The sequence below is a fragment of the Oncorhynchus mykiss genome, chromosome 2 (genome assembly GCF_013265735.2).
Source record: "Oncorhynchus mykiss isolate Arlee chromosome 2, USDA_OmykA_1.1, whole genome shotgun sequence".
Taxonomy (NCBI): domain Eukaryota; kingdom Metazoa; phylum Chordata; class Actinopteri; order Salmoniformes; family Salmonidae; genus Oncorhynchus; species Oncorhynchus mykiss.
The window spans coordinates 38206944-38279032 of NC_048566.1; positions in this window are offsets into that span (position 1 = coordinate 38206944).

Genomic DNA, 72089 nt, shown 5'->3' on the forward strand with positions numbered 1-72089 from the left:
CATTAGCAAAACCCCTCGGAGGGACCTAAAATCAGCAATATGGCTTTTACAGACTTGATAAAGGTAAATAAACGCTATGACAGTGATATTGCAATTATAAAAAAATGCATTGCTACAACTCTTATGTATCGCTTTGTTTCTCACAACAGATTGGGTCTTTCAATGGCTATAAATGAAACTGTATAAATTAAAACTTTCCTCATACATTATATATTGTGTCGTGGAAATGTCATTTTCCCAATATTTTCTTTGGCGAGCAGGAGAACAATAACATGCCACGCTACAAATACACAGCAAAGGCACAAATACTTTGCTTTCTTTATGTGAAGAAGTACAAGGGAAACAAGCATTCACCTATCAACCACTTCACTAGATACTTAACAGCGTTCTGGAGGACTTGGCTTGGCGTGAAGTATTGCATTTGACAGGAAAATAAAGCCATTGTCATTGCCCTTGTCATTTTTTTGTGTGTGTGACAGCCAAGCATTTTTAGTCTTCACCCTCATCACCCCTCATTGTCCATCTTCTAGCCGTCTGGCAGCGGCCACTGACGCTACAGTACAGTAGCTGTTAACTGCTTGGAGTAGCAGTTTAAGTGGAGTGTCAGAGCCCAATGGTATCCATTCTTGAAGCGGAGGAAAGCACACCACATGACATCATTAAGTGGATGAGACCCTCAAGGTGATGTAGGCAGTCTTGGTGAAACTCCTCTCGACAATCAATCCTGCTTATGGCACCACTTACCTCCCAATGGCCCCCTAATCTATTTTTAATATTTGACAGATAAGTGCACTCACAATGTCTTTAAAGCAGGGCCATTTTCTTCAAGTTGTTTGCCCAAAATATAGCCCAAGGGTACTGAAACATCTCACTTTTTTATTTGTTTTCCCCCAAGACTAGAAAACAACATCAGTTTGGGTTTGAATTTATTTGTATTTTTACAGGGACAGCACACATTGATCAACATTTTAGTAAAAGTGCCAGTATTAGCCAGCCGGCTAATTTTCAACCACAGTCCCTGGGTTGTGTGGATAGTCTGAAGTACAATATTGACAAGAAGTCAATGACAAAAAGATGACATTTCAATGTCACCACAGCAAAGTCAGGATGGAAGTCAAGCTTTTAATAGCTTAATGAGGTTAGCTACCAGTGAAATAATCTAATATGAGAGGTTTTTTAAATGCATTACCTTGAAGCTAGCTTTCAAATGAATGAATTGGAGGGACTGTAGAACTCATCTTTGTATGAGCATGTGCACTCTAGTCTACTGTTTCTCAATAGACCCAGAAGCAAAATGGGAATGTCTTCTCACTGAAACGTCATTACAGATCAGTTAAACTGAAAAGCAGAGAGTGGGTCTTGATATTACCCCAGTGAAGCTATACTTTCTTTGTTTTAAGTTGCAAATAAATGGGGGAACAAAAGATACCACATTGAGGAAAGAGTTCAAGTCAAAATAAATGTTCTCAAAGTCCCAAATACCTGTGCCGGCGTAAACCACATTAATAGTGATAGTCCTGTTCTACACGGCAATACATTCCCATCTCACTGCTCTCTACAATCAAGTCTGCCCATGTTTTTACCTTTCTCCCTTTAATTAGTGCCTCCCGACTGAGTGCAGGTGGCACCATTATTAGCAAACTCAAACGACCCCCTAATGATTGATGAGAGGCACGTCCCAATCAATGTGGGCTGCATGATGTGTTTACCGTGCAGATTATGGCATCACTTCCTCTCACCGAGTGGCTCCCCCTCTAGTTTTGAAACAATCGGCACCTTGCTGCAAAGCCAGTTGTCTTGGTATGACTCTTGGTACTGACCGTCATCTGCTAACTCATACATTTCTTTAAGAAATTCATCTGTCATACTAACAAATTCCAAAATGTAAAAGGGTAAACATTTTAGTTACTAAAGTTACTACAAATACTAAGGATGTGAAATGTTACACTGTTATCTGGAACACTTATCAGGGGTATACAGTGGGGCAAAAAAGTATTTTGCCAGCCACCAATTGTGCAAGTTCTCCCACTTAAAAAGATGAGAGAGGCCTGTAATTTTCATCATAGGTACACTTCAACAAAGACAGACAAAATGAGAAAAAAAATACAGAAAATCACATTGTAGGATTTTTAATGAATTTATTTGCAAATTATGGTGGAAAATAAGTATATATTAAATAAGACTTTAAGTGGGAGAACTTGCACAATTGGTGGCTGACTAAATACTTTTTTGCCCCACTGTATTACCTGACTAGGTGTCACGACTTCCACCAAAGTTGTTTCCTCTCCTTGTTTGGGCGGTGTTCAGTGGTCGACGTCACCGACCTTCTAGCTATCGCTGATCCATTTTTAATTTTCCATTGGTTTTGTCTTGTCTTCCATCACACCTGGTTCCAATCCCATCAATTACATGTTGTGTATTTAATCCTCTGTTTCCCCTCATGTCCTTGTCGGTGATTGTTTATTGTAAGTGTATGTGTACGTCTGTACTGGAGTGTGTCGGGTTATGTTACCCATTGATTTTTATTATTATGTTTTCTGGTGGGTTTTTTGTAAATTAACTGCGCCGTTGGAAACACAGTTATTTCTCTCCTGCGTCTGACTTCTCTGCCGCCAGTTGAACACCCTTACAGAATCACCAAACCGAACTATGGAGTCAGCAGGAAACGGTACCACGGCCATAGGAGTATAGGAGCGCGTCCAGGAGCATGAAGCAATACTACACCATCTTGGCACAAGCAAGGACCACGCTGTCCAGACAATGGACTGCTGGGAGAGACAGGGAGTTCTTCCAGCGCCTCCAACAGCACAACCAGTGTCTCCCCTAAGCGCCCCTTTCCCGCCTGAACCCAGTGGGATTTGTCTCTCCTTGCCCCAGGAGTACGTGCCAGGCGTTCCTGTTACAATTAAACCTCTACCTGGCCATCGTTCACCCGGCTCCATCGGGTCGTGAGAGGTTGTCCGCCCTCGTCTTGTGCCTCACCGGGAAAACCCTAGAGTGGGCCAACGCCGTGTGGAGAGAGGAAGATGTGGCGTTGGACCAGTTCGAGCAGTTCACCCGCCGTTTCCGGACAGTCTTCGACCGCCCGTCCGAGGGTAGAGCAAGGGGTGAACGCCTTTACCATCTGAGGCAGGAGACGAGGAGCGTCCAGGAGTTCGCCCTGGAGTTTAGGGCCCTGGCTGCCTGCGCGGGATGGAAAAACAGGGCCCTGACCGACCATTACCGCTGCATTCTGCGCGAGAACGTCTGTCGGGAGCTGGCCTGCAGAGACACCACCCTCACGTTCAAACAGATGGTGGACCTGTCCATCCGGCTGGACAACCTGCTGGCTACTCGTGGACGTCCAGAACAAAGTTTGTTACAGGTTACAGTTTCCCCCGGTTACCGCATTAACCCCTCATTCCATGTGTCTCTCCTCAGGCCGGTGGTGGCTGGCTCGCTCCATGAATCCAAGGTGCGGTAAGTTCCTCTGCCCCCTCTGGACATCGAGGGGGCCCTGGCGTACTTCGTTCGTTACATACTAGATTCAAGACGTCGGGCTTCAGTACCTCGTGGACTGGGAGGGGTATGGTCCGGAGGAGAGATACTGGGTTCCGGTGGAGGACATGTTGGACCCTTCAATACTGCGAGAGTTCCACCGTCTCCATCTGAATTGTCCTGCTCCTCTCCCTCCGGGTCGTCCCTGTCACCACTTCCGCCAAAGTTGTTCCCTCTCCTTGTTCGGGCGGTGTTCGGCGGTTGACGTCACCAACCTAGCCATCGTTGATCCATTTTTCATTTTCCATTGGTTTTGTCTTGTCTTCCATCACACCTGGTTCAAATCCCATCAACTACCTGTTGTGTATTTAATTCTTAGGGATCAAATCCCATAAACAGGATCGGTTTCACAACATCTGGTGAAATGGCAGAGCGCCAAATTCAAATTTGGTGATTAGAAATATTTAACTTTCATACAATCACAAGTACAATACATCAGATTAAAGCTTAACTTCTTGTTAATCCAGCCACCATGTCAGATTTCAATAAGGCTTTACGGCGAAAGCAAACCATGCTATTATCTGAGGACAGCACCCCATCAAACAAACACAATCATATTTCATCCCTCCAGGCGCGACACAAAACTCAGAAATAACTAAATAATTCATGCCTTACCTTTGAAGAGCTTCTTCTGTTGGCACTCCAATATGTCCCATAAACATCACAAATGGTCCTTTTGTTCGATTAATTCCGTTGTTATATCTCCAAAATGTCCATTGTTTCGGCGCGTTTGATCCAGAAAAACACAGGCAACATGACTACAAATGATCTAATAAGTTACCTGCAATCTTTGTCCAAACATTTCAAACAACTTTCCTAATACAATTTAGGTATTTTTTTATGTAAATAATCAATTAAAATTAAGACGGGATAAACTGCGTTCAATAGCGGATAAAAACAATGTGGATCAAGCTTTCAGGTTGCGCTCCCCTAACAAACAGTACACTTGACTCATTCTGAACAGCCCTACTTCTTCAATACAAGGAAAAACATCAACCAATTTATAAAGACTGTTGACATCTAGTGGAAGCAATAGGAACTGCAAGCAAGTGCCTTAGAAATATAGATCCACATAGATAACCCATTGAAAAGAGTGACCTCAAAAAAAAAAACGTTCCTGGACGGTTTATCCTCGGGGTTTCGCCTGCCAAATAAGTTCTGTTATACTCACATACATTTTTCAAACAGTTCTAGAAACTAGAACTGAGAGTGTTTTCTATCCAAATCTACTAATAATATGCATATCTTAGCTTCTGAGCCTGAGTAGCAGGCAGCTTACTTTGGGCACGCTTTTCATCCGGACGTGAAAATACCGCCCCCTAGCCTAGAGAGGTTAACCCTCTGTTTCACCTCATGTCCTTGTCGGTGATTGTTTATTGTAAGTGTATGTGTACGTCTGTACTGGAGTGCGTCAGGTTATGTTACCCATTGATTTTTATTATTATGTTTTCCGGTGGGTTTTTTGTAAATTAACTCCGCCGTTGGAAACACAGTTATTTCTCTCCTGCGTCTGACTTCTCTGCCGCCAGTTAAACACCCTTACACTAGGTAATGCTGTCATGTGTTTGGGATTTAGTTTAGGTATTTCCCGAATAGTTCACGTTGCAGTTACTACCATTTCAATACCAATGTTTTAGATTTTGTTCATGTTTGTCCTGGATGAATGTCTTGTTGGAAAGGGTTTCTGTCTGTCTGGTGGATGCCCAAACCATGTCCAAATGTTGCAGTAATTTTAAACCCATCCAAATATCTGCAGCAACTAACAAATCTCCAAAAAGTAAAAAATCACAGGCACGTTTGCTGCCACGTATCGCTAAAGGCATCTGCATAGTAGGTTCGGTTTGCTCCTAGCAGAACTCGGCTAGGACACGTGAACGTCTGTGCCTTGCACACTCCCTTAAAATACCTTTACTGAAAAACAAGAAAAAATAGGCAATAGTACTGTTTGTCCATTTTAAGACGCCATAGACAGTGTAAACTTCCTCAAAATAGTCTGAATTAATCTAAGATAATTTAAGAAATCTGTCAATTAATTTTGATGTTTTTGGCAAAGAGATCTTACTTGCGTAAGTTTACTTCTGTATTTGTCAAGTGAAAAAATGTGCATGAAAACGAGTCGTCTCTCATTGAATAACAACAAACATTTCATTGAAGAATCCCTACTGTTGACGAAGGGGCGTAGACTTCCCACCCGAAACACAAACTTAAGTAGTTTTCAAAGTCAGGATTGCCCAGCTAAAGCTTTGGTGCAGACACATCCAAAGCATGAATGAATGCTGGCCCAGAATGCAAATGCCCTTGGTATCCCAATTGGAAACACTCAGAATCTTGGAAGCTGAGAGGAAGAGCTGGAGAGTCTCTGAGTAAAGCCCTGTCAATCGCTCCCAAGGGAGGCGTGTTGGACACAGTCGGCATGGCACCGTTTTTCTCAGGACAACCTGGCATTGAGGTTTCTTTTGTTTTAGAAATAATTTTTTATTTATTTATTTTATTTGACCTTTATTTAACCAGGTAGGCAAGTTGAGAACAAGTTCTCATTTACAATTGCGACCTGGCCAAGATAAAGCAAAGCAGTTCGACAGATACAACGACACAGAGTTACACATGGAGTAAAACAAACATACAGTCAATAATACAGTATAAACAAGTCTATATACAATGTGAGCAAATGAGGTGAGAAGGGAGGTAAAGGCAAAAAAGGCCATGGTGGCAAGGTAAATACAATATAGCAAGTAAAACACTGGAATGCTAGTTTTGCAATGGAAGAATGTGCAAAGTAGAAATAAAAATAATGGGGTGCAAAGGAGCAAAATAAATAAATTAATTAAATACAGTTGGGAAAGAGGTAGTTGTTTGGGCTAAATTATAGGTGGGCTATGTACAGGTGCAGTAATCTGTGAGCTGCTCTGACAGTTGGTGCTTAAAGCTAGTGAGGGAGATAAGTGTTTCCAGTTTCAGAGATGTTGTAGTTCGTTCCAGTCATTGGCAGCAGAGAACTGGAAAGAGAGGCGGCCAAAGAAAGAATTGGTTTTGGGGGTGACTAGAGAGATATACCTGCTGGAGCGTGTGCTACAGGTGGGAGATGCTATGGTGACCAGCGAGCTGAGATAAGGGGGGACTTTACCTAGCAGGGTCTTGTAGATGACATGGAGCCAGTGGGTTTGGCGACGAGTATGAAGCGAGGGCCAGCCAACGAGAGCGTACAGGTCGCAATGGTGGGTAGTATATGGGGCTTTGGTGACAAAACGGATTGCACTGTGATAGACTGCATCCAATTTGTTGAGTAGGGTATTGGAGGCTATTTTGTAAATGACATCGCCAAAGTCGAGGATTGGTAGGATGGTCAGTTTTACAAGGGTATGTTTGGCAGCATGAGTGAAGGATGCTTTGTTGCGAAATAGGAAGCCAATTCTAGATTTAACTTTGGATTGGAGATGTTTGATATGAGTCTGGAAGGAGAGTTTACAGTCTAACCAGACACCTAAGTATTTGTAGTTGTCCACGTATTCTAAGTCAGAGCCGTCCAGAGTAGTGATGTTGGACAGGCGGGTAGGTGCAGGTAGCGATCGGTTGAAGAGCATGCATTTAGTTTTACTTGTATTTAAGAGCAATTGGAGGCCACGGAAGGAGAGTTGTATGGCATTGAAGCTTGCCTGGAGGGTTGTTAACACAGTGTCCAAAGAAGGGCCGGAAGTATACAGAATGGTGTCGTCTGCGTAGAGGTGGATCAGAGACTCACCAGCAGCAAGAGCGACCTCATTGATGTATACAGAGAAGAGAGTCGGTCCAATAATTGAACCCTGTGGCACCCCCATAGAGACTGCCAGAGGTCCGGACAACAGACCCTCCGATTTGACACACTGAACTCTATCAGAGAAGTAGTTGGTGAACCAGGCGAGGCAATCATTTGAGAAACCAAGGCTGTTGAGTCTGCCGATGAGGATGTGGTGATTAACAGAGTCGAAAGCCTTGGCCAGATCAATGAATACGGCTGCACAGTAATGTTTCATTATCGATGGCGGTTAAGATATCGTTTAGGACCTTGAGCGTGGCTGAGGTGCACCCATGACCAGCTCTGAAACCAGATTGCATAGCAGAGAAGGTATGGTGAGATTCGAAATGGTCGGTAATCTGTTTGTTGACTTGGCTTTCGAAGACCTTAGAAAGGCATGGTAGGATAGATATAGGTCTGTAGCAGTTTGGGTCAAGAGTGTCCCCCCCTTTGAAGAGGGGGATGACCGCAGCTGCTTTCCAATCTTTGGGACTCTCAGACGACACGAAAGAGAGGTTGAACAGGCTAGTAATAGGGGTGGCAACAATTTCGGCAGATCATTTTAGAAAGAAAGGGTCCAGATTGTCTAGCCCGGCTGATTTGTAGGGGTCCAGATTTTGCAGCTCTTTCAGAACATCAGCTGAATGGATTTGGGAGAAGGAGAAATGGGGAAGGCTTGGGCGAGTTGCTGTTGTGGGTGCAGTGCTGTTGACAGGGGTAGGAGTTGCCAGGTGGAAAGCATGGCCAGCAGTAGAAAAATGCTTATTGAAATGTTCAATTATGGTGGATTTATCAGTGGTGACAGTGTTTCCTATTTTCAGTGCAGTGGGCAGCATGGAGGAGGTGCTCTTATTCTCCATAGACTTTACAGTGTCCCAGAACTTTTTTGAGTTAGTGTTGCAAGAAGCAAATTTCTGCTTGAAAAAGCTAGCCTTGGCTTTTCTAACTGCCTGTGTATAATGGTTTCTAGCTTCCCTGAACAGCTGCATATCATGGGGGCTGTTCGATGCTAATGCAGAACGCCATAGGATGTTTTTGTGTTGTCAGGTCTGGGGAGAACCAAGGGCTATATCTGTTCCTGGTTCTAAATTTCTTGATTGGGGCATGTTTATTTAAGATGGTTAGGAAGGCATTTAAAAAAAATATCCAGGCATCCTCTACTGACGGGATGAGGTCAATATCCTTCCAGGATACCCCGGCCAGGTCGATTAGAAAGGCCTGCTCGCTGAAGTGTTTCAGGGAGCGTTTTACAGTGATGAGAGGAGGTCGTTTGACCGCTGACCCATTATGGATGCAGGCAATGAGGCAGTGATCGCTGAGATCTTGGTTGAAGACAGCAGAGGTGTATTTAGAGGGGAAGTTGGTTAGGATGATATCTATGAGGGTGCCCGTGTTTAAGGCTTTGGGGAGGTACCTGGTAGGTTCATTGATAATTTGTGTGAGATTGAGGGCATCAAGTTTAGATTGTAGGATGGCTGGGGTGTTAAGCATGTTCCAGTTTAGGTCGCCTAGCAGCACGAGCTCTGAAGATAGATGGGGGGCAATCAGTTCACATATGGTGTCCAGAGCACAGCTGGGGGTCTATAGCAGGCGGCAACGGTGAGAGACTTGTTTTTAGAGAGGTGGATTTTTAAAAGTAGAAGTTAAAATTGTTTGGGTACAGACCTGGAAAGTAGGACAGAATTCTGCAGGCTATCTTTGCAGTAGATTGCAACACCGCCCCCTTTGGCAGTTCTATCTTGTCTGAAAATGTTGTAGTTTGGAATTAAAATGTCTGAATTTTTGGTGGTCTTCCTAAGCCAGGATTCAGACACAGCTAGAACATCCGGGTTGGCAGAGTGTGCTAAAGCAGTGAATAGAACAAACTTAGGGAGGAGGCTTCTAATGTTAACATGCATGAAACCAAGGCTATTACGGTTACAGAAGTCGTCAAAAGAGAGCGCCTGGGGAATAGGAGTGGAGCTAGGCACTGCAGGGCCTGGATTTACCTCTACATCGCCAGAGGAACATAGGAGGAGTAGAATAAGGGTGCGGCTAAAAGCAATAAGAATTGGTCGTCTAGAACGTCTGGAACAGAGTAAAAGGAGGTTTCTGGGGGCGATAAAATAGCATCAAGGTATAATGTACAGACAAAGGTAAGGTAGGATGTGAATACAGTGGAGGTAAACCTAGGTATTGAGTGATGAAGAGAGAGATATTGTCTCTAGAAACATAATTGAAACCAGGAGATGTCATTGCATGTGTGGGTGGTGGAACTAATAGGTTGGATAAGGTATAGTGAACAGGACTAGAGGCTCTACAGTGAAATAAGCCAATAAACACTAACCAGAACAGCAATGGACAAGACATATTGACATTAAGGAGAGGCATGCTTAGTCGAGTGATCAAAAGGGTCCAGTGAGTGGAGAGGTTGGTTGAGGGTCACGGCGATTTAGACAGCTAGCCAGGCCATCGGTAGCAAGCTAGCATAGGATGGAGGTATGTTGTTAGCCACCTCTTGCATTCGGTCAGTAGATTAGTGGGGTTCCGTGTGGTAGAGGGGATTAATCCAAATCACACAACAACAACAACAATAAGAACAATAGATATAGTTATAGAGGCCCGAGAAGAAAACATAATAATAATAAAAATAAATAAATTGTCCGATTGTCTATTCAGATAGCAGCCGGTAAGACAGCTAACGGTTAGCGGGCCGCAGATGGGCGTTCAGGTAACGTCGCGACGGAGGAGCCAGCCGGATCTCCTTCAGGTAGATAACGTCGGCAGTCCAGTTGTGAAGGCCCGGTGGGGCTCCGCGTAGGCAGTAAAACGGGTCCGGATAGGTGACTGCAGCCCAAGAGTGAATGATGGAACTCAGGAGTGATTGACGGAGCTGGCTAGCACCGGAATAATTGATGTTTGCTCCGGAATCGACGAAAGCCGATTGTCACACGGATAGCAGCTAGCTAGCTGTGAGATCCGGGTATGAATGTCCAGAGAGCAGTTGAAATCCAGGGACATGGAGAGAAAAATTGGTCCGGTATGTTCCGTTCCGAGCCGCGCTGCGCCGTACAAAACTGGCGATAGATTTTCGATAGATTTTCGAGCTAAAGGATAGCTGATGACCACAAACCGTGGTTAGCTGAATACTAACGATTTGCCAGTAAAGAAGCTAACTAGCTTCTGATTAGCTTCTGGATTAGCTTCTGGGCTAGCTCCTGGCTAGCTTCTGGCTAGTTTCTGGCTAGCTTCTTGGAGTTTCTGGCTAGCTTCTTGGAGGATTACAGATCTGAGGTAAATAATACTTTTTTATAAATATAAATTGGTGAGGCGGGTTGCAGGAGAGTGTTTTGAAGATGAGTTGATGGAAAATAAAAATAAAATGTATGTGAAAAAAGTTGTAAATATATATATATACAGGACACGACAAGACGAGGACAAAAGACGTCTGAACTGCTATGCGATCTTGGAGTTCAATGCTACTGATGCTGCTGATGCCAATGGGACAAAGTAACCTTGCATCACCCAAGCCAACAGTCATAACTCAGTCGTTTCCCCGCACAGTTGCAAACAGCAAGATCAACTTGGTCAGCTGGTGTGTGTATGTTACACTGCGAGGGATTCCTTGAGTTGTTTTGCTATTCCTGGTGTACAATGGTGTAAATTAGGACCTACAGCATGTATTACAAGGTAAACAGGTTAAGTAAAGCTGAATCATTAGAACAACAAGAGTATGCATGCAAATGTTTACATAACCAAGAAATTGGCTAAGATAGAAATGATTCATTAATTAAATGTGTTATACAATGTTTTGTGTTTAGGCCCTGCAGTGTTCTTAGGAACAACCTCTATCCTAACTGCCTTGCAAATGTGAAGAAGCTATAGTATTAAGCTCACTCAAAAGGTAAAATCAAAAGCATTTCCAAAACACACAAACACACAAAAGAAACACACGCTAATGTAAATATGAATGGAACAATACAGAAAGCTGCTCTATGCAGAAATGGCTCCACCATTTCCTAGTTGCAACATTTCTAATAGTTCTCCTTTTTTCAGTTTATTTGACAAAACATGCAAGTATAGTGTAGAGACTCATTGTACCACCTAAAAATCTGTGAATTATCTTTTCAATAGCCAAAAATATAGCATTTTCAGCTGTTTGAAGCTGGTGTGCAAAAATAAGTAAAAGTAAGTAAGTAAAATATCAAAAACCAAACTTAAGAATGATAAGCATAGAAATAGAGCACATAGAACAGATCTACCACTTCGTAGGTTTGCTTTCAATGAGAATGACTGATCTATAACTCACATTTCTATGTTAATTTGGTTGGGTCGCCCAAAAGGTTACACATTGCAGCTTAATGTAAATGTCCATGAGGATAGAATTAAAGTGTGAATATTTACAAAAGCTGTGGACAAAAGCACACACAGCTAAAGGATGAATGGGGGATGCTCTCACAGCGTCTTTCCCAACAATAGCTCATCCTAATTATTAAACATTGAAGCACTGTTTATTTATTATTGCATATCCAATTGTGGTGTGTGAGGTATGCATTGTTAATACTGTAGCATTGCTGAAAAAATAAAGAATGATATGTGGGTTTTTTCACTTGGTACTGTACATTATGCACACCAATTCTAAGTGCCTAGACAACACAGGATAACGCTTACCTCTAGACTGGGTAGTGAAAGAAAACATTTTAAACCCTCTATCACATATGTTGAAACCCTCCATTCCCTATGTAGGAATCCCCATAACTCAGTTAATACTGTATGTACTGTAAGCAGGGGCACAACTTTCGTTTTAGAAGTGGGGGAAAGCATAGAAGTGGGGGAAAACATATTATATATTTTTTTATATATATATATATTTTTTATATATACATGTATTTTTTTATCCAGTTGGATAAACACTCCAAACAGCCTACCCAAACGCTCGGTGGCATCCACATGGTCCTAAAGCACACCGTTGCCTTGTTTTATATCACATTCCAATGATAAAACAGGGGTCGACAAAAATGCAATTTCAGAATGTGGTGTGTGTGGGGGGGTAGGGGGGTGGACATGTCCCCATCCCCAGTGAAAGTTGCTTAAGTCTTATACTAGAAACAATCCAATCTATTCTGCGCCTCTTACTAATGTGAGGTAAGGTAGGTTGAATTCCGTGGCCCAATGACTTGAGATGAAATTGTCTTCCCTTTTTTTAATGCTTTCCCTGAGTAGAGGTACCGGCACTGGCGTGTGTCCCATCAGATGCCTGCTGGAGAAAGCCACTCACCTTTGCTCTGTCCGTGACTCCATCCCGTCAAGGGCTCCAACCCACGAAGTGAGGACCCTGATTTCAACCCACCCTCCCCATGTTAACTTTCTTGGGTGAGAGGATTCTCACCAGGAGCCTTGCTCACATCAGAAGCAACTGTCCAGTGTCCAACCCCTTATCTAAGCAGATGATGAAGTATATGGACCACAGCACAAATGCAGCACATTATTGCTGTTCTAGTGGACAGAAAATGACCTAGAACGAAAAAAAAAAATGGGTCGTCTGCTACAGCATTTAACTACACACTTTTGTCAGAGTTGGCCAGCTCAATGTCATCCAGCTCTGTAATAGGCATCCCAAATGTATTACAATAAGGGTAAATGGTAAATATACACAATAGTGCTCAACATTTAAAGCTAATATCCAATTGAGCTGACATCTGCAGCATGTAACGTGAATGTGGTTACCTTCGTTGCCTTTAAATGGTCCCTTGCCAAAAGCGGCGATCGGATTGAATCCCGGCCTGAATTCGGGTGAGATCGCCTTGACACTTTCTATCACTATTATCAATGTCAGACCGATGATTTAAGTCCTAATGTAAGTCCTACCTGGGCCTACATTGTTTGGCAACTGTCACAGCAGTGTGTCAGAGTGTTAAGCAGTGAGTTCCTCGTGTTTATGTTATTCTTCACCATTACACCATCCTGCTAACTATGTATGATCTAAAGTGGCTCAATTCAACGCAAACACAGATGGACATCCATTCCATCTCAATAATATGACGATATGGCCCACTCTCCCCAGGGTTAACACTTACATGTATGTTCCTATGCAGCGGTGGGAATAGAGGCATGTAATGTGTCGCCCTGTTGATGTCTCCATCTAAATGAAGGTGTCTAATAAATCACTCTCGGCTTGCTCCGGTCCCTCTATAACGGGGGCTTCTCTCTTGGAGGCCAATTAAAACAATCCACACAGCACAGATTGGGCAGTTTGATACGTGAATTATTGAACAAGGTTAATAAATATATATCACTGTTATTTAAAAAGGTGTAGAAACATGAATTATGGTTATAATCTTTTTTATTCTCCCTGCGGGTTGGTGGGATGGGCTCAGAAGTGCTCTGTTAAAAAGGAAATATAGATGCTTTAAGATTCTTCTTGGGTTGCTTGGCTACTGTATCTAGGCTACTGTTGTATGAGATGTGGGCACAAAAGTGAACCCAGCAATGACATTTGCACTTAGCTGCATAATTCATAAAAAGGTATTGTTAAATTGCCACTCACAGGCCTTTATTGGGAATTATTTCAAATCTACTCACTCCACTATAGCTGCAAGTCATCTTCACCAGAATGTTTATACATTTGTTATTTTACCAGGTAAGTTGACTGAGAACACATTCTCAGTTACAGCAACAACCTGGGGAATACAGTGATGGTTTGAGGGCCAGATTGGGAATTTTGGCCAGGACACCAGGGTTAACATCCCCACTCTTAAAATAAGTGCCATGGGATCTTTAATGACCTCAGATGGTCAGGACACATGTTTAACATCCCGTCCGAAAGACAGCACCCTACACAATCACTGCCCTGGGGTATTGGGATATTTTCTTAGACCAGAGGAGAGAGTGCCTCCTACTGGCCCTCCAACACCACTTCCAGCAGCATCTGGTCTCCCATCCTGTGACTGACCAGGACCAACCCTGTTTAGCTTCAGAAGCAAGCCAGCAGTGGTATGCAGGGTGGTATGCTGCTGGCAAATAGAATGTATGGCATGGTAGGTAGGACACTAAATGCGGTTAAATTATCATTAATTTCTTTTCAATAATATTTAGCAATGTTATTAAAGATTTTTTATTTTTATTTATTTAACTAGGCAAGTCAGTTAAGAACAAATTCTTAATTACAACAACAGCCTAGGAACAGTGCCTTGTTCAGGGGCAGAACAACAGATTTTTACCTTGGGTAAAAAACACTCTAACCACTAGGCTAACTGCTGCCCCAAAATGTAACATGCATTGGATAGTCGACAATCTTACAAACAAGGTAGTTGTAGCCTCAATTCAAATTATGCATTGATGTCAATGGGACTTTTGACCTAACATTTGATTGTCAAAAATTATGATTATGACCTTAGAGATAAATGACAAGATCGATTGAGGGAAACATAAGCAACACTAATGCTATCCGTAAACCTTACTTTACAAAAGAGCCTTGTTACTTCAAATGGGAACAGGCAGGAGTGACAAAGGCTCCCACTTCCAAATGTTTATTATAAACAAGTATTGAAAACATTTGCTCCATTTTATCCCCCACCCCCCATGGACTTGTCTACAGTAATCATGTTTTCCGTCAACTCATTCACAGATCATAAAGTTCTATTATGAGCGGCACCATTTTGCTTGTTAAATGTCAAGGGATAAGACTTTCATTATTCAAAGCACATATTTAATTAACTTAAAGAAAATAAATGGGCCCTGTACAATGTAATTAAGCCTCTTCTGACACATCCATTTCAATCGGTGTCCTTGTCACAGTGAGTAATACAGCAGCAGTCTGAACTCTGGGCTCGGGTGGGATGGAATGACTTACTAAGCTTACACCTCAGACTGACTAAAACAAGCTTTGTCATAAAAATTCACTCCAATACTACAAAATAGCTAATGCAAAGTGTTAGGATACCGTCAGAGTGTGAATTAGGGGGAGGGGGGGGGGGGGTCTCAGACCTCCTGAATGAGACATGAGTCCCCCTAAAAACTTTGGTTGTGCATCAGCAGTTGTTTTGTTGTTATGTCAGTCACTGACAGTCAATCTATTATCCCATGTCAGCTAACATCTTTTAGATTTGTCATTTAGTCTAGCCACCTCTCTAAACTTGAGGTAATCATGATCAAATTACCAACATGAGAGCCCCCATTAATTTTGTTTGTCACTCTCACTCAGATATTGTCACGTCTACTCCCGCTCACCCTCTCCGGCGCTGGACGTTGCCGGTTTACTAACCACAGGTCCTGGCAACCCATCTTTACCCACACCTGCGTCTCGTCATCAATCACACCTGGACTTCATTACTCCATAATTACTTACCCTTTATGTAGCACTCTTTTGTTATCAGTTATCAGGCAGTATTGGTTATGTTTCCTTGTCAGACGTTTCTCTTGTTTTGTATCGTTCTATGTATGTTAATATTAAACTCACTAACTGCACCTGCTTCCTGACTCCCTGCGTTGACGTTACAGATATCATATTCATAACTGCACTTTTTTCACTCGCCCCATGGCAAAATGAGTATAATTAAATTACATTTGAAAATCTTCTCTCCGCCACATGGCAAAATGTGTGGAATTGCAGCGAACTTGCTTTAAAACTGAAACATTTTCTCTACGCCACATGGCAAATTGTGTAGAATTGCATGAAATTAACTAAAAGAGGGGCCGCTAAAATGTTTTGATGCAAGATGAGTACCAACAAAATTTCACTTAGGGTCCCCAAAAGGCTAGGTCCGGCTTTGACTGCATGTGTGGGTATGGATGTAGGTACGCAGACCAGCGAGCAACTGCAGCCCCTCATGATGAGTTCTGTTTTTTTTGTGGCCCCCACCCCCACCAAAGTTGCAGCCACATAAAACAAATGTTTTATGTGGCTGTACTCATCATCCCAATTTATCAAATTTATCAGCAATGTCACAAAGTGCTTGACAGAAACCCAGCCTAAAACCCCAAACAGCAAACAATGCACATCTAGAAGGGTTCCTGAGTGCTGCAGTGGTCTAAGGCACTGCATCTCAGTGCTAAAGGTATCAATACAGACACTTGCTCTATTCCAGCCTGTATCACAACGGGTTGTGATTGGGAGTCCCGTAGGGTGGCGTACAATTGGCCCAGTGTTGTCCGGGTTTGGTCGTGGTGGGCCATCATTGTATACAATAATTTGTTCTTAACTGACTTGCCTAGTTAAATAATGGTTCAATTTTTTTAAAGAAGTACAGGGCTAGGAAAAACTCCCTAGGAAGAAACTTAGAGAGGAACCAGGCTCTGAGGGGTGGCCAGTCCTCTTCTGGCTGAGCTGGGTGAAGATTATAAGAGTCCATGGACATTTAAGGACAAATTGCTCTTCAAGATGTTCAAATGTTCATAGATGACCAGCAGGGTCAAATAATTTTCTCAGTGTAGAGGGTGCAACAGGTCAGTACCTCAGGAGTAGATGTCTGTTGGCTTTTCATAACTGAGCATTCAGAGGTTGAGACAGCTGGTGCGGTAGAGAGAGAGTCAAAAACAGCATGTCCGGGACAAGGTAGCACGTCCGGTGAACAGGTCAGGGTTCCCTAGCCGCAGGCAGAACAGTTGAAACTGGAGCAGCAGCACAATTAGGTGGACTGGGGACAGCCAGGAGTCATCAGGCCAGGAGTCATTCCTGAGGCATGACTCAGGTCCTACAGGATGGGAGAGAGAGAATTAGAGGGAGAAACTTAAATTCACACAGGACACCAGATATGACAGGAGAATTACACCAGATATTACAGAATGACCCTAGCCCCCTCACCTGGCATAGACTGTTGCAGCATAGATACTGGAGACTGGAGATTGAGACAGGGGTGGGTCGGGGGACACTGTGGCCCGGTCCGACGATACCTCTGGACAGGGCCAACCAGGCAGGATATAACCCCACCCACTTTGCCAAAGCACTATAGGGATATCAACAGACCACCAACTTACTACCCTGAGACAAGCCTGAGTATACCTTACGAATACCTCTTCTGGCGCACGAGGTGGCGTAAAACCGAACAGGAAGATCACCTCTGTGACTCAACCAGGTAACATTTAGCCAGGGTAGATATGAGTGGCCGACACCACTGTTTGGAGGCTGGAATGTGTTGCTAGTGGATGAACGTGTGCAGGTAGCCGAGTAAAGGAGCCTTTTGAAGGGATTGTTTTTACAATCAGATTAAAACATCAAGACCGGCTATGTTTATGCTACAATAAAAAGGTGATACATTTTAAAAGTTAAATGAGAAATCTTAACGACTAAGCCCACAGAGATCCCATTGAATTAATAGGGAATTTATAAGTAATTCTAGGACTAGGCCCATACTTTTTTGGGGTGCCAAATATGAGGTCCTGTACCTGGAAGAAAAATCTACTTTCACCCCTGGTCACAAGGAGTTGGTGTCAATGGCACTGAAGCTGTCCCAATATGGACACTGTATACCTGACACATAAGCCTCAAAACATTACTGAACTGACTTTTGATAACAGATGATGAGAGTACAGTTTATGTGATAGAATGACTTCTGTACTGTAAATAATTCTTAACGTTATCTACGTGGACACCGGTGCTGAGCGTGGCAAGGTCGCCAGGGTGCCGGAATAAGGTATTCAGCATCATGCCAGCCTGCCTGCTGCTCCTCAAGGCTGACCTTGTCAAAGTCATGTGCTGAGCTGAGCAGCTAACGCCTGCACCCCTGAATAAGAGTTCCAAGAGGAGCTCAGATCACTGTTGGCATAAGGCAGAGTCTAGCCATTAACGCTACTGATGAGGCCAATGCTCATAATTGCCACTGCGTGACTCCGCAGGTACGACTAGAATTTGGCTGTCGCTCTGTCTCTCTCTTCTTTTTTCATGTGGAGGGACCCCCCACCCAGTGGAACAGCTGGCTTGGATCCAGGCACATCAATATATTGTCAGGAACACTCTGTGTCCCCCATAGTCTCCCTTCTCAAAATTAACCTTTAAATCAAAGATAGGGCCCTCTTTCTCCCCTTGCTGTCTCTTCCTCATCTTGTCCTTTGGGTGAATTAATTAAATCTTAATTTCCTCATTAGCCCCGTCAATTGGAGCAAGGACTAATAGGCTACTCTGGTGCATTGGGGGGGGGGGGGGGGGGGGGGGGAGATTTTCCCATTCAAAATGTTCCCACTCAACAATTAACTTCCTTTTGAGCCTTTGGGGGGGCTGGGATCTGGTTGCAAATGTGCTATTGTATCCAATCCACTATTCACCTCCACTACAGGAGGAGTGTACTAAGGCCTTGGAGACCATAGTCAGTGAGTGACACAGACACAGACATACAGTGAGGTCTTTCAAAACATTAACCCATCCTTTTATGTCCCGACAGGACCACCATACAAAGGGTCAGCGTGAACCCTGAACTCAGAAGGGTATGAGAGGAAAAGGTGTTAGTGATCCTAATCAAGTCTATACTAACCTTAGGTCCTCACTGGCAACCTCTAGAGTTTTTTGATAGGCTGTCTGACCACCTGACCACTCCATTTATTTTGCCCAGCGTGTGGTGTAGTCTGTGCCCTCGGAACGCCCCTGGACTGTAACCCTCTCGATTCTGTCATTAGTGTCTGAAATGTGGTGAAACACACCCATGTGGTGCAGGCTCAACCTCCTCAGCCAATTTGATGCACAGTGGCTATCCAGGTGGCTGCTGGGAGGTGAAACAATTCATTACCTAGCCTTGAAAGCAGTGCCAAGGAAAACACTTGTCTGTGATTGCATGTTTCACGTCACGCTGAGTGTAGAGGTAGGTTGGACAGAAGAATCCAAACACAATGTTTTCCAGTCTAGCACATTTTATTTGAACATATCTCCCTCTTTAATTCTCTCAGATCCATCCACACCTTTCTAGGTCTGTCTTTTCTAATCAGTGATACCTTTTTTAACCCCCCCCCCCCCCACTACATGTACAGTACAGCCCATGTCACTATCATGCCTGTGATGTTTGATATGGTCAGGCAGGTAAGTGTGACGAGAGACTCATCTTTGAACCCACTGGATCCACAATCCACTGGTTTCATCCTGCATTTCATGCTTTTCCTGTTATTCTGGTATTGTTTTTTATTTTATTTGAATGGTGTCATTGGAGTCAAAACAACAACAAAAATATCCATGAATGGCACATGCAACAAACTGGAAATGGTCTGACAATCCTCTAAAATCCCAACCAACACCTTTTCCATGTTGAAAGCAATTGTCTGAAGCAGCTGCCGAGCTTTGCGCCATGCCATGTGTGCTGCTTGTTCACAAGGGTGCATGTGAGTGCGTGCACCCATATATGTGCACCGACAACAACCTTCCCCATGGTGTCCACCAGCAGTACACCCTGTCACGCACTCTCCCGCAACCCCACCAACCTCCCTTACCCCCTGCGGAAAACGTGGCTGACAGTGCCATGCTCATATACCCCTCTAATCCCTCCTGACAGGGCACATTGTGACTCACGCGGGAGAAAATCTAACATGGGAGGAAAAAGAAAACCGACTTCAGCAGAGGTCCTTTAGTCACTGCTGGTGAAAGTGCAAACAATGTTGTTTTTTAAAGAACCAATGGAGAACATGGACGGAACGTTACAGTAACGTTCCGTGTTTGCTGGGTTCACACATAGGCAGGAGGATGACAGTTTTTTCAATGGTGAGAACCTCTTTGGTAGTTGAAGACATAATTCATTTTAAATATCCTCAGTTAATAATGTCCTGTGCGGTCAGAGACAGTCATTGTCCAGAGAATCTGAGACAGACAGAGGTTGTTTTTGGGTCCGCATAACTGGGGGACTTGGTTGTACCAGGGAAACCGCCGGAGCTGCTGATGTTCAAAGCTGGTGTAGAGTAAGGAGGTGGAGGAGGGTGTTACAAAAACCATGGGGTTATTTGTTGGGGGGAGGGATGGGGGTGTAAAGGGAGGATGGGAACCTTTGTAAGAGAGCATTCTCTCCATTTCAGCTCAGCAGTACTTCAACTGTCTTCCGATGTGAACAGCCAGCCTTCAGTTGAACGTTTTTTTTTTCACAAGAAACATCAAAAGCCCTTTCTACATACTGTCAGATTAATTTATTCTTATTTTCTCTTTATGAATTAATTTGCCTCTGAATTCACCAGCCCCCCTTTTTGGTTAACATGTTTTTCCGTTCAAAGCCAACTTAAGAGAAAGACTAACTGAATCTCTTAATTGAAATATAATTGTATTGTAAAACAAAACAAAGAAAATAATGTCTGCAACATTTTTAAACTGATGAAGAAGTTGACTTTGTAAAAAAAAAATACAAATACAAATAAAGAATAGAAAAAAAGTGGTAAATATGCACCCATTCTGACCTAGCTCTACACCGCGGATTCAAATGATCAACTCATCACTAAGCGTTCGTTATTTGAAAAACCAAAACGTGCACCCCTTGTGGTACCCAGGACTGAGTTTGGGAAACACTGCATTAAACCATATTAACCTCCAGTTAATTTGAATATGCCAGCTTCTGTCAACAAAGAGAGGGTAATGCATTTAGGCACAGCTATTGTCTGGGGCTGTCCATGGACCTGATCTGTCTGAGGCCTCTGGTGGTGTTACATAGACAGTGTCTGGCTTGAAGCTGAGGGTGTCCTAAAATGTACACTGTACACTGTACACTGTTTTCTTCCAGCACAAATACTGAAAGTGGAGAAAGTGAAAGCAGAACAATTTAAGTTCAAGTTAAGTTAATTATATCAAAAGCAGACCAAAGAGATCTTCTACATTTAATAGTATGCTGTTGTTTGGTGTGTAGTCACAGAATCTTTCCTACAATCATGCATTAATCTACACCTATGACAACCTAGACAATTGAAAATTGTATTGGGCTTTGTATAATGTTTAGCACCGGGACACCTATGAGGAACTGCAACCGAGTGCCTATTTCCCCCAGTTTTTCTCTCTTGCTCTCTGTGTTTCAAAGCTGCAGTACAGTATGATGTGACAGTCTATCAAACCTCACAGAGGGTTTTATGCCATCCACGGCAGCTCAGTTATCTTGGCGGCATTGCGGTGGCGATAAAACAGAGAATCAATTATGAGTACTCAGATACGTACAAGGTTTAGTCAGTAAAAGAGGCTTCTCGACAGCTGTGATGATGTGATGGCAGTAAATATTTTGCCTTTGCTTAACTAGGCAAACAAATTCTTATTTACAAAGATGGTCTTGAAACAGTGGGTTAACTGCCTTGTTCAGGAGGAAAACAACATATTTTTACCTTGTCAGCTCAGGGATTTGATCCACCAACCATTACAGTTACTGGCCCAATGCTCTAACCACTAGGCTACCTGCCACCCAACATAATCAGCATACATTTCCTACATGCTAAAAATACTATACCCTTGAGCCAATGGCTGCATGGGGATGGGCGCAGTGTGTCATGATCGCACATTTTAGAGAAACAACAAATGTTGGTACATATAGTAGATGTCTTATATCGGCTGGAAGCTTAATTCTTAATATAACTGCACTGTTCAATTTACAGTAACTATTACTGTGAGAAAATGCCATGCTATTGTTTGAGGAGAGCTCCTAACAACAAAACACGTTTTTCACCACGATAGGTTTGATAAATTCACCTCTGAAGGTGAAATGCGTACTTCCATTCTGAAATCTTGCTCTGATTTATCATCCAGAGATAACATGAAGTGTCATTTTGTTAGATAAAAATCATTTTTCATATCCTAAAAAGGTCCATATAGCATGCACGATCGATTTTGTTTTTCCACTCGTTCAATTTGCAAAGAAAGGAATCTGTGAAAGTCTTACGCTAAACGTTGTTTCAACCAGTCGAATCATGTTTGTATTTATTCCTCAAAGATCCAAGAACGTAACCAGACTTCACTATATCATTAGTAGTGTAGTATATCCTATAGTACACCAAATGTGGTCAGATAGCGACATCTACATGTTCACTTGATTGACTGTAACTTTGTCAAATAAGCACCAATTGCGGTCAAACAAAGCTAACTAGATAGCCAATTAGCTGGGCTTTATGGGAGTATGGAAACACCATATCTGTCGCAAAATGTTGCTGCTAACCTTGTGCAACAGCAAGCCTTTTCCTTTTGGACACAAATGATAAGAATATGGAGAGTTATGAAGTTCTGAAAACTGAGTGTTTTGCAAATGCTGGACTTATAATATGGCTAGTAATACTGGGAAAGCTAAATCAAAGTCCAAGTATACAGATTTGACAATATTATTGCGGATTTTTTTTTTATATGAATGTAAATGTCTCCTTCACGATTTGCCCAAATGTACCTGGGTGACTTCACACTAAATGTCATGTAGTTTGCTCATACTTCAAGTTATCCATCTGAAACTTTGCACATATGCTGCTGCCATCTTGTGGACACCATCAGAATTAGAGTGATGGCCAGAGTGATATCTAGATTTGGGACCTTTCTGTTGCATTTCAACGATGGTGGTAGAATTATTATTTTTAAATGGTTGTTTCTTTGTTTGTATTTTCTTCTACCAGATCTATTGTGTTATATTCTTCTACATTCCACAAACTGTAAAGTGTTCCCTTTCAAAATGGTATCAAGAATATGCATATCCTTGCTTCAGGGCCTGAGCTACAGGCAGTTAGATTTGGGTATGTCATTTTAGGTGAAAATTGAAAAAAAGGGGGCTGTCCCTAAGAAGTTTAAGATAAAGAGAGGAGAACAGACCTCATAAAGCCAGAGAATGTTGAGTTAGTTTCTGGAAAAAGGAACAACAGTAATGAGAATAATGATCGAGAATACTCAAATGCTAACTGAATTTAGAGCAATGGCGTAAACTTGCTTTCTCTTTGCTCTTTCAATGTGTAGGCCTAGAGTCAAACGTAGAACGAAATATTCCACATTAATTTGCAAACAACTGTTACAATTGTATTATTTAAGTTAATTTGGGTACTAAGTTGTGGCTGATCACTTGATGGAATTGTAAACGTTGAGCTTATCGTACTTCAGTAATACTGAAACTGAGTTCTAAAAAGTTGAGTTGTTTGATATCCGTAGTTGCCTTTTGAGTACAATATAGGAGAAAGGAAGTCAATCTTAGTTTAGCATACTTCCGTTCCTTATTCTCTTTCAAGCTGGAGGCATAACAGAACTTGGAAGATTTCAAGTTCGGGAGTGCAATCGTTTGGACTCAAAATAAGAGGAGTCTTCAAGGGTTTGAAGTGGCTATTGATGCAGTCCCATTCTTCCATTATTCTACATGTCTTCTCAGACATCTAAGAAAGGCATCCAGAATTTGCCTAGGGCTATGCAATCTTCTTTTATATGACCATTCTAAAAAAGTGCAACAATGTCACTACTCTGCCAATGGCAATGGGAATAGAATGGAAAATGCCTAAATATCTTATAGAAAAAAGTATCTTCATACTTCATCAGAGAATGCAGCCAAACATAAAAAGGCTTAAGAGTGTTAAGAGCTCGGTTTGTTTCTAATGTTCTTAACCTTGTTGTCACTGACCCTCATCGTTGTCTCCATGTCATGCTCTCAACCTCTGACAGATTGTTTTCTCTCCCAACTGCAGCATTTATGCGTAATTGAACAATAATAGGATATTGATCCAACAATCATAACCCAATGTGTTCAACATTTAAACACAAAGCACACCCAGTTGGTTCACAATACTGATGCAGTCTGAAGCTAAACACATTCCTTTGTCTGCAGAGCTTCCAGTTTGAGCACGACACACTGTGGTGAGAATACACAAAATAATGGGCATGACAATGCTCAGTAGTCTGGTTCGAGCATCCAAACATAAAATAATTAATGTCGTCTAAGCTTCTGACTTGTGATTTCACACTCCATGCTTGTGTTATATAGGCTACTCAGTTCACCATGGCCACAGAGAATAAAACAAAAATATAGCGCCATGCTAAGTGCTAAGTGCGACATGCATGATAGGCCTACAACATAGCATCAGGCATGCTACTGCATATATGGCAGAGCACTACACTACTGTATGTCATTTTTGGAGATGTGCTTATTTGCTCAGTAAGTCTCACAGCTCTCCCTGAGGAGTTATCGATTCCTGTGGGGCCACCGTTTCTCTGACCCTGGCCAGAGGACACTCCCTCAAAGGGGGGACACATAGAGGAGCTTTCCCTCTGGGCCTCTTCATAAGGCTGCTTTGTTGTCTGTTGTCTTGGGTCGTTTTTCTCTCTGAGCTGGAGATTCCTCTGGCAGGACACAGCATGGCTGAGTGTCTTTGCCCTTTGGGCTGCAGTTAAGATTAATAGACAATTCTCTTCGTTCTCCACCTCCGGGGCATAGGACAGGAGCGGAGCCTTGTGCCACCGCGCTCCTCTCCTCCTACAGGTGCGCAACGCTAGCGGTGACAAATGGGAAAGGGCACACAGCCTTCCTCCATACACCACACAGCCTCCCTCCTTCCCTGGTAATGGATTCACCTCCATGCAATCATCACCCTCTATTAGGGCGTGAGACGGAATCGATAGTTTTCTAAATGTAGCAGAATCGTTCATCATAATAGGACTTGCGTCCTCTTTTTTTCTCCTCCTCCACCTTCCATCCCTCATACGTTTCATCCTCTACAGATCGCATAAGATTCAGAACAATTGAGTCTCTATTTGTGATGTCCCCGGGGGAAAGATCTTGATGTAGGTGAGTTGATGTGGTATCAGTTTTACCGTTCTGACAAGCCTAGCTGTGCAGATACCTTAGCAAGGTACCAGATCTTAAGACATCAGAAGAGTCACCGTTCGCTCGCTAATCTTAATTGACGTGCGTTAATCTTCCCCGGGAACATAGATTTTTTTATACACATTCAAAACAATATCCTGAACCACATGGTTTCTGTCTTAAACAAATGTGTCTGTTAGAGATAAGTTATTAGCTCCTCAGTACCAAAACAGTGCATAGATAAGCGTATTTTCAGGGATTTACTAATCAAAGGACACAGAATTGTTTTGGCTGATCAAAAAGTCGTATTTAAATATGCTTTTCTACCAAATGTATCTATACAGTACAAAATTCCAGCATTATCAAATATGTACCTTTCATCTTCTGTGTAGTTGTTTATATTGAAACGGTTGGTCTTTGAGGAGAAATTTGGCACGCCAATTTTAGCCGGAGTTTGCCAGTACACCATCATGTTTCTCAAGTGTTTTTATTATGGTTGTGTTTTACAATAGGCTGAAGGCCCTATATTTTCATCATATTTCATTATCCACAAGTGGTTCATAGAGTTAACAAGGACGCTTCCGTGGATATTCTTGTGATCAGTTTGCCACATTGAAGGATTGTCAATCAGAGGACATTAGGAACTTAAGTTTTCTTCAAAAGTGTTTTTGAATACAGGCCCAGAACGTAATTTCAGTTGATAGACCAATTGGGGCCCATGTGATCTGGGCAGAGGGTAGGAGTGATGGAGGCTTGGTCTTTCTGCTGCCTCTGCATTGGGAGGCCAGGCACTGGCTGTTAAGACATGATTAATTGGGGCAATGAAACTCATTATGGAGATTAAGTAATAGTTACAGGAACGTTATTGATTGTTGTCCCTTAAATAACCTTAAAGTTACTTGTTTGTGTGTTTTCTGATCACGACAGAGGGCATCTGAAGACGTGCGGAATTCAAAAATAATATCGCCCTAAATCACTTAATATGAGATATGGTTGCTTGATATGAGATATAGTTGCTTGTTTTACCCAGACCTGACAAAGATCATTTGGTTCTACAAAAATGGTATACCGTATGCTGAGTATTTGAGGGTGTATGCCCTATTAAATTATTTTATTTTTGTTTCTGTTGTTAAAATATGTGCTTGCTGACTTTTTATTTGACATTATCAGCTCCCTGATATCACTTTTGACCATATGCTTGTATGTCCTAATATGTAAAACGTGCATACGCTCCTCATACACATTTACTTGAAAAATCAGCTTGTTGAACCATGAGTCATGTATGTAATGGAATTGCCCATTCTCCTGATCTCTCTCCAATCACGAAATAAATATATTTTCATACTTTCTTTCCATTATTCATTCTCCATCTTCTGGTACCCAAATCCCCTCTATAAATCCTCTTAGAACTGAAGAACATCCCTCACAGCTTTTGTACCACTTACATTGGTGATATCACCCTCAACCTTTCACTGATACATTAATCTTGCGTGTTTAAGACTGTTGATGCGATTTTGAGGAATTTAATTACAGTATCTTTTAACTATCTTCAAGTATCTTTCCTCAAATTTATACAGCATTAGTGAATTCTTGATGTTACATTTGAAGTCGTGCTAAAATGAATACCACATTGGACTTTCCAGGCCAGTTGACCTTTTCTTAATGAGCAGCACAAGACAGCAGGGTAATCTCTTGTTAATATGCAAAAACATCAAGGGCTTCCCGAGTCTCAGCTGATTGGAACAATTAACCTGTGCGTAAAAGCTGCCCTGCTGTGAGCAGTGATCACCAGGTGAGGTCATTCTTTGCTGGAGGGAACATGTGCCAAGTGCTGTATTGACTCTAGACTAGAGGATACTCAATTTAGGGAAAATGTATTTTTCCTCAATGCAGAATTCCACCTGAAATTACTATCTAAAAACATTTCCAAGTACATTCCAATACTCAAATACTTTCTGTATCCCAAACATTCTACTTTTGATCCATCAATGATTTGTTCAACTAAAGGTAAAGGTTGTAATGTTAAGTATTTCCAGCACTCCTTTTGCATATGGTGTTTATCAGGGTCAATGCTTGGTTATAATGGCCCCACATATTAATTCGATTTAGAAAATAACTAATCTAAAAGGCCAACTGGACATCGGTTTCAGAACAGCACACCCCTTGTGGCAACAACAGAATCAACTTAGCTCCCGTGTATAATGCCACGAGCAGCCTAACCTGTATTTATAATGTTCAAGTAGCTCATAGTTCATTTGTCAAGTCAGCAGAGAAACTGGGCAAGGACAAGTGTAGGTAATCAAAGCTCACTGCGGTCACACTGTAGATCAAAAATCTAGGAAAAAACGAGTACTCAGTTCTTCCACAGACTCGATGTAAAATACCTTCATCTGTCTGTAATTGTACATGTTTATGTATACAGTATACTGTGGTCACACATTAAATATTGTGGTCACACCGTGCAAAAATCTGGTGAAGAAATTAGATATATTTGACCGTAAAACTTGTAGGACACATTGCTAGCTAAATATATATATTTTTAGCTCCAGGCAATACTGTGTAAATTACTGAGCCACTTCAGAACTCATCCATCCATAGAAATTAATTATAGGTGAGACTAAGCAATGTTAAGGCAGGAATTGTGTTTAGACTAGTAAATGAGGGAAACACAGTGTAAATATAACTGGATAGATCTAGTGTGTATATCATGAAGGGCATTTTAACTCTCACTACCACCTCTAATATTTTCCATTAAGAGATGGACATGATGTCTAGTATTTTCGCTTGATACGAGCCAGAACTTGCAATATGACTCCTCACGAGGAGGGATATATCTAACTGGCAAATCCACAGTTGAATAAATATACAGCTAGTGATATATGGCTAGATATCAGAGGCCATCAGTTCAGGTCGAACTCCCTCCACCACTCTTCCATCAGGGCCGCGGGAAGTTAGACGAGACGGGCCAGTGGATCAGCACCTGCTCCTACCATGGGTGAGGGGTGTAAACCTGTCACTCACTTAACCTCCAAGTCCCTATGGTAAACTGCAGATCTTCTGCTACTTTCACATTTATTTAACCAGGTAGGCCAGTTGACAACAAGTTCTCATTTACACCCGCAACCTGGCCAAAATAAAGCAAAGTAGTGCGACAAAAACAACAACACGGAGTTACACATAAACAAACGTACAGTCAATAACACAAAAGAAAATAAAAATAGAAAAATCTATGTACAGTGTGTGCAAATGTAGAAGAGTAGGGAGGTAGGCAATAAATAGGCCCTAGAGAATAATTACAATTTAGTATTAATACTAGGGTGATAGATGTGCAGATGATGATGTGCAAGTAGATATACTAGGGAGCAAAAGAGCAAGAGGGTAGGTAATAATATGAGGATAAGGTCGGGTGTGCTATTTATAGATTGACTGTGTACAGGTACAGTGATGGGTAAGCTGCTCAGAAAGCTGATGCTCTTCTTGTAACTAGGGGGCAGTATTTTCATTTTTGGAAAAATAACGTTCCTAAAGTAAACGGGATATTTTGTCAGGACAAGATGCTAGAATATGCATATAATTGACAGCTTGGGATAGAAAACACTATAAAGTTTCCAAAACTGTAAAAATATTGTCTGTGAGTATAACAGAACTGATATTGCAGGCGAAAGCCTGAGAAAAATCCAATCCGGAAGTGACTCATGTTTTGAAAGCTCTCCGTTCCGATGGGTCCCTATTGAGCAGTGAATGGGCTATCAACCAGATTACTTTTTCTATGTATTCCCCAAGGTGTCTACAGCATTGTGACGTAGTTGTGCGCCTTTATGTTAAAGAATAAGCGTAAGCAGCTACATTGTGTAAGTGGTCACCTGATGGCTCTCAGAGTGATTCTTGCGTAAAATACAGAGGTAGCCATTTTTCCTCTCGCTCCTACTGAAAAACCAATTGTCCCGATGGATATATTATCGAATAGATATTTGAAAAACACCTTGAGGATTGATTAGAAACAACGTTTGCCATGTTTCTGTCGATATTATGGAGCTAATTTGGAATATTTTTTGGCGTTGTCGTGACCGCAATTTCCGGTCGATTTCTCGGCCAAACATGAAGAACAAACGGAGCTATTTCGCCTACAAAATTAATATTTTTGGAAAAAAGGAACATTTGCTATCTAACTGGGAGTCTCGTGAGTGAAAACATCCGAAGCTCATCAAAGGTAAACGATTTAATTTGATTGCTTTTCTGATTTTTGTGACCAAGTTACCTGCTGCTAGCTGGACTATCGATAAACTTTCACAAATGCTTGTCTTGCTTTGGCTGTAAAGCATATTTAGAAAATCTGAGATGACAGGGTGATTAACAAAAGGCTAAGCTGTGTTTCAGTATATTTTACTTGTGATTTTCATGAATAGGAATATTTTCTAGTAATATTTATGTCCGTTGGGTTATGCTAATTAGTGTCAGTCGATGATTATGCTCCCGGATCCGGGATGGGTAGTATCAAGAGGTTTTAAAGTTAGACAGGGAGATATAAGACTCAAGCTTCAGAGATTTTTGCAATTTGTTCCAGTCATTGGAAGCAGAGAACTATAAGGAAAGGCGGCCAAAGGAAGTGTTGGCTTTGGGGATGACCAGCGCAATATACCTGCTTGAGCGCATGCTACAGGTGGGTGTTGCTATGTTGACCAGTGAACTGAGATAAGGCGGGGCTTTACCTAACAAAGACTTATAGATGACCTGGAGCCAGTGGGTTTGGTGATGGATATGTAGTGAGAGCCAGACAAAGGGAGCATACAGGTCTTAGTGGTGGGTAGTATATGGGGTTTTGGTGATAAAACGGATGGCACTGTGATAGACTACATCCAGTTTGCTGGGTATAGTGTTGGGGGCTATTTTGTAAATGACATCACCGATGTCAATGATTGGTAGGATAGTCAGTTGTACTAGGGTATGTTTGGCAGCATAGAGAGTAGAGTGAAGGATACTTTTATGCGAAATAGGAAGCCGATTCTGGATTTAATTTTGGATTGGAGATGCTTCATGTGAGTCTGGAAGGAGAGTTTACAGTCTAACCAGACACCTAGGTATTTGTAGTTGTCCACATATTCTAAGTCAGAACCATCCAGAGTAGTGATGTTGGACGGGCGGGCAGGTGCAGGCAGCAATCGGTTGAAGAGCATGCATTTAGTTTTACTTGTATTTAAGAGCAATTGGAGGCCACGGAAGGCGAGTTGTAAGGCACTGAAGCTCGTCTGGAGGGTTGTTAAACACAGTGTCCAGAAAAGGGCCAGATGTATACAGAATGGTGTCGTCTGCGTAGAGGTGGATCAGAGATTCACCAGCAGCAAGAGCGACATCATTGATGTATACAGAGAAGAGAGTCGGTCCAAGAATTAAACCCTGTGGCACCCCCATAGAGACTGCCAGATGTCCGGACAACAGGCCCTCCGATTTGACACACTGAACTCTATCAGAGAAGTCGTTGGTGAACCAGGCGAGGCAATCATTTGAGAAACCAAGGCTATCGAGTCTGCCGATGAGGATGTGGTGATTGACAGAGTCGAAAGTCTTGGCCAGGTCAATGAATACGGCTGCACAGTATTGTTTCTTATCGATGGCGGTTAAGATATCGTTTAGGACCTTGAGCATGGCTGAGATGCACCCATGACCAGCTCTGAATCCAGATTGCATAGCATAGAAGGTGCAGTGGGATTCGAAATGGTCAGTAATCTATTTGTTGACTTGGCTTTCGAATACCTTAGAAATGCAAGGTAGGATAGATATAGGTCTGTAGGAGTTTGGGTCAAGAGTGTCCCCCCCTTTGAAGAGGGGGATGACCGCAGCTGCTTTCCAATCTTTGGGAATCTCAGATGACACGAAAGAGAGGTTGAACAGGCTAGTAATAGGGGTTGCAACAATTTCTGCAGATAATTTTAGAAAGAAAGGGTCCAGATTGTCTAGCCCGGCTGATTTGTAGGGGTCCAGATTTTGCAGCTCTTTCAGAACATCAGCTGACTGGATTTGGGAGAAGGGAAAATGGGGAAGGCTTGGGCGAGTTGCTGTGGGGGGTGCAGTGCTGTTGACAGGGGTAGGGGTAGCCAGATGGAAAGCATGGCCTGCCGTAGAAAAATGCTTCTTGAAATGATCTATTATTGTAGATTTATCGGTGGTGACAGTGTTTCCTATCCTCAGTGCAGTGGGCAGCATGGTGGAGGTGCTCTTATTCTCCATGGACTTCACATTGTCCCAGAACTTTTTTGAGTTTGTGCTACAGGAAGCAAATTTCTGTTTGAAAAAGCTAGCCTTAGCTTTCCTAACTGACTGATTATATTAGTTCCTGACTTCCCTGAAAAGTTGCATATCGTGGGGGCTATTCGATGCTAATGCAGAATGCCACAGGATGTTTTTGTGCTGGTCAAAGGCAGTCAAGTCTGGAGTGAACCAAGTGCCATATCTGTTCTTAGTTCTACATTTTTTGAATGGGTCATGCTTATTTAAGATGGAGAGGAAAGCACTTTTGAAGAGCAACCAGGCATCCTCTACTGATGGGATGAGGTCAATATCCTTCCAGGATACCCGGGCCAGGTCGATTAGAAAGGCCTTCTCACTGAAGTGTTTTAGGAAGTGTTTGACAGTGATGAGGGGTGGTCGTTTGACCCCGGACCCATTACGAACGCTGGCAATGATGCAGTGATCGCTGAGATCCTGGTTAAAGACAGCAGAGGTGTATTTAGAGGGCAGGTTGGTCAGGATGATATCTAAGAGGGCGCCCTTGGTTACGGATTTAGGGTTGTACCTGGTAGGTTCCTTGATGATTTGTGTGAGATTGAGGTCATCTAGCTTAGATTGTAGATTGGCCGGGGTGTTAAGCGTGTCCCAGTTTAGGTCACCTAACAATTCAATCTCTGAAGATAGATTGGGGGGCCGAGGGGGAGACTTGTTTCTGGAAAGTTGGATTTTTAGAAGTAGAAGCTTGAATTGTTTGGGAACAGACCTGGATAGTATGACAGAGCTCTGCAGGCTATCTCCGCAGTAGATTACAAATCCGCCCACTTTGGCAGTTCTATCTTGTCGGAAAATGTTATAGTTAGGGATGGACATTTCTGGATTTTTGGTGGCCTTCCTAAGCCAGGATTCAGACACGGCTAGGACATCCGGGTTGGCGGAGTGGGCTAAAGCATTGAATAAAACCAAATTTAGGGAGTAGGCTTCTAATGTTAACATGCATGAAACCAATGCTTTTACGGTTACAGCAGTCAACAAATGAGAGCGCCTGGGGAATGGGAGTGATGCTGGAGGCTGCAGGGCCTAGGATAACCTCTGCAACACCAGATGAACAAAGGAGGAGTATGATAAGATTACGGCTAAAGGCTAAAAGAACTGTTCGTCTAGAGCGTTCGGGAACAGAGAGTAAAATAAGCAGGTTTCTGGGCGCAGGAGAATAGATTCAAAGCATAATGTACAGACAAGGGTATGGTAGGATGTGAGTACAGTGGAGGTAAGCCTAGTGATGATGAGAGGGGTTTTGTCTCTAGAGGCACCATTTAAGCCATGTGCTGTAACCGCATGTGTGGGGGTTGGAACATAAGGGCTAAGGCATAAAGTGCAGGGCTGGAGGCTCTGAAGTGAAATAATTGTATTTTTATTTTTCCTTTATTTATCTAGGCAAGTCAGTTAAAGAACAAATTCTTATTTTCAATGATGGCCTAGGAACAGTGGGTTAACTGCCTGTTCAGGGGCAGAACGACAGATTTGTACCTTGTCAGCTCGGGGATTCTTCCGGTTACTAGTCCAACGCTCTAACCACTAGGCTACCCTGCCGCCCCAAATAAGACAAAAAATGACAAACCAAAACAGCAATAGACAAGGCGTATTGACATTAGGGAGAAGCATGTGTGGCCGAGTGATCATAGGGTCCAGTGAGTAGCTAGGCGAGCTGGAGGCACGGCGGTTCAGACAGCTAGCAGGTCGGGGCAAGCAGCAGGCTAGCAGATGGGCCTCAGGGGAACATCGCAATGGGAGAGTCTGTTGAAACCCCCTCAAATGGTTACATCGGCAGACCAGTCGTGATGGATCGGCTAGACTCCGTGTCGGCAGCAAAGGTTCCAGGCCAATTGGCAGAAGAGGTATTGAAGCCCAGGAATTATCTGATGAAATTCTTCAGCTAGCTGGGAGAAGGGCCTAGCTCCAGGCTAGCTCCAGGCTAACTGGTGCTTGCTTCAGAACAGAAACCCCCTTGGATGGTAACGTCGGTAGACTAGTCGTGATGGAACGGCGGAGCTCTGCGTTTGCAGTAAAGGGTCCAGGCCAATTGACAAAAGAGGTAATTGAAGCCCAGGGATTTCTTGATGGAATCTCTTCGGATAGCCAGGAGAAACGCCTAGTTTGAGGCTAGCTCCAGGCTAACTGGTGCTTGCTTCGGGACAGAGACGTTAGACAGGAGTAGCCACCCGGATAGCAGCTAGCTAGCTGCGATTATCCAGAGTAGGTTCAGAGCTTGCGGTAGGAATCCGTGTGTGGTAGAGAAAAGCAGTCCGATATGCTCTGTGTAGATATCGCGCTGTGGAGGCTGGCAGGAGTTTCCTGGGCTGAGGCTGGCAGTCCAGGTTAACGATGATGACCGCTAGCAGTGGCTAACTGACTACTAGCTAGTAGCTAGTTAGCTGGGTAGCTTCTGAAGGGGGTTCCGGTTCAAAAGTAAAAAAAATAGCAGATCCATACCACATTGGGTGAGGCGGGTTGCAGGAGAGTATGTTCCGTCCGTAGATGGAAAATGAGATTTAAAAAAATTACACAAATATATACGAAATATAAGAACAAAAACAATATATACAAGGGATGGGACAAGACAATCAAACCAGACATCCCCACTGCTACGCCATCTTGGACAATTATAATTACTAGAACATTAGAAGCTAAGACGTCAACCTTTATGGTTTCCTTATTAGGACAGCCTCAGACTCAGGAGTTGGAGTCGTTCTGACTCTGATACCAAATTCTTGTGACTCTGAGGATGTCCTAATATGGACACCTTATTCTGTGCAAGAGTAAAAACTAATTTAGAGTGATGGCAGTGGCTTATGGCAGTGGTTGACGTTGGATGGCTTGCCTGTCGTCGGCCTGTCGTTAGCATGTTTTTCACGTCCTTGAATAAAATACCCCTGTTCTTAACATGCTCATAATGCTACGCTCAGTGTGTTGCACTTGGCGCTGACATGGGGGCGTTGTGAGCATGTCAGTGTGATAAGAGAATAGCAGGGTGCATGTTCACATAGCTTATCATGCATTGCCAGGAGAGCCTTACGCCTGCCTTTAACAATGCTACAACCTCAAAGACTACGACCACAAAAAATGAACACGGTACAGGGGTGGGGGAGGTGTGTGTGTTCCAAATAGGTAAATTGTTACTATGTATTGAATTGCGCCTGTTTATTTCTGTTGGAGATAGACTTGACAGTGAGGTATTGGGGCAATGATTAAGGCTTGTGAGCTTAGTCTTGCTCCATGTTGTGTTCACACCTACACGTGCACACACACATGCACATGTACATGCCTCAGCACATGTGTACAATAAAAAAAAAACACACACACACACACACACACACACACAAAATCCCATCCATACAGTTACGAAAATAGACAGACGGCAAGAAGGTGGACAGCTTAAATTCTAAATGCAAGCAATGTATGTAAAGCATGTATTGGATCCAGTTTAGATGCACACCCTGGCATGATTTTCAATTAAATGTATCTCATTTAGAGTATGGTTGAAGTCCCGTTTCTACCCCTTCACTTAAGCATGGCCCCTAAAGCCCAATACCTTTGTCCCTGTAGGCCTACCTGCAGTGAAAATATCGGTGGTGACTCAACAGCGAAGGATTGAACTCTAGGGTGTTTAGTCTGGCACACAGAAACAGCGTTCCAATATCACTGATCTACAGGTGGGTTGGCGTCACATGGACATGCCGACTGTAGCTTGCTAGACACAGATAAGCAGATTCATTGACATTGGGGAGACTGGCATTGCTTCATTTTCAGATCTATTACACCTTATTGATTTGTGCCTCCAAGCTACAGCTTGGTTTCTAAAATCCCCAACACAAATAAGGCAGCGACTCCATGAACTCTGAATAAATCCAAGCTCAGGCTGAGCATTCCCCTTGTGAATTCTCCTTCTTATCACCACCATCACTTGTAAGTATTTTAGGTTTGTAATTAAACTCCTCCTGGTGCAGTATCCCTATTAAAACAACTTTTGATCACCCAGTGGCTTGATATATGGAGTGGGTGGTTGCAGCAAGCGTGCAAATGTGAAATTTTGTCTCCAATCCACAGATGAAACGTTCAACAACATCAAGGAGTCACATTCCTTTATGCTCACCATCTCTACTTATTTCAATAAATATCCAGAGGAAACATACAGAATCTCGGCAATTGATTAATATGTCTTTCCTGCCATTCAAAATGCATTTCCTTTTTAAATATACTGTCGGTTTACCCCAAACAAAGAATATGTCTAGCATGAAATTAAAACAATGGCGTTTGCAGATTCATTAATGGAACTTCTAGTGACAAATATGAACAGTAGACATGGGCCATACATGTTTATTTATTTCATCTTTATTTAACTAGGCAAGTCAGTTAAGAATAAATTCTTATTTTCAATGATGGCCTAGGAACAGTGGGTTAACTGCCTTGTTCAGGGGCATAATGACAGATTTTTACCTTGTCAGCTCTGGGATTTGATCTTGCAACCTTTTGGTTACTAATCCAACACTCTAACCATTACATCAAGTAATATGTGTTGTACTTTGAACTGTTAATGCTGGTACTTCGTGCCTAACCCTAATGGTGAACCCAAAACACAGACCTGATGCATCCGAGTTGGACTGTCTCTGTACTTCGTCCTCCTCTTCCCTCACACTTTTCACTCAAGCTGTAATCAGTCAAAGGCCTGACAGTGTCTCTCTGTTTTCAGGGTCACGCGGGTCTTTGTCAGTCCAGATCTCTGGCGTCAGACAAGCCTGTATTGGATGCCGCCGCATCCCAGTCATTACTTCCACCTGTGTGACGACAGGCCGTCTTATCTGATCTGGTGTTATGAGACTAGCTGAGCTGGTGATTAATAGACACAGGGCCGTGTCTGGGGCTGCCTGGAGCTCTGGCTGGGTATGACACAGAGAGGGAGGAAGAGATTGAAGAGCACATTATGAAACAGGAAGATGTGTGTATTATCACGGTAATTCAGTGTATAAGAGGGCATTTGGAGGTGACAGACAAACAAATGATAAGGACTGAAGACTGGAGACAGACTCATGATTGATAATTTTGTGTAACCACATTGTGAAACAAAACACAATCAAGCATGCACACAATCGAGCATGCACATGTGCACATATACACACACGCATGCACGCTCACACACACCCTTTCTCAATCTCTCGCTCTTGCTGCTCTTAAAAAAGCATGAGTGACAATGTTGCCTCTTTCTTCCCCGGCTGTTTCAAATTGAACGAGAGATAAGAAATATATTTAGGGGACTCTTATCAAACTCATCTATTTACTGCTGGCTAATTCTTCTTTTCTCTCTTGCAAGACAAAGAGTATTTTTGTTCCATCACTTTTCAGACCTCTAAAGAGAAGGGATATTTATCCCCTTGCTCTCCATTTTTCTCTCTCCTCATCAAGCTTGTTGTACACTATATAACCACTGTTCCTAGGCCGTCATTGAAAATAAGAATTTGTTCTTAACTGACTTGCCTAGTTAAATAAAACGTAAAAAAAATATATATATAAAAAAATATCATCAAACAAAAATAATAAATTGTGGACCTGAACAGGCCATTCCAAACTAGGCTTATGAACAGTTAGAACAGTGAAGGGTGAGCTCTATTAGACGTATATCTATTTTTCCAGCCTGAAAGTTCCCTTTTCACTGTTTACCCGTTTCACTGTTTACTGTGGATGAAAGTCTTTCCTATTGTCCATAGTCTACATGGGGCCCAGGATAGACTGTCATCCATAGCTACTGCTAACCTGAGCTAACTTTAGCCACTGCTAAGCATAAAACAATGGGAGTGATAGGGCAAGATCACCATGTAAGAGCTGGCTGTGTTGAATAGGTAGTCGTCCAGTGTTATTACCATAAATTAGTTGATAATGCTGGCTATGTTGAAACTGGCTCAAACATCAGTCTATATCCCACCAGCCCACATTAGCTCTCTTATAATTGTGACACTATGGCATATGCCATTTAGCCCTGTATTTAACCTGGTTTGATCTCATAACAGTGTCAGTCTTAAATCCAGATTTACCCATGCATTGTGTAAGACCCACCTCAAATCATCCAGACCTCAAATCACTTTTTGTTTATTTTTATTTTCTGAATCACAGTTTGACTTCACTTTATCTACCTCCCTTTTTCAGACATTCTGTCAGGGAATGTCAGTTTTATATCTGGCTATGAGATTAGACTGAGAAGCCAGGTATTATGAAAGGCTTTACAATCAAGAAGCCGAAGCGATAGGAAATATGACATGCTCAGGAAGAACATCATGTCGCATTTGATTTCTTTAGCTTTGTCGACATATTTCTGAATGCGATCCCACATCAAAAGAGAGAGTGATTCGAAACATATTGCTTTTGAATTAGTTCTGCATTCTCCAATGCCGTCAATACACTGTCATACATGACCAAAGTGCATCTGTAAGCAAATTAGTTGCATTGTTTGCATTGGCAAACTTGCAGAGGGCAGACAAAGATGATAAAGCACTCCACAAAAAGCCATCCTCAGCTCCACTGTCCATATACTATATGTGAGTTCTGCATTGTCACCACCAGTGCTCTGTCTTCATTTAAACAGGACAGGTACAGAGATAGAATGCATTTTCATTTATAAAACATTTCCATGTTAAATTAATAAATCTACACCTCCATTGTCTGTCCATGAGTACTTTCTAATACTGTAATTTCTCAGGTAAGTTGGTGATCTGGGCTTGGTATTGTAGTATCTTTCACAATAAGAGCCGCTTAGTGTTCACGGAAAATGCATACATGAACATCCTGTAATACTTACAGTGCTTCAGCATTAAGCCTAGCTTTCATTACATTATAACATCAGTCATATTCCACTGCATTCGTCTTCCAATGGGATTTAATGAGACCCGAATCATCATATGTGTGTTACAGCTGTGTTTTGTTTGTATATCCTTGCCCAGGTCATCTGTTTGTAGTTCTTGTCCTGTGGGGTGACAAAGTGGCTGGCTTACAATGCAGAATTTCAGAATTTTCTCCAACGTTCCTCCCATTTTTAAAGGAGAGATCTCTTTCTCTGTTATGGAGCTGCTATGGCGTTGTGTCCTTGAGGCTCGATCCATCTCTCCTCTCCTCCGATGCCTTTCCCCTGCTCTGTCACCCAATCCCCCTCGATCGCAGCGGGCGGATTTTCTAATATCCATTACTTCCACAAGGGTCAGTGCAATCCCACTGGGTCCGCCAAAGACTTGGCAGGTGCCAATAAAGGCCTCTCTCCAGACACTGTAATAACTTAACAAATCCCTCTATGACCCAGAATCCCCTTCACCAGCATTCGTCCACTATTTTCCATAAAGCCATTAAAATCTACCTCGTGTCATTTTGGGAGTCTGGAGTCAGGGGTCGCAATGCACTGCTAATTTTTCTTTATATGAAAGGGGTCCGAGGGTAAACTATAAATAGGAAATAGTGGAGGATCACGTTCCTAACCAGCTGTTGGTATACTGCTGGAGCTGATTCCATTGATGTATCTTAGAGCATGTGTCAGTATATGTTCAATTCAGCAAGACAAGGCCGGCTTAGCAGTTTCGGGTGTCCGTTTCTCTCTCTCTTTCTTTCTCTCCCTCTGATTGTCTTTTATCCCTTCCACCTTTCCCTTTCTCTTCCTTTCACACAAAGACGGTAGTTTTGATTGTGCTTCCCGGAGCTCTGATCCGACAATGATACCCGCCTCGCTGGGTATCTGACCCCCTCCCCTCCCCGCTCCCAGCGTTCAACCTGCCAATCACGCTTTAGCCTCATCCAAGTGGCAATAGTGTTAATGATTCATTTCCCTTGTAATCCCTGCTCAGGCTGATAAGCACATGATGGGTGTCGTTATTTGTGGCTGTTCTTCATTGTTTGCTGTGTTAATTTAAGCCTCTGCGATCCATCCGTTGAGCCTCTCCGAGCAGAGAAAAAACCCAAAGGCATGAGCTGGGGTAATAGATTAGCACTCGCTAGCTGCACAATGGAGACCAAAACATTGGGGGGTGATTAATACTGTTATAAGAGGGCCATCAGTTTTAAAGAGTTGGAGAAAAATGAGCTCCTACACCGATCACTCTGGCCTAAACTCAGAGCCTCCATAGGTCTAGATAGTGCTGTCATAGGAATGACAATACCAAGGTCATGAAACCATGTCAGCTTATGGCAACTGACTTGGCACGAATCATGTCACAAATTGTTAGCTAGGCAAGCTAGCTGGCTAGTGGTATGCCCTTGCCAATTAGCTGACCTGACCATTTGCTGACATCATCTGTCATGACTGTCTTGACTCTATGTCTAATGTCATCATTATGACAGCATTATCATTATTTTATGACAGAAGGTTCAACTGAAGCATTCCCAAAATGTTCACCCACCTTGAAATATAAAGTCAGGGGACTTTGCTATGCATAGTGTCTGGCTCAAAGGAACACCCTGTCTGACTTGAGTAGAGAGTCACATTTCACATTCGATCTAGGCTCTAATCGTCACATAGTCTACTGTCCGTCAGGGCAAGGTGAACAGCTGCTCCCTTAAAAAAGACATCAGGCTAAACATCAAATGGTGCGCGGTGTGGGTAATAACAAGTTACATGAACCCTTAAATCTGCCTAATCTAATGATTTGGCTCACCTGCAGCATCATTTTGATGTGTCATGGTTCCTACTTTGTCATTTCAAGAGGAGGTGGCTGCGAGATGTCCCCGCTTCCTCAACTGGACAGATTTATGTGCATCTGTGACTGGTGCCTGGCTGGCTTTATGTGTTTTGGAGGGAAAATAGTGTTGAAATACTCTGTTTTACAGCTAAAGACCATTAGTAGTTGCCTAGAATTTAACCAAGAGACAGTGTTACTTGCCTCTGAAGATAACACCACATGTATTATTGATACGTTAGGTGTTCCCTTTGGAGTGCCTTGAACAGGTTTTGCACGCATGAGTTTGCATGCATTCTCAAGGCCACCAGCAGAATGGGCCAGTGTATCTATCCACTGCTTAAACAGCTCAACATGACATTACAGAAATGCCACCCACCCTGATAAACACTTTCACCAGCAATTTACAACATAACTGCCACCTTCACCAAAATTACCACTCTTAAATATGACTTCATTCTGAATTTAGAGGGCAAAAAATACCCAGATTCTCTGATGGGCGTTTTTGCTCTGGTTACTGTCATAAGACATAACAGCATTGGTCTAATTGAATGGATGCTGTCACAACTTTTAAAATAATGACCGCAATATGTCCTTAACAATGCAGCTAAATGTGGGTTTGAACAAACATTTCCCTGTCTACTGTCGATGACACATCCCTCATTGGGTCCCCTGCCATAAAGGACCCCTTTACACCATCATAAAAGCCTGTAATTATGGGCTGGTGCCAAGTGTCCCTGAAAGTCACCTTAGTTTCTTGCTGTTTGCGAGATGTGGAGATATTAATAAACTCATAACGTTAATGTGGGGGCTCTGACTTTCCTTCAGCTCTTTGACATGGACAAACAATCAACCAATGACCTACACAAATATATGCACAGTGCACATACACACACCAACATGCATACAGTACATGCACTCACACATGTATGTTCTGTACATCATAGAGATCCTACAATGAATATATATATATGTAATTCTATGCTGTACATACTCTCCATCAGCATCATGTACGGTATATTGTGATTAGCAACTTCATATGTGTTACCCATAGTTGTAACGGCTTTCTTCGGTAGAAGGAGAGTCGGACCAAATGGCTATTGAGATTCATGTTTAATAAAAACTACGTAAACACGAATCAATACAAAACAATAAACGTCACGTGAAAACCGAAACAGCCTAAACTGGTGCAAACTAACACACACGACAGTTACAAGGACACTAAGGACAATCACCCACAAAACACTCAAAGAATATGGCTGCCTAAATATGGTTCCCAATCAGAGACAACGATAAACACCTGCCTCTGATTGAGAACCACTTCAGACAGCCATAGACTTAACTAGAACACCCCACTAAGCTACAATCCCAACACCACATACAAAAACCCATGCCACACCCTGGCCTGACCAAATAAATGAAAATAAACACAAAATACTTTGACCAGGGCGTGACAATAGTCCTATTCTGTTACTTCGGAACTCTGCTTGCGGGTTACTACATGCCACATCGCTAACTCTAAGCAGCCTCTAGCTATATACAAAATATTTGTTCTCGACAGAGTTTTCCCTAAATCGTGACTCACTGATTTGTCGATGGTAAAACATTATCCAGTATTTTCTTTAGACAGCTCAGATATAATTAAAAAATATTTTTAAACTCATGTTGACTACTTACCAGATAAAATCTCCAAACGATTAGTGCTGTTTGCCCATTCTCTTTTCATATTCTTTTCGTCTTTTTTTTTGTGTGAGTCTTATCAGTTCCTCTTTTTGGAGCTCATTTCTTCCAGTCAAAGTAAGGAAAATAATTACTTTCTCTCTGTACTTCTCACTTAGAAAACTATGATCACATAGTTCTGTTCTTATACTGCTGAAAGCCTTCTTCTTAAAAGGATATGCCATATCAAAAGGACAAAATCAAATCAAATCGGTGTGCTATACAGTTTAAAATGCAACACGTTGCCAACAATATAATACTATAACGAAAACCATTGCAATCTCAAAGTTGTTTTTAATAGAAAAAAAACCCAATTAGAAATGGAGTCATAGTTATAAATGAGTTACAAAGGGCCGTTTATACAATAATATTGTTGGTCTTTCATGAATATTCCATAAAAACCACAAGATGCAAACACAAATGTGATTTGCCATATCGGAAAGGTCCAACTGAATTAGATTTTCTGACTGCTGCCCTTCACGCAGCTCTCAAAAACACATAAAAAATAGAACCCGTCTGTTCTCAGGCCTGTAGTGTACTCACGGACGTCCATGACCTCTGGAAATGATGGAACCGCTTGTATTTCTAGCCCTAATTTGAAAAAAGGACTTTCTGGGAGAGTTGTGGTAGGTAATCTGGCCCTGGAGAGATGTCTGAATTAGAACGCGGTAACGCTGACCCACATTGACTCTGATTCAGTTACGAGGCCGGAGGGCTCTAGTCCTTCCCTAACCCTACTCATGCTGCCAGAGTCACCCCAGAGTGGTGGGCATAGGCCCTTCTATTTCCTGCTTTTGTAGATACAGTATGTACTATGTAATGCATGCCGGGGTCCTATGGAGTCATCCCATTCTCTCTGTGAGGACAATGATGGACAAAATCACAGCTACCATGGTTTTGATTGGATTCCTGTGTCCATTATACCCATTAATACTCGTGTGCAGTACAAATCAAGTTAGTAGTTTCCTATCTGCATTCAGTAGCTAAATAGGACGATGTAAACGCAGATATCCTATGAAATTCTATGTGTATGAACTAGTACAATTGAAGTTAAAGTGTACTGCATGCAGCAGACAGTGCAGGGGAGAGAAGGCATTGTATACTGAACAAAAATAGAAACGCAACATGTAAAGTGTTGGTCCCATGTTTCATGAGCTGAAATAAAAGATCCCAGAAATGTGCCTGTCAGGTGATGCATATCAATAATTCGAATAAACAGTATGATCATTACATAGGTGCACCTTGTGCAGGGGGCAATAAAAGCCACTCTAAAATGTGCAGTTTTGTCACAAAACACAATGCCACAGATGTATCAAACTTTGAGGGAGCGTGCAATTAGCATGCTGACCTCAGGAATGTCCACCAGAGCGATTGCCAGAGAATGTTATGTTAATTTCTCTACCATAAGCCACCACCAACTTTGGAGAAATTGGCAGTACATCCAACCGGCCTCACACCTGCAGACCACATGTATGGCGTTGTGTGGGCGAACAGTTTGCTGATGTCAATGTTGTGAATGCAGTGCCCCATGGTGGTATTGGGATTATGGTATGGGCAGGCATAAACTACGGACAATGAATACAATTGCATTTTATCAATGGCAATTTGAATGCACTAACATGGTGTGACGAGATCCTATTGTGAGCCCTATTTTTTTTATGATATCTGTGACCAACAGATTAATATCTGTATTCCCAGTCATGTGAATTCCATGGATTAGGGCCTAATTTACTTATTTCAACTGACTGATTTCCTCATTGGAACTGTAACTCAGTAAAATCAATTAAATTGTTGCATGTTGCATTTATATTCTTGTTCAGTATAAATATACAGACCAAGAGTAAGGATTATTTCTCTGGACAGGTAGACAGTTGGTATTTTAAGACAGAAGTTCACTTAGTTTTGACTCCCCCATAATTCTCAAACTTCTCACTCACTCTTTATCTTTCGGTTTCCGTCTCTCTCCGATGTCTGCTTTCTCTTTCGCTCTCTCTCAGATGTTCTCTTTCGCTCTCTCTCAGATGTTCTCTTTCTCTTTCGGTTTCCCTCTCTCCCAGGTGTCCTCTTTCTCTTTTGGTTTCCCTCTCTCTCAGATTTCCTCTTTCTCTTTCTGTTTTCCTCTCTCTCAAGATGTTTTATTTCTCTTTTGGTTTCCCTCTCTCTCAGATTTCCTCTTTCTCTTTCTGTTTTCCTCTCTCTCAAGATGTTCTATTTCTCTTTCTGTTTTCCTCTCTCTCAAGATGTTCTATTTCTCTTTTGGTTTCCCTCTCTCTCAGATTTCCTCTTTCTCTTTCTGTTTTCCTCTCTCTCAAGATGTTCTATTTCTCTTTCGGTTTCCCTCTCTCTCAGATGTCCTCTTTCTCTTTCCCTCTCTCTCATATGTTTTCTTTCTCTTTCTGTTTCCCTCTCTCTCAAGATGTTCTATTTCTCTTTCTCTTTCCCTCTCTCGCATATGTTTTCTTTCTCTTTCGGTTTCCCTCTCTCTCAGATGTTCTATTTCTCTTTCTCTTTCCCTCTCTCTCATATGTTTTCTTTCTCTTTCTGTTTCCCTCTCTCTCAGATGTCCTCTTTCTCTTTCCCTCTCTCATATGTTTTCTTTCTCTTTCCGTTTCCCTCTCTCTCAGATGTTCTATTTCTCTTTCGGTTTCCCTCTCTCTCAGATGTCCTCTTTCTCTTTCCCTCTCTCTCATATGTTCTATTTCTCTTTCGGTTTCCCTCTCTCTCAGATGTCCTCTTTCTCTTTCCCTCTCTCTCATATGTTTTCTTTCTCTTTCCGTTTCCCTCTCTCTCAAGATGTTCTATTTCTCTTTCTCTTTCCCTCTCTCGCATATGTTTTCTTTCTCTTTCGGTTTCCCTCTCTCTCAGATGTTCTATTTCTCTTTCGCTTTCCCTCTCTCTCATATGTTTTCTTTCTCTTTCTGTTTCCCTCTCTCTCAGATGTCCTCTTTCTCTTTCCCTCTCTCATATGTTTTCTTTCTCTTTCCGTTTCCCTCTCTCTCAGATGTTCTATTTCTCTTTCGGTTTCCCTCTCTCTCAAATGTTCTCTTTCTCTTTCTGTTTTCCTCTCAATTCAATTAAATTCAATTCAAGGGCTTTATTGGCATGGGAAACATGTGTTAACATTGCCAAAGCAAGTGAGGTAGATAATATATAAAGTGAATATATAAAGTGAAATAAACAATACAAATTAACAGTAAACATCACACATACAGAAGTTTCAAAACAATAAAGACATTACAAATGTCATATTATATATATATACAGTGTTTTAACAATGTACAAATGGTAAAGGACACAAGATAAAATAAATAAGCATAGATATGGGTTGTATTTACAATGGTGTGTGTTCTTCACTGGTTGCCCTTTTCTCGTGGCAACAGGTCACAAATCTTGCTTCTGTGATGGCACACTGTGGAATTTCACCCAGTAGATATGGGAGTTTTTCAAAATTGGATTTGTTTTCGAATTCTTTGTGGATCTGTGTAATCTGAGGGAAATATGTCTCTCTAATATGGTCATACATTGGGCAGGAGGTTAGGAAGTGCAGCTCAGTTTCCACCTCATTTTGTGGGCAGTGAGCACATAGCCTGTCTTCTCTTGAGAGCCATGTCTGCCTACGGCGGCCTTTCTCAATAGCAAGGCTATGCTCTCTGAGTCTGTACGTAGTCAAAGCTTTCCTTAATTTTGGGTCAGTCACAGTGGTCAGGTATTCTGCCGCTGTGTACTCTCTGTGTAGGGCCAAATAGCATTCTAGTTTGCTCTGTTTTTTTATTAATTCTTTCCAATGTGTCAAGTAATTATCTTTTTGTTAACTCATGATTTGGTTGGGTCTAATTGTGTTGCTGTCCTGGGGCTCTGTAGGGTGTGTTTGTGTTTGTGAACAGAGCCCCAGGACCAGCTTGCTTAGGGGACTCTTCTCCAGGTTCATCTCTCTGTAGGTGATGGCTTTGTTGTGGAAGGTTTGGGAATCGCTTCCTTTTAGGTGGTTATAGAATTTAATGTCTCTTTTCTGGATTTTGATAATTAGTGGGTATCGGCCTAATTCTGCTCTGCATGCATTATTTGGTGTTCTACGTTGTACACAGAGGATATTTTTGCAGAATTCTGCGTGCAGAGTCTCAATTTGGTGTTTGTCCTATTTTGTGAAGTCTTGGTTGGTGAGCGGACCCCAAACCTCACAACCATAAAGGGCAATGGGCTCTATGACTGATTCAAGTATTTTTAGCCAAATCCTAATTGGTATGTTGAAATTTATGTTCCTTTTGATGGCATAGAATGCCCTTCTTGTCTTGTCTCTCAGATCGTTCACAGCTTTGTGGAAGTTACCTGTGACGCTGATGTTTAGGCCAAGGTATGTATAGTTTTTTGTGTGCTCTAGGGCAACAGTGTCTAGATGGAATTTGTATTTGTGGTCCTGGTGACTGGACCTTTTTTGGAACACCATTATTTTGGTCTTACTGAGATTTACTGTCAGGGCCCAGGTCTGACAGAATCTGTGCATAAGATCTAGGTGCTGCTGTAGGCCCTCTTTGGTTGGTGACAGAAGCACCAGATCATCAGCAAACAGCAGACATTTGACTTCGGATTCTAGTAGGGTGAGGCCGGGTGCTGCAGACTTTTCTAGTGCCCGCGCCAATTCGTTGATATATATGTTGAAGAGGGTGGGGCTTAAGCTGCATCCCTGTCTAAACCCACGACCCTGTGTGAAGAAATGTGTGTGTTTTTTGCCAATTTTAACCGCACACTTGTTGTTTGTGTACATGGATTTTATAATGTCGTATGTTTTACCCCCAACACCACTTTCCATCAGTTTGTATAGCAGACCCTCATGCCAAATTGAGTCGAAGGCTTTTTTGAAATCAACAAAGCTTGAGAAGACTTTGCCTTTGTTTTGGTTTGTTTGGTGGTCAATTAGGGTGTGCAGGGTGAATACATGGTCTGTTGTACGGTAATTTGGTAAAAAGCCAATTTGACATTTGCTCAGTACATTGTTTTCATTGAGGAAGTGTACGAGTCTGCTGTTAATGATAATGCAGAGGATTTTCCCAAGGTTACTGTTGACGCATATTCCACGGTAGTTATTGGGGTCAAATTTGTCTCCACTTTTGTGGATTGGGGTAATCAGTCCTTGGTTCCAAATATTGGGGAAGATGCCAGAGCTAAGGATGATGTTAAAGAGTTTTAGTATAGCCAATTGGAATTTGTTGTCTGTATATTTGATCATTTCATTGAGGATACCATCAACACCACAGGCCTTTTTGGGTTGGAGGGTTTTTATTTTGTCCTGTAACTCATTCAATGTAATTGGAGAATCCAGTGGGTTCTGGTAGTCTTTAATAGTTGATTCTAAGATCTGTATTTGATCATGTATTTGTTTTTGCTCTTTATTCTTAGTTATAGAGCCAAAAAGGTTGGAGAAGTGGTTTACCCATACATCTCCATTTTGGATAGATAATACTTCGTGTTGTTGTTTGTTTAGTGTTTTCCAATTTTCCCAGAAGTGGTTCATCTCTCTCAGATGTTCTTTTTTGGTTTCCGTCTCTCTCAGATGTCCTCTTTCTCTTTCGGTTTCCCTCTATCTCAGGTGTCCTCTTTCTCTTTCCCTCTCTCTCAGATGTTCTCTTTCTCTTTCCCTCTCTCTCAGATGTTCTCTTTCTGTTTTCCCTCTCTCTCAGATGTCCTCTTTCTCTTCCGTTTTCCCTCTCTCTCAGAAGTCCTCTTTCTCTTTCTGTTTCCCTCTCTCTCAGAAGTCCTCTTTCTCTTTCTGTTTTCCTCTCTCTCAGATGTTCTCTTTCCCTCTCTCTCAGATGTCCTCTTTCTCTTTCTCTTTCTCTCTCTCTCAGATGTCCTCTTTCTCTTTCTCTTTCCCGCTCTCTCAGATGTCCTCTTTCTCTTTCTGTTTTCCTCTTTCTCAGATGTTCTCTTTTGGTGTCCTCTTTCTCTTTCCCTCTCTCTTAGATGTCCTCTTTCTCTGTCTCTTTCCCTCTCTTTCAGATGTCCTCTTTCTCATTCGGTTTCCCTCTCTCAGGTGTCCTCTTTCTCTTTCCCTCTCTCTCAGATGTTCTCTTTCTCTTTCCGTTTCCCCCTCTCTCAGATGTTCTCTTTCTCTTTCTGTTTCCCTCTCTCTCAGATGTTCTCTTTCTCTATTAATTTCCTCAATTTCTTTCAATTCCTTTGCCTTTTGTATGTCTCACCCTCGAATCATGCCAATGTTTCTCTTCCATTGCTTCCCTCTCTTTTCACTTTTCTCTCTCCTCTTTCTTCCCTTAGTCAGACACTCTCTGCCCTTCCCCTTTCCCTATGGAAGCAGACTACAGCTGAGAATCCAGACCTGGTGGCCACTGATAAGGCCTCTCCTTTAAACTCCTGGTCCATGGGCTCAGTGTGTAGGGAGGGGGGGGGGGGGGGGGGGGGGGGATTATACATGAACACCACAACCCTGCAGTCAAAGCAGAGCCCAGCAGCCACAAACTGCGTTTTACCCCTAACCAGAGGTGCACTCAGATTATCGGGTGGTGAAATGTCATCTGACCTTAGGGCCCATAAACTTCGGAGTGAATCAGGTTATTTAAGGTTATTTAATTATTCAACGAAAGAAGAGCTATGAGGAGACTATGAGCAGGGTCCTTTTCACACTGTATTGAACTAGCAGATCTATGGCAAACTCATGTATAATTTCTATGTAATGGGTTGTTGAGCTGGTGGTCTTTTTGCATTATGCTCTGAAAAGTCAAACAGTGAACCCAAGCGACACTGAAATGGATGGTGGTTTGGTTGAAATGTAATGGCACCATGAATGTAGGGCTAAAATATAATATTGACATATCCCAAACTTAACATGATAGCAGCTCTTTGTTGAACGACAGAAAAAAGGGGAAAATGTAATGAGGAAGTGTTCTTAAGCTGTCACCAAGGTAATTTATTTTTTATCATGCCAATCTCTTTGCGGGTCCTTATGTAAGCCATCAGCCGTCAGCAACAACACCTGTCAGCTCTGTAAACTCCAACATTGGAGCCTCGCAGAGCTACAGATGCCCAGATATCATCTCCTAACTATACTCTGCCTCCGAGATTATAATTTTTCTCTCTCTCTGTTTGATTGCATAATGCAGATGGGTGATGGGTTGTCCATTAACGCTTTAGAACTGCACTTATTCATTGACGTTGCCTTTAAGGTGCACACAATATGACATAATGCAACTTTAGTTGCAGTGGCTACATACTACAAGCACAGAGACGTGACAAGAACTGTAAAATGTAACTTAATTCTCTATCCCACGGATAGTTTATACAGTATGTCAATCTAAATCTGGGTTTGATTAGGTAGAGTAAGTTTGAATGAGGGCCAGGTTATGGGAGTTTGGTTGGACACCAGGGTTTCCTTTATCACATTACTAAAACATCATTTAATTCTAAAACATGCTGTAAATAAGTTACGGACAGCCAAGTTGTGGTGTTCCAGCTTTTTGTAGAAGGCTAATCCTTTTATCAGGCCTCCTCGGGGCTCACCAATAGATAGCCTGGTCCAGGATATAGACTCTAGCCACTCTAGTCCATCCCCAAAATTGTCTATTGATTTCCCCTTTTGACAGTTGTTAGTGGGAAACTTAATCAGACTGACCTACATTGTCATGTGAGGTACACTGTTGTTAAACACAAGTCGCCCATTCCCCTTGATTTTGTTTTGGTGCTATAATTGCATGCCGTTGCTACTTGCGTAAAACATCGAAAGAAACAGTGCATGCTCAGCCCTACAGGTACTCTGGCTGATGCCGTGATGCACTGTGACAATCTAAAAGTAATAGGTAAACTAAATACAATAACGCATCTTCAAGAGTAGCATATAATTAGCTAACTCAATTGAGGAATACAGTATATTACGTGAATGTATTATAAACCCTTACTTGTGGATATTATTGAACACTGGTATACATTAGTGTGAAGAAAAGTAAATACATTTGATCAAAAAGTAAACATACGTTTATATAATTTTTTAAAACTCACATTCATGTTTCTTGCTTTTCTTATTCCTACACTTACCAGAAACACTGGCAATAGGCAGTTCAGCAGTTATATTATGAATTCATTACCTACCTTTCAAATGTTTCTAATTAACGGATATGGCCATTTTCTTAATGCGGCTTCCAAACAACAATTTCTTAAACAATGACTTGATCTCAAGTCATGGTAGTATAATCTCACCAACTTTGTATTCTCTTAGACTTCTGGTTACTAACCTGAATTATTAAATGCTTTATTGATTGCACCTGGTAAATAATTCTGTTGCATATTGATTGTCTTGTTTGGTTATTCCTCTTGGGTTCTCTCTCTTGTAAGTCAACGTGTAAGTCTACTTTTCGATTTAATGTTTTTTTTCCAAACTAGCATTTGAAATGTCCTTAGAGGACTCATGTAGTGACTTACCACATGGACTGTTAATTAATTAATAAACACTTAAAAATATACTATTCTTCGGCACAATTTATTTATTCCATTAATTTAGCTTATACTCACAAATACATTAAAAGTCTCATGAATTATTTCATACATCAGTGGAACTGTTGTAAAAAAAAAAAAGTAAGCAGCACTGATGGTTTAACAAGCTGTCAATGTAGACATGAGGCAGGTTTCCATTGACCCAGGGTTATTCAGCAAAAGCAACGTTGCAAGAAGAATTATTGTGACATGTGTAATGGAAACAGCAAATATAAGATGACATTTTCTAAATTGCGACAATAAATGTACCCCGTTCGACAGGGGTGGATTTTTATTTTGTCAAACTTTCTTTATTGCGTCAAATAATGACGGAAACTGTTAAAACATTTTTTTATGGTTGCCGAAATACTTTTAAAGATACGATAAGATTTGAAATGTCCTTAGAGGACTCATGTAGTGACTTACCACATGGTGGTGTCATAGATGCTGTCAACAATAATTTGCAGAATTTGTCTAAATGGAAACACTTCAACCAGTACATCGTTATTCGACACTTTCGTTTTAGAGTGATATTACATCCAGCTCTTTCTATCGACACAAGATAGTTAAATAGAAACACACCCTATCAGTCATTTGTCGCATCTGTTTCCTGTGTAAACTTGAACAAAAATCACGGGACAAGTTAATGAAAACATAGATACTGGCTTATCAACATCTGAGGGAGATGTCCAAAGTTTATCTGACCTCTCTTCTTAACAGAACCTGAACCTGTCTGCTTCATCCGTGTGATTCCCTCCATCAAAGCACTTAAATTAATATTCAGTGGATGGGCTATTGATGAATACTCAATGCTGACGAAATCCTCGTTTATGAAATTCAACCCAGCAGGATTTTGACATTTGTAATATAGAGAGACATAATGGTTAGATATGAAGTCTGGCTGAATACAGTATAATATGTATTAATCAGCCAATGTGGTCAAGAGGCCTTACTCAAAACTATCCAGGCACTATATCAGCAGATTATGTTCATGTTCAAATTATGTAAATTACAGTATGATTAAGCTTTAATTTAGAAAAAGAGAAAAAGGTGTTTCAAGGCATGAATTGTTGAATTGAAGATCTGTTGTCTTCTTATGCCAAAAAGAGGGAATCAAAGTCTAAGAGGAAATCTGGAGAGGCTTTATCTAACATAGAGTGCTTTGATCAATAGGTAAATCAATGGGTTGAAATAAATTACGTTTTTTTTTTTTAAAGAAGGGGGGAAATGTTCTTAAGACCGTCTGAAACTCTTAATGATGGTTAATCTTTAATGGAGTTTCAGACACCAGCCCAGGGTCCATCAGTCACCGCTTAAGGCAGTTGTGTTGAGTCTTGCCTTGGGTCTTCCACTCATCCTCCCTGTCCATGTCTGTGTGTCTCTTGCTATCTTTTACTCTGTCTGTTTCTTCTCCGTTGACGACCAACATCCTTTTGTAATCATCTCACTCTCTGCCTAGTCTCTGCACAACACACACACACACACGCACACACACACACACACACACACACACACACAGTTGCACACACACACACAAATACATATACAATTGAGTATCAGTACTCGAGGTAGAACAGTCCGTTAGTCATTCCACTCAATGTAATGGTACATTCCACTCAATGTACCATTAACATTTCTTTCACCCAATAGTGTTAAAGCCTCTCGGCAAGTCATGATATGTAGAATTGATGGTTTTCTCCCCCGATGGATGTTATGCAGCTTTAATTACCCTAGGTATTAATACAATGTTTGCTCTTCGTACTGAAGCTCAGTGGTATAATGGACTGCTAATTATTCACACTATCTGACAGAATATCATTACACAAAGCTATAAAGGGGAGATGGCAAATAAGAGACTTGCATTCTTGCATTACTCTGCTACACAGGCTTGGGTAGTAATAATAATAATTATACCACCGGGAGGCAAAAGCAAGTGCAGATTTCTCACTAACGCAATGTGGGGTCAATAAAATAGGATTTGTATAATGGAAATGCATGTAGGATTGCTGTAGATTTTGTGAAGCAAGCTAAAGATTTTGTTTGTCTTGAATGTCCATGGAGTATGTTTAAAAAGTCTGCTTGATTTGTAAGTATGTTAACTAGTTGTGTAGATTAGTGGCCTGTAGGTTTCCACATTTCCCATTTCCCAGCTCCAATCCATTACTATCACCACTGTAACTAACCTAATGTGAACCAGCTAATGATATAAGGCAACATGGCAAAGCTTGCATGAGTCCAGGGTTGTGTTCATTAGGGATCAAACAGAAGAAAACAGACTGAAACAGGCCTGAACTTATTTCCAGTTTCTATTGCAAAACGTTTCTATTTTAAAACATTGTCTGTTGCATGCCTTAACACAGCCCAGTTTAAAGTCACCCGAAATGGTTCCTTAATTACAGACTATAAACAGTGTATTTGTCAAAAGCAGAGTTCTAAAGATCCCACATCAAACAACAACAGATACAGGCCAATATACAATCAAAGGTTCTTTATTAAATTAAAAGTTTACGAAAGGTGACAATAGCATACAAATAATGATCTGATATAATAATGGTCTGGTAGTCGATGGCTGGCTGCTGGGCTCTCTTCTCCTCCACTCCAAGCCGGGCCAAGCCGGATGTGTCCCTGTGTCTGTAGCCACGGGGGACAAAAAAAATACAATTAGAGCATGTACTGATCGACAACTTGGAATCACACTCACACTACAGCAAACGTTGTATGAGATTCCTTATTGGTAGCCGGCCTCATAGTTGATGGCTGGATGGATGCCGGCTGTCCCTCACTCAACGAACGGGCCTACTTGGCTGTGTTGTAGTGTCGATAGACTTTCACAGCGGAGTTGAGTGTGTCCCCCATGTCTGCTGTCGCCGGGGACAACGAACACACATCAGAGTATATACTGATCTACAATGGGAGTCACATTCACACATTCAAAATAAGTACTTTCCTTTACAGATACCTTTGTAAATGAGTCTTTTTCCCACAGGCACAGGTGTTCAGCGGAGAGGGACAGTGGTCGAGGAGCAGCGAGGAGTAAGACATCTATCCGTGGAGAGGTTTCTGGCATTTAAAAAATATATATATATTTTACCTTTACAAGGCAAGTCAGTTAAGAATAAATTCTTATTTTCAATGATGGCCTATTTGGTAAATAGTTTGAAGAGGGAGGAGTTGAAAGCGAATTGGCAACATCTATCTCTTAGTCAATGTAGCCCATGCCAATCTGGGGAATCACAGCACATCATGAGAGCAAGCAAATAGTTCATGCAATACAATTTCACACGTGAGAATGTCAGAAGTTAAGTGAAGGCAATCGTTGTAACCAACACAGCACACATGAGTGAAAGGCACTTGTAAAATACGAGATGAGAGCAAAATAAATACTACAATAAACTCGCTGATAATATAAAAATACAAGGTAGAAAGGCAATCTCTAATTTAGCACGAGTCAGTGTCATTTGTGACATATTAACCCTTTATAAACCCTTTGGGAATGATACTTTAATGCAAAGTGTTACCTTGTTACCAGCAATGTAATATCTACTTCTTCTGTAAGCAATGTTTTTGTTCTGCTCATGTCTTTTCTTGGTTGGCTGTGCCACTTGATGTCCACACATCAAGGAGTTTTGGATCATTAGCCAAAAAGTGAATCATGCCTGTCTCCTCAAACAATACTCTATCAACTGCTCATCGTCTCATCTCATAGTAAAATAACTTCCAAATTAGATCTCTATCGTCTACTATACATAAGACATTGGGTTTCTGTTCCTGAAGGCAGATATAAGGTATATTTACACAGCAACAAATATCTATTGTCAAATCAGGAATGTTGTGATCCTACCACAAACTGTTGTAGTGGTGAAGAAATTGATGTATAGTATATTTTGCTTATTGTGTACTGTGGCGACACCGTTACAGTGTATAGTCTACCGTAGGTGTGACAAAAGACCATTCGATTCTAGTGTCTTAATGTCACGCCCTGATCTGTTTCACCACTCCTTGTGCTTGTCTCCACCCCCCTCCAGGTGTCGCCCATCTTCCCCATTATCCCCTGGGTACTTATACATGTGTTCTCTGTTTGTCTGTTCCCAGTTTGTCTTATTTGTCAAGTCAACCAGTGTTTTGTCTCAGCTCCTGCTTTTCCCCAGTCTCTCTTTTTCATGCCCTCCTGGTTTTGACCCTTGCCTGTCCTGCCTCTGAGCCCGCCTGCCTGACCTCTCTGCCTGCCACTGACCCTGACTGCTGTCCTGTACCGTTGCCCACTACTCTGGATTATCGTCCCCTGACTGCCTTGACCTGTTGTTTGCCTTCCCCTGTTGCTGTAATAAACATTGTTTATGGAGTTCAACACAGTCTGCATTTGGGTCTTACCTGAAACCTGATACTTAAAACACATTCACAGTTGACATTGCTAGTTGCCCCTTCTTCTGAACACGTACCGTAGCCCGTTTTCCACTAGCCATCTTTGGACAATTGTCCACGTGACATCAAATATAACAGTGTGTTCACATAAAAATAACCTAATGAAAATGTTCAATAATCCCAAGGTTAATAGTGCTATTCATATTGGACTAAGCCTGCTCTTTCAATAGAGAATAATCAACAGTCTAATCAAGGTCTTTCATAGAGGTCCTTTGTTTGGTGATGTATGCTGGGCGTTTGTTCCCTATAAAAGGGGTCCTGTCTAATGCAGGATGTAATTCTTGTGCTATGATATTCACTTTGATTCACGGAGGGCAATGAACGGGGGGCATTCGATGAATCAAGCTCTAATGCGTACATTATCCTTCAGAAGTTTGTGCCTCTCGACTAATGTCTGTCTCAATGGAACTGGAATGAAGGCGGCTGATTTTATTGTCTATGACAAGCACTTCTTTTCGCCAATGGTCATAGTTCACGCTACTGCCATTTTATAATGGAAAGTAAGTATGTGTGACAAAGGGACTGGAAGGCATGTCTGAAGCATTTGTAGTACATAGTGCACTACGATGGGAAGACTGAAATAGATTAATCACACGTGGATACTCCCTGAAAAGTGTTTGGAAATCAGAGCCGCTGGAGCATGATTATTCACAAATGTTTGTGGTAAACAACCTACAAATTCAACAATAGAGAACAAAAGAGGGAAGGAGTTTCTCAATGTGGAAGTACTCCAATGACTTTCATTTGGTAGGAGGACAAGATAACAAGAATATAACTGTAAAATGCAAACTGCTCAGGCGAGAAACATCTCTCCACTACTAGAGTCACAACTTCAAATCTCTTGAAGCACCTGCAAAAGCATCACACCAAGACAAAACTTGTAGCGAAAGACCCCCGAGGCCTGACCACTGCTGCTGAAGATGAATCTAGGCCTACCTCATCCAAACAAACAAGGCTTGATTTTAGTCATTCTGGAGGACAGGCTGTAACCCAGGGAGATCTAAACGAGCTTGTAGCTGGGTATGTAGTAGACATTGTTTACATTGAGTGAGGACGCACAACGTTTTGGAGTGTTAAGCAAAAGTAATTTAACAAGTATTATAAGCTGGGTGTTTGGAGCACTGAATGCTGATTGGCTGAAAGCCATGGTATAGCAGACCGTATACCACGTGAATGACGAAACATTTATTTTTACTGTTCTAATTGCGTTGGTAACCAGTTTATAATAGCAATAAGGCACCTTGGGGGTTTGTGGTATATCACCAATATACCACAGCTTAGGGCAGTATTCATGCACTCCACTTTACCTCGTGCTTAAGAGCAGCCCTTAACCATGGTATATTGGCCATATGCCACACCCCCTCGGGACTTATTGCTTAAGTGTATACTTTTGCCAGGGAGTAATAAGTAAAGTAATGTGTTACTGTTGAAATAAGTAACGAGTAATAAGTAATATATTACTTTCTTTGAGTAATGACCCCAACACTGATGTGTTCTCTTTTGTTGTTTTCAGTGAACCCTTTTGGTCAAGCCCTGCCTTTTTGGGGAGGAGGCGGGGGAAATCCAAGCCACAGGTTGATGGGGAGTCACTTGAAATGAGGTTGACTGACCTGGGAACGGAGAACAAAGCCAGCATCAAATGAAAGAAATGAAAAGAAGGAGAAAAACTTATTAGATGTACTGAATCATTTTACTTTGTAGCCGACAGGGATTGGATAGCGAATGAGATCAGACTGTGATTCTCAACTTGGGGCAGAATGTGTTAGGGTGTTTTCACACTTGGTCCCTTTCAGCCAATTGTTGTGCAGTGTGAGTGCTCCAAAGGAACTCAGATCTCTCAGAAGAGCCCCCGAAGCGAACTGAGCCGAGAATCTTGAGAGGTGGTCTGAGTTTGGTTCACTTGAACTGATTTAGTGCAACGTGAACACAAAGCTCGCCAGGTTCACGTATTATTATTCAAACACCAAGCACTAGGCTACTGCAGCACTGTTTCCCCTGCCATAATTGCCACATTAGAGCCATTTGGTACAATTTGGAATACACCATTTTCAATTAAAGCATTATTTAAATCTGCACTTCTTCTTTTGCCATTGATCATGTAACAAGTCATTTTTACATTTGAATATTACATTTTGATGATAATTTCTCTCCATTTTTAAAAAACTAAATGCAAACTATTAGCTTCCAAAATGTACACTGAGTATACGAAACATTGCTCTTTCCATGACATAGAATGACCAGGTGGATCCAGGTGAAAGCTTTGATCCCTTATTTACATCACATGTTAAATCCACTTCACATCAGTTTAGATGAAGGGGAGGAAACAGGTTAAATAATTATGTTTAAACCTCGAGACAATTGAGACATGGATTGTGTATGTGTGCCATTCAGAGGGTGAATGAGCAAGACAAACAATGTAAATGCCTTTGTGTCAAGAAATGCAATGCTGTTGAGTTTTTCATGCTCAACAGTTTTTGGTGTGTATCATGTTGGGCCACCATCCAATGGACATCCAGCCAACTTGAGACAAATGTGGGAAGAATTGGTGTCAACATGTGTCAGCATCCCTGTGGAATGCTTTTGAGACCTTGTAGACTCAATGCACAACGAATTGAGGCATTCTGAGGGTTAAAAGGGGGGTGGGGGTTTCAACTCATTATTAGTAAGGTGTTCTTAATGTTTGGTATACTCAGTGTATGTAAGTACATCCCTAGCTGTTCGATAACAGGTTTTGATGGTATGGCTTGTCCTGCACAGTGTATTTACCCAGAGTGCATTGAGTGAATGTTGGAAAAATATCTTGGTTCATTTCTAAACATAGCGATGTGAATGCAAAGATGACTCACGCCACAAAAATGTTGAAGTGAACTGGCAAGAAGGCTGAGTCCTATTTTAAAGGCAAAGGCAGTGTGAATACTAAGACAGAGTTCTTTTTCTTTTTTGCACCCCAGAGTTCACTTTCAAGGGGACTGAGATCAGTTCTTTTGCAGTTTTTCACAATTATTTACGCACTAAAACTGGTCCATGAGGCACAATGACCCAAACCTGTAACTAATTTAGCAGAACCATACACCAAATCTGAAATACTACTGGCACACGTTTTGCTTTACACTCAGATTGTAATTCTATAACAAACACTTGGCAAAACACAACACACAAATCTCTACCTTTGGCACAATTTTCACAACTAAAAATGAATCCTGTTCAACAAGCTAAGCTCAATTACCAATTGATCACTTTCACACTTCACGTGCTAACACTAATTGTGTAAATGTTCACTTTGCAATCAGACCTTTGGTATGTTTAAAAAGGCCAAAGGTGAGTATTCCTGTTTGGAGAACAACAAAAGCAACCTTGGCAGAGAGAGGTAGAGGTGGAGGTGGAGGCTGGGGTGGAGGTAGAGCTGGAGGAAGATGAAGAACAAAGAGACCTTGAGAGAGGTTGGGTAGAGAGTGCAGCCCAATCTGAGCCGCTACACCTTAGCATCCATCAGCCGGACGTTCCAAAATGAGAATAGGTATGTACTATCTACAACTTTTACTACTTGACAGTAGTACAACATAAAGCACAGTAAAGAATGTAGATTCCATTACATATTGTAAGGGGAAACAAAGTAAACGTTTCATGTATTACTGTATGTATGAAATTGGAAGCTATACTAGTTTGTAACATGTTTATCTTGTATACTGTATTACTGTACTGTTTACTGTACTGTATGCTATTTTGTTTTTGTAGAACTGAAAGACGACAACCACGTGGTGGTAGAACACGTCTATTTACAGACAAACTGTCATGGATCCCTCCGGAACTTTCATCACACGGAACTGTCCCCTATTCCCACTGATTAGTATTTGTACATATGTGCCCTTTGGTTTCCATGGTCTGGTCGATTATTGTTCCAATGTCCGTTGGTCGTGTGAGTACCTGTGCTATGTTGTTTTGGCCTTCGTGCCACGTATAATGTGCATATGATTATGGGTCTCGTACCATGTGATAATCATTGTGCGATTGTGTATGTATTCGAGGTACTCCTCGCTCTATTGTTTGGGTCTCAAACATGTGCTTTGTGTAGTGTTTGTTTGGTATTTGTCCCCGTGCCTGTCCATGGCACTCTGTAATTTGGTTAAATAAAAACCTATATTACGCATTCCTGCGCCTGTCTCCGATCCCTTTATGTTCTAATTTGGGACACCTTGAGCTTCCATCAGGCTGCTCAGGTGCGCAACTGATTCCATGACCATCCCAGGTTTACAATTTTCTATCTCTCACCATATTCCCCATTTCTCAACCACATTGAGGAGTTGTTTTCAGCATGGCGATGGAAAGTGAATGATCGCAAACCCCATGAACGTATGGCCCTTCTCCTGGCAATGGAAGAGACCTGTGGTGACATTCCAGCAGAGTCTTGTCAGTGTTGGATGCATCATGCCAGAAGATATTTCCCCCGCTGTCTGGCCAAGGAGAATATCGCCTATGACGTTGATGAAACTCTGCGGCCGGACCAAAACAACAGACATGACTGATTTTGTTTTCGCAATTGATTTTTAACATACAATAGAGTAGTACAAAAATGCTTGTTTTTCTTCATTTGAATTTGCTAAAAATATTTACTGTATGTTTGCATTTTTATATGGTGTGCTTACAGTATGCTGTTTGAAATGTATTTAGTCATGTTGAAATATAAGACTAACATTTTTGCATTTGTATTCCTTTCTTGTTTGAGTACACACAAACAATATACATTATAATAACAAAGTCTTAGTCTTTAAACTAAAATAGGTTCTGGTAGTAGTGTTTTGAATATGTCACATTGGTGTGTCCTCGGATGTCACTCAACTGCGGCGGCAGGTAGCCTAGTAGTTAGAGTGCTGGGGCGGTAACTGAAAGGTTGCTAAATCAAATCCCCGAGCTGACAAGGTAAAAATCTGTCGTTCTGCCCCTGAACAAGGCAGTGTTCCTAAGCTGTCATTGTAAATAACAATTTGTTCTTAACTGACTTGCCTAGTTAAATTAAAGTTATATTCATTTGATGTGCGTGTGTGACTCATTTGTATGCAGTTTCATTTGAGCAGGGAGTACATGATTTTGATTGCTTTGTTTCACTTTGCAAGATTTCTATAGGGTTTGGGGAAATTGGCTAACTGTTTTGTGGTATGTTTTTGGACTTTTGAGTACCTGAGATATAGTTTCAGCAAACATTTGTTAACAATTAAGAAGAACTGTTAAGAGGACTATATTTGAAAACACCCTTTGATGTTCTATCGTTAGAGACATAATAGACACTGAAAAGAAACACACATGCCCGCAAACACATGGTTGTTTTTTGGGAAAATGTAAAAGTTGATTCACATTATCTTAAACGAGTGCAGTTAGTTATCTAAATAGCATGGAAAAGGTTAAGAGCACAATTTCTCTCCTTCTGTCTAACCCTCACCAAATGATTCCTTTACAGCAGGGTGACTCATTCCTCTGATGTTCCAGGTGGGTATGGTAATCAAATCAAATCAAATGTATTTATATAGCCCTTCTTACATCAACTGATATATCAAAGTGGTGTACAGAAACCCAGCCTAAAACCCCAAACAGCAAGCAATGCGGGTGTAGAAGCACGGTGGCTATGAAAAACTCCCTAGTAAGGCCAAAACCTAGGAAGAAACCTAGAGAGGAACCAGGCTATGAGGGGTGGCCCTCTTCTGGCTGTGCCGGGTGGAGATTATAACAGAACATGGACAAGATGTTCAAATGTTCATAAATGACCAGCATGGTCAAATAATAGTAATCACAGCGAACAGGTCAGGGTTCCATAGCCGCAAGCAGAACAGTTGAAACTGGAGCAGCAGCACAGCCAGGTGGACTGGGGGCAACAAGGAGGCATCATGCCAGGTAGTCCTGAGGCATGGTCCTAGGGCTCAGGTCCTCAGAGAGAGAGAAAGAGAGAATTAGAGAGAGCATACTTAAATTCCCACAGGACACCGGATAAGACATGAGAAATACTCCAGAAATAACAGACTGACCCTAGCCCCCGACACAAACTACTGCAGCATAAAAACTGGAGGTTGAGACAGCAGGGGTCAGGAGACACAGTGGCCCCATCCGATGATACCCCCAGACAGGGCCAAATAGGCAGGATATAACCCCACCCACTTTGCCAAAGCACAGCCCCCACACCATTAGATGGATATCTTCAACCACCAACTTACCATCCTGAGACAAGGCCGAGTATAGCCCACAAAGATCTCCGCCACGACACAACCCAAGGGGGGGCACCAACCCAGACAGGAAGATCACGTCAGTGACTCAACCCACTCAAGTGACATACCCCTCCTAGGGACGGCATGGAAGAGCACCAGTAAGCCAGTGTCTCAGCCCCTGTAATAGGGTTAGAGGCAGAGAATCCCAGTGGAGAGAGGGGAACCAGCCAGGTAGAGACAGCAACGGCGGTTTGTTGCTCCAGTACCTTTCCTAGCCCGATCCAACAGGTCCCAGACGTGCTCAATGGGATTGAGATCCGGGCTCTCCGCTGGCCATGGCAGAACACTGACATTCCTGTCTTGCAGGAAATCACACATAGAATGAGCAGCATGGCTGGTGGCATTGTCATGCTGGAGGGTCATGTCAGGAGGAGCCTGCAGGAAGGGTACCACATGAGGAAGGAGGATGTCTTCCCTGTAATGCACAGCATTGAGATTGCCTGCACTGACAACAAGCTCAGTCCGATGATGCTGTGACACACCGCTCCAAACCATGATGGACCCTCTACCTTCAAATCGATCCCACTCCAGAGTACAGGCCTCGGTGTAACGCTCATTCCTTCGATGATACGTAAACGCGAATCCAACCATCACCCCTGGTGAGACAAAACCACGACTCGTCAGTGAAGAGCACTTTTTGCCAGTCCTGTCTGGTCCAGTGACGGTGGGTTTGTGCCCATTGGCGACGTTGTTCCCAGTGATGTCTGGTGAGAACCTGCCTTACAACAGTCCTACAAGTTCTCAGTCCAGCCTCTCTCAGCTTATTGCGGACAGTCTGAGCACTGATGGAGGGATTGTGCGTTTCTGGTGTAACTCAGGCAGTTGTTGTTGCCATCCTGTACCTGTCCCACAGGTGTGATGTTCGGATGTACCGGTCCTGTGCAGATGTTGTTACACGTGGTTTGCCACTGCGAGGATGATAAGCTGTTTGTCGTGTCTCCCTGTAGCGCTGTCTTAGGCGTCTCACAGTACAGACATTGCAATTTATTCCCCTGTCCACATCTGCAGTCCTCATGCCTCCTTGCAGCATGCCTAAGTCACGTTCATGCAGATGAGCAGGGACCCTGGGCATCTTTCTTTCGGTATTTTTCAGAGTCAGTAGAAAGACCTCTTTAGTGTCTTAAGTTTTCATAACTGTGACCTTAATTGCATACCATCTGTAAGCTGTTAGTGTCGTAATGACCCTTCCACAGGTGGATGTTCATGGGAAACAGTGTTTAAACCCTTTAAAAGGAAGATCTGTGAAGTGAATTGGATTTTTATGAATTATCTTTGAAAGACAGGGTCCTGAAAAAGGGATGTTTATTTTTTTGCTGAGTTTATATACACAGGGATACTGATACAGTGTCAATGTGCGGGGGCACCGGTTAGTTGAGGTAGTATGTACAGTACTCAGGCCCAGAAGCTAGGTTATGCATATTGGTAGCATTGGATAGAAAACACCCTGAAGTTTCTAAAACTGTTAAAATAATGTCTGTGAGTGTAACAGAACTGATATGGCAAGCGAAAACCCGAGGAGAATCCATCCGGAATTTTTATTTGTTGAGGTCACAGTCCATTCAAATGCTTGTCTATTGGATATTCAAAGGAATTCCTCCCAGATTGCAGTTCATATGGCTTCCAGTAGATGTCAACAGTCTTTAGAAAGGGTTTCAGGCTTGTTTTTTGAAAGATTAATTAATAATTGTAGTTATTCAAGGTGGCTCTCATTTTGACTGTAGTCTGTGGCTCGTGTGGATGAGGGCGTGCACTTCATTATTTATCTCCGGTATTGAACATACCACATTCTGTCTTAAATGTTATTGTTTATTTACATTTATTTACAAGTTTATTGGTAACTTTTCGGATTCCTTTGTCTGCATGTTGAACGGAAAACGGGTGGATTACTGAATCAAACGCGTCAACTAAACTGAATTATTTGGGATAAAAAGAAGGACTTTATTGAACAAAATGACAATTTGTTGTATAGCTGGGAACCTTGGGATTGCAAACAGAGGAAGATCTTCAAAGGGAAGTGATTTATTTTATCGCTATTTCTGATTTTTGTGATGCCTTTTTAATTTTTAATGCGGGTGTATGCGGGGTGCTGTCCTCAGATAATCGCATGGTATGCTTTTGCCATAAAGCCTTTTTGAAATCTGACAAAGCGGTTGGATTAACAAGAAGTTAAGCTTTTAAACGATGTAAGACACTTGTATTTTCATGAATGTTTAACATTATGATATTTCACTAGCGCCCCACCTAGCCCAAAGATGTTTTAAAGTGACTATGCATAGATGACAACGGATAGTAGCAGTGGTGTAAAGGGGGTGTGTGGGAGGGGCAATGCAAATAGTCTGGGTAGCCATTTGACTAGATGTTCAGGAGTCTGTCTTATGGCTTGGGGATAGAAGCTGGACCTAGACTTGGCGATTCAGTAACGCTTGCCGTGTGGTAGCAGAGAGAACATTCTATGACTAAGGTGGCTGGAGTCTTTGACAATTTTTAGGGCCTTCCTCTTACACCGCCTGGTATAGAGTTCCTGGATGGCAGGAAGCGTGTACTTCTTCATTGCATACAAATGTGTGGGTGCCACACCCCCAAATACCCATTAACAACAATTTCTTATAGATGGAATAATAATATATGCATTATTCATGGATCACGGATGCAGCATTTTTGTGCAGGAGAATGATTTATTTCAGTTTCAGTTCATCTGTGTTTTGCCCAATAGAGAATCACAGATGACTGTTTATTAAGAATGTGCATTTAGTGGTTGTGTATTACTTCTCTCCCTTTGAGATTTAGAATTCTCATCAAATATCCATTATATTTAACATATGTGGGCAAAAGAGTGGGTGTCTTAAAGTGCAGTGTCACTGGGGTGCATAATATGTGAAGTGAACTACTGCAGAGAGGAAAGTGGTGAAAAACAAGTAACAAGTTAGTGAACTACTGTTATGAAGTTCGCTGTTATGACTGTGACAGTGCCCATGGAAATGACAATGGAAGCTGACATCAGAAACTGGAAGTGGATTTTATTTGTCTGCTTTCTTTTTCTCCTTCTTTTTCCCCAAGAGTGCTATCGATTTTCAGTCTGTGCAACTCCAGGCCAGGTCTGAATGAAATGGGAGTTTTAGAGTCATATAAGTCTGTCTTATACACAGAACATAGTGTACATTTTCTGTCCCTTTGTGACTGTCACTACAGTAGATCTATACCCCTAAAAGTTTTGATAACATGTTTGTGTAACATTACCTTACCTTACACTGAGTATACCAAATATTAGTAACACCTTACTAATATTGAGTTGATTTTGTATGAATATGTCTGAATAATTCCCTCACTCTGACTCAAACAGAATATAGAGTATACCTTTTATACGGGCCTAAAGTTACATTTAACAGGAAGCTCAACCGGGCGTTTGAGGTAATTTTTTATAAAGAATGTTAAATACAATTAACCCTCCTGCTGTGTTCCGGTAGGATTGGGTTGATTTACAATGTTTTCTCTCTGAAAAATGTATTTCATTTAATCTGATTGTCAAAGGTTCCATGACTTTGTCCACACAGGGCATCTGAACACACAAATTACATTTTGATGATTTTCATGACATTTTTGGTGATTTATTTAACTTGTGTACACCTGTGGTGTTCCCGGTCAAAAATGACCGGTCAATAGATATGAACGGGTGAGACTACAATTCGTGTATAAAATTGAGTTCAGGCACATTCCCATTCATCAGATGGACACACTTCCTCTCCCAGACCCTCACATGCATGTGTGTTGAAGTACACACACACACCTCACTCCCCTTCTTGGCTTCCAGGGCAACCCCCACGGGAACCTTTCCCCAGTAGAATCTTTCCCCCATGGGAATCACACCTGTTGGAATTCTCACAAACAATCGCAACAGTGTTTCAATAATATATAGAACTTTTCTCACAGCTCTGGTATATAAAGCTTTTTTGAGGCCTTGCTCACAATTCATTCTGTGGCAGCACAATGACCAAACAATATACTGTATGTGAGGCTCTTGATCGTATCTTTGATCATGACACTGGTGAGGAGGAGAGAGTCCGTGTTAAACTTGGACACAAAGCAGTCTGTGATAAATAGCACAATATGTTTCATCTGAGTATCTTTTATAGTCAAAATAATCCATACATTATGATGTTTTTACTCAAAAATGGGTTATATGAGCTCAGGTGAACAAGGCCGACAGGCCATAAATACTAAATAGAAGTTCAAAACTTGTAATGTTCACAAGAACTTAAATTGATCAAAAGACCTAACCCAACATTAGGTGATAATATATGTATTAGTATGGATTTATAATCAGATATAATGTGGCGGTGATTTTGGACCGGGAATACAGAATTAATTAACATGAAACGAATACCATAGGAGGGATAAACATATGGGCTTTGCATGGCATATGTTATCATCTCAACCAATGTAATTTAGTAAAATTATGAGGTTTTCATTATCAGACTCCCATATTTTTTTAACATTCATTCAAAGATGGCTGAAAATCAGGAAGCGAACGTGACCAAACCAAACCATTTTTGTTAATACTGTGGTCCAAAAACGTGAAACCGAATGTCCTGCCTCACCGCTATAACCCCACGGCTACCACCCCACGGCTACCACCCCAGAGCCCGAGACCATCCTTCCCACCTTGTGCCTGGCAACTGCACTCAGCTGGGGTATCGGGAAACAGGTCTGGGATGCGCAGCGGTCCCAGCCGAAACCTGTGGGATTCATGCCTGATGCTGTCCGCTCCGCGGTCTTGGAGTGGGCCCATTCCTACAGGCTTGCCTGCCACCTGGGCTCCCGGGTGCAACAACACTTTGGGTGGACTACCATGGTTCTGGACGTAACAGCCTTTGTCACCGCCGGCATGGTCTGTTTACGGAACAAGACCCCACAACAAGCTCCGGCTGGCCTCCTCCAACCTCTGCCCATCCCTCATCACCCCTGGTCTCACAGGCCAGTCCTCTGGGTTCCACCCCCAGTCTAACGTCAGTCGGAGCGAGCCAACCAGGGCCTCGAGACCACCCTGCGCTGCCTGGTCTCCGCCAACCCCACCACCTTGAGCCAGCAGCTGGTGTGGTTGAAATACACCCTTCCCTGCTCTGCCAAAGGCCTATCACCGTTTGAGTGTTCCCTGGGGTATCAGCCTCCACTTTTCCCTGAGCAGGAAGAGGAGGTTGGTATACCTTCTGCCCAGATGTTTGTCCGTCGCTGTCGTCGTACCTGGAGGAGAGCCCGGTCAGCCCTCCTCAAGATCACCTCGAGGTTTCGACAACAAGCGGATCACCATCAGACCCCAGCTCCCCGGTATCGTCTCGGGCAGATGGTATGGCTATCCAATCAGGATCTTCCCCTCCAGGTGGAATCACGCAAACTCTACCCCCAGTTTATCGGCCGTTTATCGGCCTGTTCCCCATATGCAAGATCATTAGCCCCTCTGCTGTTCGTCTTCTCTTGCCCCGTTCCCTTCGTATACATCCCACCTTTCATGTGTCCAGAGTCAAACCCATGTCTCACAGCCCTTTGTCTCCATCTTCCCCATTACCCCCTGTGTATTTAGACCTGTGTTCTCTGTTTGTCTGTTGCCAGTTCGTCTTGTTTGTTCAAGCCTACCAGCGTTTTGTGTCTCAGCTCCTGCCTTTTCCAGTTTCTGTTTTCTCACCCTCCTGATTTTGACCCTTGCCTATCCTGACTCCGAGCCCGCCTGCCTGACCACTAGGCCTGCCCCTGACCCTGAGCCTGCCTGCTGATCTGTACCTTTTCCCCCTCTAGATTACCAACCTCTGCCTTACCCTGACCCTGAGGCTGCCTGCCTTGACCTGTCTATTGCCTGCACCTGATGGGATATTAAACTATTGTTTATTCGACGTGGTCTGCATCTGGATCTTACCTTCATACATGATAAAAAGGTAAGAGGAAGTTTGGTGACAAAACCTGAAGTGTGCAGAGATAGGAGTTTAGGTTAAAAAAAATACTACAGTCTGGAAATCCCACTTAAATTGCAAGTAACTATTTCAGCTTTAGCCGATGGAGGATTTTTATTTGTTAGACTATTGAGAGGTTTTGTTATGAAACCTCTTTCATATCAAAATGTTGACCATCATTAAATGATGAGCATACTTGGCATGCACAGTGATGCGTGTGCATTGTCACTGAATTGATGTACAATTGGGCCAAATTCAATTAACACTTTGTTCAGCAGTCCTGTCAGCAAATCATTTCTAATTATGACCTTCGATAATTATAATAACTCCATATTGTTGCTTGGGAAAAAAAGGAGCAACACAGCATTTCTCCAAATATAAATGCCTTTGACCATTACCATACTTACTTGCAATTGTCATGTACCCACATACTTTACAAGAACATGGTGATTTTCAACACACATTCAAATGTAATAACCCCACTTCTTTCAAATGGAAATAGACTTGAGAATAATTACAAACATGAGAAAGAAATAGAGAGTTAGAGAGAGATACAAAGAGAAAGAAAATAGAGAGAGAAACCAACAGAGGCAGAGATAGAGAGGAGGGAAAGAGAGAGAGAGATTTGTCAAATTCAGGACCTAAATAAATACATACACATCTGTAAAAGACTGACTGACCATCCAGAACTTGGAACTTGAGCAGATTCTTCTCTTTAAAAAAGTTCAGCCGAGATAGAGGAACTGCACAGATGGTGGTTAACTCTCTGCAAGCAACATGGGACAATTAGTATGTGAATTGATGATGATGCAGGCTCAGTACTAATTGGAGGCTGGTAAATGAATGCAATTTCTCCCTACATCTCAGTGGGCAGAAACATCAGGTAGCAGTGTTATAAGTCTATTTCCATAACCAGCTCTGGCAGCATATAATAATAGATTGATCATATGCGATGTGCAGCCAATCTGCACCTCGACCAGGAGCACTAATCACACACAGATTGCATTAGCGAGGCAGGATTTGGCTTTAAAATAATTAACCAGAGACAGTGTCCCATTCTACTTTCTGGGTCTATTCAGGAGACAACAATTCAAATGTTTGGGGAATGGAAATTCATCTTTGGAGATTACATTTTTATAGAATGTGCCATTCCCTGTACTGCCAGTCATCTGCCCCCAGGTCTCTATTTGAGTAAATGCTTGTTCACACCACCTATGAAAGCAGACCCAGCTTTGAAGTAATTTGACGCCAGACACTTCAAAAGCAATACATATTGATGCCGCTGCGTATCCCCAGTGCAGCAATCTTATGAAGGCATTTGGTAGTCTTCCAAATCTCATACATAAAGTAACATTTTCCCATTTGGAGACAAAGTGTGTGCGTGTGTCTTCGATAATTTAAGGTATGATGGAATATCAGTACAGGCAACAGATGTTTGAATAAGTGTGCATGAGTTCAGGTAGCGACTGTAGAGCAGATGTTTGAACCGCTTGACAGCACAAAGCTCCATATATAACCTGCTCTTATTAACTGGCTCCTCTCTGTAGTAACTAGCAGACATAAATGATAACTCCTTCAAGTTTAAATTAACATCTGCTGCTGCTCACGCATTCATGACCATAACATGTATTTATGTTATGAATACTTAGTGTAAGTGTAAAAACTGTAAGGCAGTCATTGTGCCTATTGCCGTTCAACTTCTCTGTAAATTGCTGTTCACCTTCATTGTAAAGCACCTATAGCGCCCATTTCAGTTCCCCTTCATTGTAAAGCACCTATAGCGCCCATTTCAGTTCGCCTTTATTGTAAAGCACCTATAGCGCCTATTGCTGTTCACCTTTACTGCAAAGAGATTATAGCGCACATTGCTGTTCACCTTTATTGTAAAGCACCTATAGCGCCCATTTCAGTTCCCCTTCATTGTAAAGCACCTATAGCGCCCATTTCAGTTCACCTTTATTGTAAAGCACCTATAGCGCCTATTGCTGTTCACCTTTACTGCAAAGAGATTATAGCGCACATTGCTGTTCACCTTTATTGTAAAGCACCTATAGCGCCCAATGCTGTTCACCTTTATTGTAAAGCACCTATAGCGCCCAATGCTGTTCACCTTTATTGTAAAGCACCTATAGCGCCCAATGCTGTTCACCTTTATTGTAAAGCACCTATAGCGCCCAATGCTGTTCACCTTTATTGTAAAGCACTTATAGCGCCCAATGCTGTTCACCTTTATTGTAAAGCATCTATAGCGCCCAATGCTGTTCACCTTTATTGTAAAGTGCCTATTGCGCACATTGCTGTTCACCTTTATTATAAAGCGGCTATAGCGCCCATTGTTGTTCCCCTTCACTGTCAACTCAGGTTGTAGTGACCAATGTAGCTGAACTAAGCTGTGGTGTGTATTTTTACCCCTCAGGATAACAAATACTTTCTCTACATTACAGAATGTGGGGAATCTGTTTGTGGAATCCCTCTGATAAAGTACAAAGGATATGCTACTTAGGTTTGTCTTCACACTTTCATTTAGCTGATGATATTATAGTGATAGCTGTAGTTGTAAAGGATATCACGCTGCTTGCTGAGTTAGTAACACTTCCTCCTGACTCGGCTCACGAAGCTCGAACCTGGGCCCTATGCCTTGTCAGCACACAACTCTCCTCCTGATGCGTCTTACCAGTCGGTGCCCCAGGAAAAGGTAGCTATTCACTGCCGCAAGCAGGGAGTACGTTTCATACGTCCCAGTGTTCTACATTCACCCCTGAAACTTACTCAACAGCTGATCGCAACTGTCGATCCGGGTCACAACACCACCGTAAAGGACGTCACGCTGCTTGCTTGGCGAGTACCACTTCCTCCTGATTAGCCTCGCACCGAGGATCGAACCCAGGACCTCTGCCTCCTGAAGTGTCTTACCAGTCAAAGCAAAATAGGTGAGCCAGGACTAACGCACAAACACCGGAAAACGAACAACTCTGACATTCCACGGTCGACTGGGTATTGCTCAATTATCTTTATTGCTCATGTATATGTTGTTTATTTATTTCATCCTGATTGTGCCTGGGCTGGCAGTCAAGCCACTTGGGAAGCCTGGCCTGGGAATCTTTCCTCTGCTAAGCAGTCTGGCATTTCTCAGAGCTCGCGGTCCCCTCCAGGAAACCAGCAGCAAGAAGCAGTAAATCAATAGGAGCGCCGCGAGGGCAAATGACAACCCGTTTAGGTTGGCGGCCTAGTTCATTTCACAACATGTGGCCTGGCCTTCTAAACCAAAAGCAGGGTCTAGGGGAGAAAATATTTCCCTGCACTAAAACAGATTTGGCGGCAGGTGGTCCTGGGTTTTGTGAGTGAGCTGCCCATACACTCCTGCTGCCGTGATATTACATAGGAGCCGAGAGAAAACAACATTGTTCATCGACCGCTATTTTCCAAGCCTGCTTTTCCACCACAGCTCCATCAGTTCAATGGATCAATGATAGTCGCTTTGTCATGGTCTTTATTCATCAGTCAACACAGTGATAGCTTGATAAAGCACCATTTATCATAATACATAATCTACAGTGTTTAGGCTGCAGTGCATCTTATTCATATTCTACAGACTGGTGAACTGAAGTCATACAATATGTTATTAATGGCCTGATAGTGTTTTTTTTTTGTATACGAATAATGAAGTTGTTGATTTACAACCATAATCACGATCTATCTGCCATTCTAAGTTTCTCTAAATACGGAATAGGCAGTAAATACCGTGTCTCTGTATTTCCAGTATGACTTTGAATGCATTTATATAGTGTGATTGAACATTGCAGAAGAGACGTACAGTAGAGGAGACGACCACCTCAAGTTTTCAGGTTCAAAGAAAGGATAAGAGGCTGCTCCAACTACCACAATAAAATAGATTACGCTTTTACTTTTATGAACCCAGTGTGAAAGGACCATAATCCTCGGGGCCCAAACAGAGGAGAAATACATTCAGGCCATGTACCCAAATCCACAACAATTTGTCCTAAGCAGCAAAGTCACCCCAGAAAAAGAGGCATAAAAACTAACTTAGGGATGAATAATGGATGTGAGGCAAAACTAAATTATATGAACGTTATTTATCTGATTGACTGGTGGTGTGGTGGCGAGTTTCAATTTCCGCTCCCTCGCTCACACTTCATAGCCTCTCACTCTGTGATCTATAATCTTTACATTTCAAGAAAGTACAGGACCTTTTTTCTCCCCTTCTCTCCCACTCCTTATAGTCAGGGCGGTTGTCTCCTGCTGCTGTCTCGAAGGCCCCTGTTATATTTATCATATGCAAATTAACCTAACAGCAAACATCATTATCATGGTTCCTCTCATTTTCCTTGAAGCTTAACAAAGTTGCACATCTACCTTCTGGGAACATCTGGGAGATTTTTACTCATACGGTTGTTATCAGTAACTCCTGAAATTAGCAGTTTCACAGAGAAATTAGTCAGAGAGGCAATCAAATAAACTGTAATACATCTACAGGTGCATATATAGGCCTACACTATGGCCAAAGTTGATAGGCAATTAAGCCTTTGATTGTTGGAGAACAATTCAATCGCTATGTGATTGATGTATATGGAAGTTATAGCCAGAAGGTAGCATGACCAAATGAGATCTCAGCAAATGCATTGTATGGTACAGTAGTTCCCAGCATCACTCTGAAAAGTCCCTCTGCATACTGTTTCCTAGTTAGTTTTTATTGAGTTGTCAATTAAGATCTAATTTGTGGAGTTGACATGCTTTGTTGAGTCATTTTCATAGATACCTCCTATACATAGCACCTCGGTCCGCTAAGGACAAATTAAAGAATTGTGAAATGGAAACGTCAAATTGACCTTCACAATATAAATGATCCAGTGATATCATGATGCCAACAAATTATGCATTCGCTTTGTACAAGCTAAATGTATTTCAATGTACACTGTAAAAAGTGAAAATGTGTGGATCCTCAATTTAACAGATGCTTTTGGATTCGTTTTATTTTTTTCAACCTATTTCTTGTGGATTCAATGAAGCATCCACATTAGGTTTATGCCATCATGCTTGCAAAAGCATATCTATGACATCATGATGCCACAATACTGTACATGTAGCTATTATGTTTACTTTGATACCAATGTTGTTAGCTACAACTCTTCACCTTCACCTTTGCCTGGGTATCGTAGCTAGCTGGCTTTGCACGTGGTTGGGTGGTTGTTGAAGTTATTAGCTAGCTAGCTAACAAACCACATGTAATGCCATATCAGAGTGTTTAAGCGACCTAGCACAACTTCAACATCCAACTACTCCCAACGCTAGTTAGCTAGCTAGTTTCTTTTAAACAGTGTTGATCACATCTGAGCATCATGGAGACTTTTCTGTTCTCA